The following is a 57,851-nucleotide window of genomic DNA, read 5'->3' as shown; positions in this document are numbered from 1 at the left end:
TCTTGAGACCAAGTTTCTATTCAAGAAGAAATATATTAATATTAATTTATTTATTTTTGTTGTTGAAATTTTTTTTCATGTTCATGTTCATGTGTGCATGTCATTGTGGTATAAGAAACCAGGAATTATGATTTGTTAATCAATGACATGTTTATTTATAATACATTTTTTTTCAAACTACAGCATAAAAGATTTATTATAACAGTGTTTAATAAATAATAATCTCCTCATTTTCTTTTAATTAGTCTTTTCTCTGGTTTTATACATAGATATTATTTGGGATAAAACATTGCCACAAAGCATCTTCACAGTTGTTTAATTTTTTTAGGGGAAGATAAATATCTATGAGTATTAAAAGATGAAAAAATTGGTTTTCTTTATTTAAAAAAACAAGATGTGTTTGTGAAACACTAGCTGCAATAATGTAGCCCTCTCCGACTTCTTTCCCCAGAAAAAAAAAACAGATAAAAAAATCGGAGAGGGCTACATTATTGCAGCTATGAAACACTGATCAAAAGGTCAAAGTTTTTGATATTCAATGAAAGGTCTTGTCAAAAAGAATGCATTTGTGAAGTATGAAAGTCCTAGTATCTACGATTCAAAATTATGGCCAAAGTAAATGTTTGGAATTTTTGTGTAAAAGTGTGTCAAACTCAAAGGTCAAATTTGGTGGTACCCAAAGAAAGGTCTTGTCACAAGAAATACACATGTGAAATATGAAAGTCATAGCTCCACTAAATCAAAAATTTTGGGCAAGGTTCAAGTTTTTGCAGACAGACAGATAAACAGCTAGACAGACGGACGAACACGACAGAAACTACATACCCCCGAATCTTCGATTGCGGGAGCATAAACAAATTTTTATTTAATTTCGATAAGAAGGACAGAAGAGATAAAACTTGCATTAAAGTTTCCTGAAGATGTGTAAATATGAGTTTGTGTAAATCAGTCGAGCCCCCCCCCCCCTCCTCCTTTCCAAAAGACTGGGCCACAACAAGGTATGAAAGTTCAAAGTTTGCGAAATTTATTCAAAGATTTATATATCCTATGTATAAAATAGTTTCCAGATGATAAGTTCACTTATCTGAGCCTTAAATTTTGACACTGAAGGTGACTTTTTTTTTCCTAGCTTAACCTGTGAACCCTTTTGTTTTTTAACTCAAAAGGTTAAGGTCAGAAAATTCAACAATTGTAAACAATTTTCCAGAAATTTTTTTTTCTTTTAATTTTCAATTATTTTGCAACGAAATTAGTTTGATGGGTGTGTTTGTCTCACAAATAAATTTTCTTATCTCCAACACAGAAGAGATAATTGCTTTAATTCCAATAGTTTTAGGATGCGACTACATTAGGAGATCAGATCAGGGTCAGAAATGTATTTATACAGTATGTATTGCAAAAAAATATTTCAAAAATTTCAGTTCTTTAATTATTTGCATGGAAACTAAATTTACTCTAGTTTATGAATCCCCTATTAATTGATTTTTTAGCACAAAATTCATAATACACTTCAGTTTCTGAGTAATACCTCTAAATTAAATGTCCTTTGGGCTTTGCAAGGAAATCTCATATTTTAGCTTCAAGCTTTAGAACGTCTATGTCAAAAGGTCAAAGATCAGTGTAAGAATAATTTCCTTTGTTGCATAAAATGGTTATAAAATAACCTTTCTTCTCCGGGATTTTGCAATGAAACTTTTAAAGATGATGACTCGATCTCTCTTTATTAAGAAGGATTTGTATGATTTTTATAGGCTATAGATAAAATGTCCAGATGGCAAGAAATGGTTTCCAGATTCACTTTTGTGCTATTCATGACTTTAAATCATGATACCTATTGGTTTTCAGATGAAATGGTCAAAGGTCAATGCCAAAAACTTGTTATACTGTTAGATTCCTTTTTAAAAAGGATAGGTTTAAATTCTCTGATTTAGCTTTTTATTTAATTTATCAGAAGCATGATATATGTTTGTCATTCTGTTCGTGTGTACATGTATCAACATATATAGTTTCTGGATGGTATCCCAAAAATTCCTTTCTCTTTTCAATGAAGTACAATACATCTATGGCACGCCAAATTCACAAAAAATGAGATAAACCTAGTTTCACATTTGATATATTTATATGTAAACTATAGTTTGCAAACCGTAAACTATAGTTAACGATTCGTTAAGTATAGTTTTCATCTGTAAAACTATATTTACAGCGAATAACGAAATAGCGGTAAAGTTTTCAATAGCTTGCTGGACAGCTCAATAGGGTATTCAATTTGGTCTAACAAGTATAACCTTAGGTTTGGGTCTAGGTCACAAGGTTACTCAGGTGTATCATTAGATTTTACAGGTAATTGTGAGTTGATTTCAATGTTGTATGAAGCCACTTGCATGTGCCAATGTGTTCTGCTGTGAATAAATGCATTATTCTTCTTTAATTGCAATTTTTTCATATAATAATAATCTTATTGAATTTATTAATCATCATCTCAAACCAAGCAAATTTCTTTATTCAGTAACTCTCTGAAAATCTGTTTAAATTAGGTGCTTTTGCCATTTAATTTTATTTTTGACATTGTTTAATTAAAGAGTTATTTTATACTTTATATGAAAAAATTAGTAAGATAATTATATAAAGCAATTAGTTACTCAGTGATGAGAGTATAGAACTAAGTTCCTTCATAAAATGAGCCCCAACACTTCAAATTTGCAACTTTGGGTTAGTTGTGTATTCATAGTTTTGGAAATATTCGGATGCGGGATTTGGCAATGTTAAACAGTTTAATCTAAAGCACATATTACCCTCTAATTTGGAATGGCTTGCAGGTCATGAAAATAGATTATAATAGGTATTTTTTCGGAAGTAACAAGACTTAAAAGCAAGTAGAAAGAACAGTATGTAGAAGATTTTTGCATTACTGAAAGAGTTGGCATAAAATTCTACTGATTTTTTTTTTTTTTTTTTTTTTTTTGGTATTTAAAGCAGAAAAAATGGGCAGATAAAGGTGGCTTCATACAACATTGAAATCAACTCATTTACCTGTAAAAACTACTGATACACCTATAAAATGTTCAAACCTAATGTGATACTTGTTAGACCAAATTCTATACCCTGTTGAGCTGTCCAGCACTATTAAAACTTTACCTATTTCGTTTTCGATGTAACGGTTGTTAACTAAAGTTCGAATGATAATCAAGTTTATCTGTCTGTAATAAGCGTTAACAATAGATTTTTTGATAAAAAGGATTCACGTTTGTAAACTCTAGTTTAGCAATCGTTATGGCACGCCAAATCCACAAAAATGAGCAAAACATTTATCTAATGATATATGTTTGTCATTCTGTTTGTGTGTACATGTATCAACATATATAGTTTACATCTGTAAACCATAGGTATCCACAAAAATTCCTTTCTCTTTTGCAATGCAAAACAATATTATCTATGGCACAGTTTCCAAATTCACAAAAATGTTAACGATAAAATATAGTTTCACATTTGATAAACTAGGTTTCTTATATAGTTTACAATTGTAAACTATAGTTTACAAACCGTAAACTATGTTTATCAACAAAATCTATTGTTAACGCTTTATTCAACAGATTCTTAGATTATTCGTAAACTATAGTTAACGACCGTTAAATATAATTTTACGGATGAAAACTATAGTTTACGAATGATAATCTATGTTTACGGTTTGTAAACTATAGTTTAACAATAGATTTTCAATTGATAAACATAGGTTTATCTCACGTTTGTAAATTTGGTTTACAATAGTAAACTATAGTTTAGAGATGTTAATCATAGTTTCACAAATCGTGAAACTATATTTATCAGATCGTTAACGATAGTTAACGGTTTGTAAACTATAGTTTACAAATCGTGAAACTGTATTTATCAGATAATCTATGTTTTGCAATCGCAAATGATTGTTTTCAGTGTTAAGTATAGTTTACGGTTGTGAAACATAGATTATCGCGTTAACTATGGTTTACGGATGTAAAATATAGATTAACGTTGTTAACTATAGTTTACAATCCGTAAACTATAGTTTACAACCGATAAACCTAGTTTATCGACTGTGAAACTATGTTTAGCTCATTTTTGTGAATTTGGCGTGCCATATACATCACCACTTTCCCATTACGTAATAAAGACGTGTTCAAAAGGCCAAGTTCCAGTAAATGGTTCATAGAATAATATCATTTTTATCTGAGCTTTGGCAAAATATAAAATGTTATTTTTCATAACATATCCTATAGCAACAAGAAAAACCTTATCAAACAATGTCAGAAGCCGAGGCAAGGAATTTATGTAATGCAAAAAGAATTTCTAGAGGATGATTCTAGTCTTGCAATAAAACTTAAGGCTATGTCTCGATTTCTCTCTTCCAAAAGACGAGGGCCTTAACTACCTGTGAAGCAAATGTTTCTATAATTTCTCAGTTTTCTGAAAAATGCTATAATTTCTCAGTTTTCTTAAAAGTGAAAAAAGTGCTCCGCGTTTTACTTTGAACTTTAATTATGTTTGTCTTTGCACTATAATTACTATCAACTTTTGGGTTATGGTTACAGTGTTACAACTTTTGTTTCAATTTCTGTCGATCAATCACCTCACCAGGTACTTCATTATAGTTTTGAACGCATGTGGAGATAAATAGGGATAGAATGATTAAAACATGTGAAAACGTCTGTCGTTTACTGATTTTTATTTGAAAATTAAAATAAGTACACGACTATATATTTTAATTTTCAAATAAAAATCAGTAAAAGACACTACCAAAGATTCTTTAAGATTAAGTCGTTCAAAATATGTTAAACCCAGGTTTCGGGACCCACTTACGGACTCCAGTGGTCCCAAAACCCATTGCCTCACTAAAATTTGAGCCTGGTTACATGCCTCTAAGTAGTCTAAGACCCATACAAGAACTTATCTTAAGGCCAAAGGATAAATGGTCAACATCAACCGTCCTCTTTTCAACTGTGTGGCAACGCATAGAAAATATTACGCACTTGAATGGACAAAAAAAAGGGGTGCAATAAAATTGGGACAAAATCTTGCAAAAGAGCGTTAAGATTGTACATCAACATTTTTTTTACCATGAAAACACTAAACGCACTTTTAAAAAATGTGGAGTTAGATTTAATACAGAGAATTGTATCCCTTAGACTTATGAACCGAAAAGCATCAAATACATACCGACCGAGTTGTTATATATCTTTCAAAAACTTATGAGTTGATTTACCCTCATCGAAACGAGGAGAGGACGGGTAGGCTCTTTTAAATATAGCGTCGATTGCATTTTGAAAAGGAAGGGGGGGGGAGGTGGAAGGGGTTAAACAGAAAAAATGTAAAACCCAATATCCAATGCCTATAGGCCAAGATAATAATAATAATAGATATTATGTATATTATGTTAATCTTTTTTAAAAAAAAAAAGAAATGGAGAGCTAGACCCCCCCCCCCTCCGCCCCAATTCCGATGCCTATGCTATACCAGGGAATTTTATACTAAATACACAAAACTGCTCGCTTTTTCTTAAGAAAAATCAGATGGTTTACTTCGACCACGTATAGCCCCCCCCCCCCCCACCCCACCCCTTTCAAACACGATACCCGTGCTCAATGCAGTTGATGTGCATTCAGCAAACAAACTTAATATTTATAATTAATGTTAATTAATTTTTCCAGTATAATGAAGTAGGCTAGGGATGTTAACGCTTTGCCGCATAGATCTTTGATTTATGCCTACACTGTACAATGTATGGACAACATATTGCCCAAGGTTTAATTTAGGATATGTATTTTAAAAATATATCATATAATATTCTGCTTTGGTTAATTAAATTAAATGTTAATTTTTTAATTTCAATTTTTACGATTTCATTATTTGAAACTTACGGAAAAAATTAATAAATGTAACGTTAGTGAGTTTTTTTTTTTTTTTTAGATATTGTGTAATATAATGAAAATGAGGCGGGAAATCAGACATATTACTTTTGATTGACTTGAATTAAAAAGAAAGTTACAAGTCTCTGAAAACTTGTAGTGAAGAATCAGGGTCCTAAAATTATTAAAGGTCCCTGCTAAAATATTACTTTTTGGGGAATATCATGGGAAAGAAAAAAAAGATTAGAAGCAAGAAGTTTATGCAAGATATTGTTGGGAGGTCAACATTACCGCTACATTGCCAAAAATTTGAACTCATTACCGCTACATTTTGTCAGATTTTCGACCGATCATTACCGCTACATTTTTCCGGCAAAAAACAACTCATTACCGCTACATACTTAATCAGCCAAAACAACTCATTACCGCTACATATCGATTTAGCCAGGTATAGTTCGGTTTACATGAGTTCTAATCAACAGAATCCACTCACTATCTAATCAAAATGAGTACATATAAATAAATCTGCAGTCGAAATTTAATTATTTAGCGTCATATGAACATTATGGCCACCATTGAGAAGTTTGTTACATATTGAGGGAATGTCGGCTTACTTATCGATTTTTTTTTTTATAAATTTAGAAAAAAATAAGACTTTAAAAAACTCAAAATTGTGAGGATGCGTTGAAAAGAGTTGCAAAAGCAGCTGCAAAACAGACATCGACGAATTATTTGTTGATTTTAATTTTTTAAAAAACCCATCCTGTTCAAAGTCTTACTTTCACCTCCCCGTTATGAGTAGGAGTAAGGCTAAAATAAAAAATACCTTTGTTTCCCCTAACACGACCGACCCAATTAAATCGCGCCGACTGAAAAGATTTTTTAAATAAGATGATTCAACTATTTTTTTTTGTTAACCAATTTTTATAAAATACAATCTCATCAAAATCAGTTTTTATCAGAACGGCCGACATTGCAATTGTACTGCTGTGATTTTCAAGCATTTGTTGGAAACAAATTGGCGACCAGATTTGATTTTTTTTCTTCATGCCTTTATATATTGGTTAACCTTCGTGACTATGACATTGTATATACATTGTAGTATTTATATCATTTGTAAATTCAGTTTGGTTCAATTAAATATTGTTTACATACTCTTTCCAAATAGTTTTGAAATCATGATTCAGCTTCCTGAAACATCCAGTGTATTTTTCTTTAATTAGGCCCTTGAAGATTGGTTGCTTCTTTGCTTTTAATCCCGTCAAGATTCGTTGGGACACATTTGAACAGCCTCCATTGCTCCAAATTTATACGTACACGGCACTTTTTTGCCATTAACTATGCAGTGAGGGATCTCTTTTGAGTCAAGCGTCTTCTGCGACACTGGACATAACTTTTATATATTGAAGGACCGTATTCAACGTTCCTCATTGGGATTTGAACTTAACATTAGCCACTCCAAAGCTAAATGCTCTAGAACCACTGCAAATCTAATGGCCCTCAAAGAAGTACATTGATTGTCTATAAGCACTGGAGGCTGATGGAAGATTTGAAAAAATATACTCGGATGTCCGGTCTATGCGTATTTGAGAATCTTGTCATTTATTATTCGATTTATATACATGTACTCTAGCGTGAGATATTTAAAAAGATCAACTGAATAACAGTTGTGAATTAATCATGAATTTTGCTTTTAAACGGCATATGTACATGTATGATACTTAGCATTTTGTTCACAAATCGCTTTCTTTTTTTTAATTTTCTTATTTATAAAGGTCATTTTTCCATTAAATTTTAGAATGGAATTTCTAAGCTGCTTTCAGAAAAAAAAAATATTTACCTACCTATACCGACCCAACTTGAGAATTTAGGGTCGGGTTAGGGGAAACAAAGATATTTTTAATTCCGGCCTAATGGGTCTTATGCATGTACATGTATAGGTTGTACTGTACACACATTAGTGGCCGACTAACGAAAGAGGCAACGTAGCGGTAATGTATACTTTTTATGTAGCGGTAACGTAAGGTTTTTTGTAGCGATAATGACTATGTAGCGGTAATGAAAATTTTGAAAATGTAGCGGTAATGATACGCACCCATATTGTTAACGGTTTAGATATTTTCACAGCATTGGGTAATTAATGACAGTAATCACACTTCAAAGGTTTAAGGGAAAATCATTGCTCAGCATAGGTATAGGTATGCATGTATATATGCCTTTTCATTAATATTTAAAAAAAAAAAATTCCCAATTTCAAAACTTTACGTTTTACAAATTGGAAAATTGGAAAAAAAAGTGGGTGGATTTTGTGTCACTGAATGCACACATTTGCCAAGATTCAAATTTCTTTTTTTTTTCTTTCTTCATTTCTCTTTTCCCACATGAAAATAATATAGACGAGTTTTTCATATTTCAGAGTTATTCCCCTTGTCATAAACAGAAGACGCACGAGAACACCGCCATCTTGTGTATGTCAAAGACAAAACAGTGGAAGGATCACCCATTATTTGGGTGTTTATTGCGTATATAGGCCATTTATTGGCCTGTAGAAGCATGAATGCCTCTCTCAAGCACTAATAAGCCAAATCTGCAAGACGAGCAGAAGTTTGACGACGAAGAGAACCGGAAGAAGCGAAAATTGAGCGAGGGCATATCACCACCAAATCACAAAAGGGCCCGTGAAAATATTGACGATTCGCAGATGACTGACTCACAAAGACGAGCTAATTTCTCAGCAATATCAAGTCCAAGCAATGGACTTAATAAACATGTATCGCCTTTGGCAAATAACAAGCCAGGTGCGACGAAGAAACTTGTGATCAAGAATTTCAAAGGTAATGTAATAAAGTTTAGATGATGACAAATTGATGCTGTATGTTTCAATCAGCTGGTTGTTGATTGTCATGAATACAAATGGTAAATATTCAACACCAAATACAAACTACATTTCAGTTTTGAGTATATGGAATATTAAATTATTTGACATCTAATTCTAAACTGTCCCAAAAAATGACATGAAAAAAGAAATTGACCTAACTACTGATCTAAGTACTTATTAAAATCCATTTGTTGAGTGTTATTTATAAATTGCCAAAAGGCAAGGGGAGTATCTATAGGTTTTCTACCTGAGAGATGTATTAATTTGATGCCAAGCGTAGCATATGAGGTTTACCATATGTCTCTGATGGCTGTAATTACATAATAATTCATTAATCTGGTATGTTTTCATTCTCATACTGTAAATAAATAAGTAGAGGTCTGTTTGTATTTAAAATATGTATTGGATCAACTGTGGTTGAAAAGATACGCAAATTTTTTTTTAAGTCGTTCCTTAAACACATAAATATTCAATTAATAAATTTCAACAAAATATTCTATTTTTTCTTCCCTCCAGAAAAACCCAAGCTTCCTGAGAATTTCCAGCAACAGACATGGGAGAAACTGCGGGAATCAGTGGAGGCGATCCAGAGGAGTACGTCCATTCGCTGGAGTTTGGAGGAACTGTATCAAGCGGTGGAGAACATGTGCTCCCACAAAATGTCTGCCCAGCTCTACGAACAGCTAAAGGAAGTCTGTGATAAACACATAAGATCCAAAGTCGAACAGTTCAAAGCATATCCTTAGCATGAAATCATTCTATTCAATTTGCTAGAAAGCAAATGGAAAAAATACCTGCATTGGTAGCATCGTTAAACATGTTAAATAGTTGTTTAAATAAATCAGGCTATTTATTTTAATGTATTGGCCAGCAAAATTTATTTTAATTTTGTTTTAGATATTTCAGCATTTATATGTTTCTTTGATTTTTACTTGCAAAGTTGTACAAACAGCATATTGCCTACAACTTTGTTTGTGCAGAACAATTGGGATGTCTTTGTAAAATAAGCTTTCTGCATGGTGTCATAACTTGTTTATATTGGGAGAGCCTTTACTTTTCATTGGAACTGATACATGGTATAGATTTACATGTATATATTTCCTTAACACTCTCACTGAAAATGTTGGATATGAACAGTTCCTGAAAAATGTTGATGGGTGTTGGCAAGACCATTGCCGTCAAATGGTATGTTGTATTTAGGAAAGATATTTAGTATATATTCAGTAAAAAATATTCAAGTTGAAAAGTGAAACAGAATTTTTATAAACTTGTTTCTTTCTTTTTTTCATTTTAGATCATGATCAGAAGCATTTTCCTATTTTTAGACAGAACCTATGTTTTGCAGACATCATCTTTGATGTCCATTTGGTAAGTTAATCCTCTGGACTAAGTTGTGATGATTTCAGATATTTATATGGTATAGTATAACAATGCATTTTTATTTAAATATAAAGTATACATGTATATTTTCTAAGGTTTATATGGCCTTAATATCCTGATAATAAAGCTTTCTCATTAACATTTATCTTGCACCCATAAATTCTCATGGATTATCAGAATAAACCCCTACATTGTGATCAGTTTGTTACATCACTGAAGTTTTGATACAGTAAAAGGAGAATATTTTGCGCACCACTAATTTTAGCGCCTTTGGTGCAAGAGCCCCTGAACACTAAAATTTATTGTGTGCTAACGGATTTCTAAATATTATATTATGTGTGTACGCAAAGCTTTCACATAAGTACATGTAAACCTGAATGCCCTATTACGTAATGTCGAAAGGACGTTGGATTTTATATACAGACTAGCACTTTACATGGTAGGATCGATCGAGAAAGTTCTGTTCTGATTTAATTTAAGTATTGTTTGTTGTTACCCGATACTTGTTATCATTAGCACCTTCAAAGATTGGCTTCTTGGCGTGTCAATCATTTATCGCCTAGAGGTAAACAATGCAAGCAAGCATGGCAATTGAGCTTGCAGACAATACCTGATAATGATTACAGTTATCCAATTACCGGTATTTTTTTTTTAATGTATGCATTGTTTTAATATGAATAAAATGCATTAATACACCATTTCTTGTATTTAAAATAAAATTGAAATAAAATTTAACATTGTGCCACGTCTAGGTGATTGTACATTTTCCCTGCTTGACTAAACAAAAAGTCAAGTACAGGTGTGAATAAAAAAAATATTATATAAGAAGATTATTATTGTAATTTCATTGGCTGAAAGGATGTCACGTGATATCCCTCCTTTTGTGGTATCTACACGAAAGCGCGTCGGCGGAAAGTGATATCGCATGACACAGCGTTCGGTTGCACTGAAGTGACGTAGAACTTGACGTCATAATATAAGAAGCATGTTTTTAACCATTGTGACGTAATGACAGCCAAGTCTGTTTAGTTAGGACAGTGTCAGTGCATTCACCTTGAGTGATTATATAATATAACTATTATGGACTTAACTGAACAGTCAATATCTGATTATAAGGACTCATGGCAATAGATTTTGTCCTCAGACACAGAAAATGACAGGCTCGGTCGCTATCACTTTCTGTGTCTTCAGTCAGTATCAATTGCCCTGAGTCCTTATAACCACATATCGACCTACACTGAAGTCCATAATTGTATAATATCACATTTTATGTATTTTATTGACAAGTGCAAGCACTAAAATTTATGTGTGCCAATGTTTTCCCAATTGCATTTGCGCTAAAATACCTATGTGCCAAATTTCCTTTTTTATGGTATACAATAGGCATACAAACATTTCTCAACATTAAATATATTCCATTTAGCCCATTAGTCTGAAACATTTTTTCAGCAGGGTTAAGTTTTTTGCTCAATTCAAAATAAATTCGCAACTGAAATGTTTGTGTGATTGCAGGGACATGGGTTTGGAGCTGTTCCGCACACACATCATGTTCCACCCTGTGGTACAGAAGAGGACGGTGGATGGCATTCTTAAGCTGATAGAACGAGAGAGAAACGGGGAAGCTGTGGACAGACAGCTGATCAAAAGTCTACTCAGGATGTTGTCAGATTTACAGGTGTGTGTGTGTGTTTGGTTTGTGTATTGTTAATAGTACTTTATAGAATTCACAAGAGTTCCTTGAACAATCTTAAAGATATTAACGGTTGTGAGACATTGACTTGTTGTAGATGTATGTGGATGCCTTTGAACACTCATTCCTGGAAGCCACTGAACGTTTGTATGCAGCCGAGGGTCAACAGCTGATGCAGGAGAGAGATGTAAGTAAAGAAGGGTCCCTTATATTGCTTTAGTTTTCTCAAAAGAAGGGCCATGCCTTTTATTATTAGAACTCCCACGCACCTACATTCAAATCAGAAATACTCATGTTGATGATTTCTTATAAAGTCATGATTCAAGCATAAATGGGGTTCTTCTTTGAAAGGTACTTGAGTTAGACATAGGAAAATAATGGATCCTAAGTTAATGTCGCAAAGCATTGAAACAGTTAGAAATCTCCTTTCAAAAAAAAGAAGAATACATTACATGGCAAATTACATAAATTTTTGTAACAATTAATTAACTTGTGACAGTAAAGTTAGGCCTCATGTGTAATATATTGTAACAACAAAATTTTTCTGGTAATATAAGTTGTATTATATGATAGGCTAATTTTGTTTTCTAAATACTGGTAGAATATGATAGGAGTTTTATGAGATCTGTTTTCTTTGCAGGTTCCAGAATACTTGGCCTATGTAGACAAAAGAATCAAGGAAGAAATGGAAAGACTACTGCATTACCTTGACATGTCAACCAAGTAAGTATACTTCCTGTTTAATTTTTTACAGAAAGTTTATTTACATATTTAATCATATGCTAACCATTTCATTGAGCTGTCTGAAATTGACCTAAGACATTAATCTGACAAAGTCAGTTTTATTTAGTCTGTAACTTTCTGAATCGTAAGTGAAGTGAAAGAAATTCATTGAATTCGAGATGCATAAATAGTGTATTTTCAAGGTTGTATTTGGAGAGCTTTTTCTCTACAATATGTTTGTCTTTAGTTGGATTTTCCATAGCAAATTTTCTTTAGTTTAAAACCCCTTTGGAAATTTTTATGTATAAAGGATGTTATAATGATTAATTTTCCCTCTGTTTGATGAGCTTCATTTTCACCTTCTTTAATTACAGGAAACCAGTCATTAGCTGTGTCGAGAAGCAGTTACTGGAGAAACATTTAACACAAATACTGCAAAAAGGTTAGAATCAATCTGAGATGTATTAGATATTCTCCTGACAGGAGAAAAATAAACCAGAAGGATAGGCTTGAGTGTATGGAGTAAAGCAAATTTAAATGAGAGTGTTAACTAACATAATGTTAACCTTGTAACCAATAAAGAGATAAAGTCAGTGCTAGATAATATTCTATATGAACTTTGTAAAGTTTTTGATAACACTAGATCCTAAAATTCAAGATGTAAATATTCAAATATTCAAAACATGACCATTCATACTTCAGTTTTACACAATTTTACTGGGTATGAATTGATTGTTATTAACAAATATACATATTCATGTACATTTAGTACATATACTTAAATATGTATATATGTATACATGTCATGTACATGTATTTATAAAATAATTTGCTACACCTTTTTCAAGCAGTTTTGAATATCATAAACCAACTTTTGTTTGGGTGCGAGAAATATCGAGTTTTGCGACCTATTTTAAGTCATGAATATTAATCGCCACAAACCATTTATTTTGCTTTGTTTTTGTAGAAAATGTTTCCTTATTCATGAAAATTAATCGGTGTGGATTGATTTTAAACTGACGAATCGCAAATAATAGTTGTTTTACAGTACCCTGTAAAAGAATATCATTTACATGTACTTGCCCATTATACTTGTGCAATTGTCATTTAAATTGCATTTTTTAAAAAAAATCAGGTCTGGATCAACTGTTAACTGAAAACCGAATCAAGGATTTAACTTTGATGTATCAGCTGTTTTCCAGAGTTAAAGATGGCCTAAAGGAAATGTGCACTTCTTTTGCCTGTTATATCAAGGTAATACACTGTATATGAAAATGGACTGGAAATGCTGTGAAATTTTAACTTATCAGGGGCTGAAAAATAAATTTATAAGGCACTTGTCCAAGGGCAAGTACATGCATGGTCAAAATTCACTTGCCCTACCTGAAATTTTGCTTGCCCTACCATAAACTAATACATGTATTGTATTGATTTTTTTTTTTTAAAAAGAGGAAGACAAATACTGAGTAGATCATGCAAGCCCCAATGCCCAGGTTTAAATGTTAAGTCTTACATATTGATTTTATTTTTGATGTCACTTGCCCACAGGCAAGTTGTTGATAAAATTTCACTTGCTCTTCCCTAAAATTCACTAGCCCCGGGTGTTGGGCAAAGGGATTTGTCATCCCCTGCTTATTACCCCAGCCCCCCTTTTGATTTCTTCTGTAAAACAAGAAGTCCTTAGGGCTTAACTTTTACGGCATATATTTTCTACAACAGCACATCCTCTTGATATTATAACTGGCAGAAAAACAACAAACACCAAGGGGATTTAGATGACAACAGAAACATCTAAAGTCTAATGAAGACTGCTTGGAAAAAAATCCTATAATAAAAAAAATTTATGATGGCTGATACTATAAAAAATAAATGTTGAATACGTGACTCTCAGCTTACAGGTAAAACCATAGTAATGAACCCAGACAATGATGCAGAGAAAGATAAAGATATGGTTCAGAACTTACTGGACTTCAAGGACAAAATGGACAATATCATTGATGTATGCTTCGCTAAAAATGAGAAATTTGTCAATGCACTGAAGGAGAGCTTTGAGACGTTCATCAATCAACGACAAAACAAACCTGCAGAGTTGATAGGTACATTTTACTTACTGTGAAATCACAAATTTTCGTGGGGGTTTAATTTTCGTTGTTTTCGAGGTATAAAGAGACCCACGAATTCATGTCCACCACAAAATGTAAAATGTTACATACATAACTACTCAGCAATTCTTCATCCACGAATTCAAATCCCCACGAACCAAGAGTTTTTTCTCAAACCATGAAAATTTGACACCACGAAAATATGTGATTTTACAGTACTTGGCCAAATAGTAATGAGTATCAGTGTTTAAAGAATTTTTTAAAACTTGCCTAAAATTTAATCAAGATGATTTCTTAAAGAGTATTGAATTTCAGTTTTCATGTTTTTCTTGTTAGTAAAAATTAATTTAGGTAACATTTTAGCACTTAGTTTCATTCACTTGTAATGCAAAACACATTACTTTCAAACACTTTTAAATAATAAAGATAAATTTTTTTTAAAATAAAAATTAATAACTGTTCCTTTTATTTTCAGCCAAATATGTTGATTCTAAATTGAAAGCAGGAAATAAGGTAACATTGTCAAATGTCTATAGATTCTGTGAAGTGAACAATGAACTTTCACTGATTCCCATAGCATGTTCTTGTTTTTGTCTTGCATGTAGTAATTTTCATTTATTAATTATACATGTAATTTCCAGGAAGCCACAGAAGAAGAATTGGAGAGGTTGATGGATAAAATCATGGTGCTATTTAGATTTATACATGGTAAAATATATGTTGAATTGATTGAAATTTTGAAAGAAATTATATTAATCAGCGATATTGAATTTTCAAATTAGTTCTGCCTTGCAGAGATAAAAAAAATGTAAATCAGAAACAAAAGAAAAAAAATTGCTGTGTTAAGAATTCATTTTGAATTTTCAAAGAAATTATGTTTTACATTGTAGGAAAAGATGTCTTTGAGGCATTTTACAAAAAGGATCTGGCTAAGCGTTTACTGGTTGGAAAGAGTGCATCCGTGGATGCTGAGAAATCGATGTTATCCAAACTCAAACAAGGTGAAGATACTGTTCTAAGCAGTTTTAAGTATTGATACATATAAAGTGCATAAATTTTAAGTAGCTAAGATATTTTAAGCAGATGTCAAGATATCAGTGATAGAGTTTCATATGCATACAGAAACAATCGAACATGATGAAGGAAAATAAAACAAGTGAAAATGCAAATTTGAAATATGAATTTAGCCAGGAGAAATAAGGTAAACATGTTTCTTTAAGCTTATAGAAATGTACATGTACATACATGTAATTACCAACAATTCTTTTTGTATTACAGAGTGTGGAGCAGCCTTCACAAGCAAACTGGAGGGAATGTTCAAAGACATGGAATGTTCCAAAGATTTTAACTTGTCTTTCAAACAGGTGGCTATGCAGTACTCTTTGTATTGAATCTAGTAAAATGTCACAAATAGTTCTAAATTGAAGTTAAAATGTATATTTCCAATCAAATTATTTCACAGTCAGTTTTAATTAACATTTTCAAAATACTCTCATCCATTGGCATGTTTTATAATAATTTATTATAGCTTGAATTTCTTTATTGAGGTAGAACACAGTCTCTTAAAGATGTATTTAAAGACAAGTAATTAATTTAAAAGACAAACGATGATTCTCTAATTATTTCTATAAAGTGAATGTAATGTAAGCAATCCCTTGAACCTGTTTTATGTTGAATTTTCCAGCACATGCAGAATGTGGACAGTCCTGGGGGCATAGAGATGACCGTCAATATTCTGACCATGGGGTACTGGCCTACATACACACCTATGGAGGTCCACCTACCGGCAGATGTAAGTATACTCACCATCATTCAACAGAAATCCAAGTAGTTACAAATAAACGCTAACGTTATGTTGTTACATCTGGAATTTTACAACAAAGTTGTTCCTTGAATGTATTATATGCTGTATATACAGCAAATGAATTCTTTTTATTATTCAAAGGGAAACTTGTTGAAATATAAATGATGTATAAAATTTGATAGATCAGCTTGTACTCTAACTATTATATATAAATAGAATGTACATTAAAATTGAAAAATTTTGGAAATGAATGGAAAGGATATAATTAAACTTGAATACAAATTTTTACCCTTAATTTCAAGGCCAGTTTACCCGAGAGTTCATTTTGTTACAGCCTTGGTCACAGTATTTGTTTCTATGAGGATATTACAATATTCTCTGGACCCCCCTCCCCCTTAAAAAACACATTTATTTTCTTAATCCTATTGCAAAAGTGAGACACAGAGTTTGATTAAACTTTATAAGATAATGTACATAAGAATATCCTGTTTTAATATTTTGAATTGGGCATGGTCAGGATTTGCATTTTATTCTTTATGTTCAAGTATCATATATTTTTTAGGAGTAGAGAAAGCAGGAAAGAAATCTAATATTGCAAATATCTCTTCAGACTAAAATTACATCTGTATATAGAGTTGTAAACCTTTTGAATTTTCTTTTTTTAAGATGGTGAAGCTGCAGGAAATCTTCAAGCACTTTTTCTACAGTAAACACAGTGGTAAGAAGTTACAGTGGCAGTCCACCCTGGGACACTGTGTACTCAAAGCCAAGTTTGCAGAGGTAAATATTGAATAAGGGATGCCATGCTTCACAATATTTTTTAGGTTGGGCATTTTCAGTAAATATTTGATTTAGGTTCAGGTTTTTGGGTTCCATTTTACTTATATATGAAAATTCTTTATTTCAAACTTGAATTCCATAATTAAAATTTAAAAAAAAAATTAGTGAAAGATTCATTTGTTCAAAATGAACACTGTAACTTTGGGCCAATATCTGCCAACCAAAGATTTACATAAAAATGTATAGGAAATTTCTTTAAAAATCTTCTCCTTAAGAACAACAAAGCCATAATTGATCATAATTTGGTAATTATCAAATGGTTTCATGACAAGTGCTTTGAATTCAAAATTATATGAAATTTAACTTGGAGGCTAAAGTTTTACATAAAAATATATAGGAAATTTCTTTAAAAATCTTCTCCTCAAGAACAACAAAGCCATAATTGATCATATTTATATGGAAGCATCCTCAGGTAGTGTAGATTCAAGTTTGTTCAAATCATGACCCCAGGGGATAGAAAATGGCCGATAAGTTTTAATGTGTGGTCTATATTAAAATTCTTTAAAAATTTTTTTTAATTAACAACAAGGCCATAATTGATCATATTTATATGGAAGCATCCTCAGGTAGTGTAGTTCAAATTTGTTCAAATCATGACCCCAGGGGATTGGGCGGGGCCATTTTTTTTCCTTTTACATAAAAATATATAGGAAAATTCTTTAAAAATCTTCTCCTCAAGAACAACAAAGCCATAATTGATCAAATTTATATGGAAGCATCCTCAGGTAGTGTAGATAAGTTTGTTCAGAACATGACCCCAGGGGTAGGGTGGGGCCAAAATGGCAGCAAAGTTTTAGATAGAAATATATAGGAAATTTCTTTAAAAATCTTCTTCTCAAGAACAACAAAGCCATAATTGATCAAATTTATATGGAAGCATTTAGTGTAGATTCAAGTTTGTTCAAATCATGACCCCCAGGGGTAGGGTGGGGCCAAAATGGCCGATTTAAAGTTTTAAAAAATATATTGGAAATTTCTTTAAAAATTTTCTCCTCAAGAACAACAAAGCCATAATTGATCAAATTTATATTGAAGCATCCTCAGGTAGTGTAGATTCAAATTTGTTCAAATCATGACCCCCAGGGGTAGGGCGGGGCCAAAATGGCCGACCAAAGTTTTACATAGAAATGTATAGGAAAATTCTTTAAAAATCTTCTTCTCAAGAATAGCAAAGCCAGGATTGGTCATGGGACTACTTTTGGATTTAAGCTTTTCAAGTATAAACCAATTCTGCTTTATATAGCCACAGTGCTCAGGTGAGCGATGTGGTATTAGAGAGTCTTTTTTTTAGATGGTGAAGCTGCAGGAAATCTTCAAGCACTTTTTCTACAGTAAACACAGTGGTAAGAAGTTACAGTGGCAGTCCACCCTGGGACACTGTGTACTCAAAGCCAAGTTTGCAGAGGTAAATATTAAATTTAAATAGGGATGTCATGCTTCACAATTTTTTTTTAGGTTGGGCATTTTCAGTAAATATTTGACTAAGGTTCCGGTTTTGGGGTTCCATTCCTTATACATGTTTCTATTTCAAACTTGAATTCCTTGAATTAAACTTAAAAAAAAATTAGTTAAAGTAAATTTGTTACTAAAAATGAACACTGTAACTTTGAATATCTCTCGTTAGAGATTTACTAGGATGACTTCGCAACATCATGACCAGTCTTGCTCACTTTGGTAATTATCAAATGGTTTCATGACAAGTGCTTTGAATTCAAAATTATTTGAAATTTAACTTGGAGGCTAGATTCTTGTACTTAATTTGAATAATAAATTCATGAATGAATCTTACCTCATCAGATTAATAAAAATGTAAGTGGAGAACTTATTTTTCTAAAGGGGAGATATTGTTCTCGTCTTCTTGATAAAATGAATAGATAATTAGTTTTTAATGTGTGGTCTAGTGCATTATAAAATATTTTGAATTTATTTTTATTTAATTAAAAAAAGAATAATATTCAAGAAACGGTTTGTGTTTTTCTAACAGAACAAATAACATTTTTTTTCCTTTGTAGGGAGGGAAAAAGGAACTCCAGGTGTCTCTGTTCCAAACTCTGTGTCTCTTGTTGTTCAATGATGGAGATGAATTCTCTTTTGAGGATATCAGAACAGCCACAGCTATTGGTGAGCTTCAGCGGCAGATTTTTAAGTCTACTAAATGCAGACTTGTAAAGTCAGATTATTATAGTATACTACAATGTAATTATGTTATATGAAATTTATTGAAAAATCATATCAATAAGGGAAAGAATTAAAAAAAAAATTAAAGTATAATTTTTGAAACTGTATGTTAGGTAAAGTGGCAATTAATGACTTGATTTTGTATCTGCAGAGGAAGGGGAGCTAAAGAGAACACTACAGTCTCTTGCTTGTGGTAAAGCCAGGGTCCTAATAAAAAATCCTAAGGTAAAAATTTCAGTTTTTATTGGGTTTTTCCCAGATGAATGTTAGCACAGTTTCATGATATATAAATATGTATGTACATGTACTATTAAAGAGCTTTTTTGTCTTAATTACTTTCCAAACTTAGTCTCTGATTGTTTAATGATGTTCTTCTATAGATCAGTGATAGGATTAAATTGTAACTGTTTCACAACATATCCGATTTCTCTATGTTTTAGGGCAAAGATGTGGAGAAAGGTGACAAATTCCTGTTAAATACTGGCTTTAAACATAAGCTGTACCGTATCAAGATAAACCAAATACAGTTGAAAGAGACAGTAAGCTAAAAAGATGTTTTTTCTTTCTTTACAAAAAAGTGTAATCATTCTTCATGACCTGTGGAAGTAAGAAATAAAATCCAAGTTTTGTGAATGTTGCAGGATAACCTCTGAGGTCGAGAAATGTTGTTTGAAAGATAAAAGCCGAGGCGTTAGCTGAGGCTTTTATATTTCAAACAACATTTCGAGAGTTATAATCTGCAATCAAAAGTTTACAAAGAAATTATGAATATACATGTAAATAAATCTTTGAAAACCTCCTCGAGAAAATCTTTTAAAATCTCCTCAAGAACTGCAAAGCCTTGAAGAGTAATTTTGATTTGAAGGCAGATGGAAATTTTTTAAAAGAGAAATTAGTATTTGCTAAGTTTTAAATTGAAAAATAAAAAACTTCGCACCCAAAGTAAATCTATACATGTATTGAAAGTGCATTTATTTATATGCTGAATTCAATGTATATTCAAACTAAACATGTAGTACCTGTAAGTTTAAAGAATGACATTTTGATTAACAGTATTGATTGTAATTGTACCTTTATAGCCAGAAGAGAACACCACCACAACAGAGAGAGTGTTCCAGGACCGCCAGTACCAGGTGGACGCAGCGATCGTCAGGATAATGAAGACTCGGAAAACACTGACTCATAACCTCCTTATATCAGAACTCTACAACCAACTCAAGTTTCCTGTCAAGGTAAACCTGCTGTTAAATTATATTTTCCACACATTCTCAAACATCTTCTATGACACAGTTTCAGCACGCAGATTTTTGGTCATGACTGTATACTACAGAGTACTTTTAAGTTAAAATTCATTTCATATTCATATATTTACATCCACTGAATATTTTCTCCTTTATTTCTTAAGAAAACCCATTGCGTTAATCACTGCATGAACTACATTAGGCATGTTGCCTGTACAGATTTCTTGATCAGTGGCTGTTCCATCAATGAAACGTATAAAGACGTTTGCATCATTAATACAATAATTAATCTTTTTAATCCTACTTTAAATGATTATTTAAACAGATATGAATATAAACAATAAAATGTCTTTCTTTCTTTGTTATTACTGGAATTAATGTTTGCAGCTATTGCAGAAAAAATACATAACCCGCCATAAGCGGGTTATGTAAATTTTTCTGCAATAGTTGCGAACGTTAATTTCAGTATGCGGGTTATGTATTTTTTCTGCAACAACTGCGAACGTTAATTCCAGTAATAAAAAACAAAGAAAGCATTTTATTGTTTAAATTTTCAGATTTTTAGATCACACAAGTTTTTTAAGTGACTGATTGCTGTCTGTTCTTTTTCTTCATGCATTTTTCAGAGAAACCCCATTCAAAAAGTGGCTCTTAGGTCTTGAGGGCCCCAAAGGTCGGAGTTGGTCATATCAGTGGACCACTACAGTTTGCTTCTTGTTTCCCCCATGTTTCTGTATCCATGTATCTGCATTGTTATCACTTAAATGGCATAATGTGCTCGTACAGTAGGATTATGCCATGATGCTGCCTGATTATGCACTAACATTTTGTCTTTATTGATTGCATTTTCAGCCTGCGGATCTGAAGAAGAGGATAGAGAGTTTGATTGATAGAGACTATATGGAGAGAGACAAAGAGAATCAAAATCAGTATCACTATGTTGCTTAACATCTTAGTCCCTAGAACTTTTGACAGTTCCTTCAGGAATGATTTCTCATCAGCAATGAACACTTTGGCAGTGACGGAATTTTTTTCTTCTAATGCTAGTATTCAGTTAAACCAGGACACATTTATTTCTTGGGATTGTAATTCAAACATTCAGGCTTTTGAAGAATTTTACCTCTATCAAGTTGTGATGAAAATTTTCTACTGCGTTTCTATTGTCATATTTATGGCACAGAGTAAGGTTTTATGTCGAACCTGTGTATCCAGTGTTTTGTAAAATGTTACCTGCCTTGTCACTTGCATTGCATTGTTGTAGATGCAGGGATGTATAGAATTATATTTTTGCACTTTAACAGGTCTGAAAAAAGTTTCCTCAAAGGGATTTACAATAATATGTTATTTAAATTCTAAGATTTTATTAATGCTGTACAATACACAGTAATGTATAAGTCTGTGGTGATACTATGTTTCAAGTAGATTAAACTTGGAAGTTTCCATCTTTTAATTTGATTACAGGTAAATTTTGTTTATGTGTAAGTATGACTACTGTACAAATGTACATGTACAATGTAAGTGTGTTGGAGAAGCTGAAAATAGTGCTGGGATATGAGCTAATGAAAGTGGGTATGCAAGATTTATATGTTGATGAATGGGGGAGATTGTAGTAAGACTTTTAGAAACTGATATTTTTCTGTGCTGTAGCAAACCTTTATGGATTTTCAATGCAGACACATCATTTCTCATAAATGTTGGCAGAATTATTCAGTTTTATAAAAATAAATCTATGAAAATAATAAAGTTGAAGTTGTTATTTGAATTTTAAAGTAAGATACATCTAGTAATTTTGTCACAGGTATTTATTCTTGTCCACCGTGCAAGTTTTTTAGCTGGAAAGCTCAATAAACTTTTCTGATCACTCATTGTCCATCTGTCAACTCGTCACATTTTCAATTTTTTTTTCAAGAACCACAGGTCAATATTAACCAAACTTGGTACAAAGCGTCCTTGGGTTAAGGGGATGTTAAATTATTAAAATGAAGTGCCAAGCCCCTTACATGGGGAGGTAATCCAAAAATAGGATGGAATCATTTAAAAAATATCCAGAACCACTGAGCCAGAAAAGCTGATATTTAGTTGAAGCATCCTGGGATAGTCTAAATTCTAAATTGTTAACATCATGACCCATGAGGGTAGGGTGGAGCTACAATAGAGAACCCAAGTTTTACTTTGAAATATATAGAAAAAAAATCTTATGAACCACCAGGTCAGAAAAGCTAAAGCTTGTGTGGAAACATCCTTGGGTAGCATTGATTCTAAATAATTCAGATCAATGAGTTGATAACACTTGAGAAAACCCTTTAATTGGGGTGCATCCATTAAGGGAGCTTATTGACTGATAATTATTAGGTGTTTGTTTTGAATTATTCAAAAACAAAAAAGTAGGAAAATGGCAATTATTTCAGCCTGTTGAACAAAAAAAAAATCTGCAGTTTAGAACTACATGTACCTGGTAGAACTTTTCAACCAGCACCAGTATTAAATATCAAATTATTTAAACATTAATATTTATTGCATTTTATTACACAAATTTATTCCAATGTACAAAGAAAATACCAGACAATTATTTACAACAGTTTCAAAATGCTATATACAGTTATATCTAAATCATTTGAATGTAAAAAAGGAGGATCTTTTAATGTTAATTAGGTTTCAGATAAAAGATGTTCAGCTGTAAGGATGATCTGTTTCATTAATAGAGTTACCTCCCTTTTCACAATAATTGCACTTCCCTGAGTAATAATTATAGGCTACACAATGACTGACCAATACTGACTAGAAATCTTGGGTGGTCAGTGTGATCCTGGCTTAGCATTGTCCATTGTTAATATTTACAGTAATACTAAATCAATAAATTAATCTGAGATTATACATGATGTGTATATGTTGGTCACAGATCATAATGAATTCAAGTTGCACAAAGTCAACAAGAAATCTGAGCCAGTGCTCACTAGGAATACCCCGCTCTGTTGTGAATAAATATTATCATGTTAACATAGTTAATACACAAGACAGATGCAGAAAAATATGAAATTGACAACAGATTCATATCAAAATTAATACCACCATATATAACAAAGAGTTCAAAATTTCAAGCATCTGCTATGATATGTATGAAATGGACAGACGCAGAGACAAACAGGAAGTTGACATCAGATTTAAACAAAAATCTATCCAACCGTATGACATACCTCAGAGAAGATTGGGTTAAAATTTCAAGCATCTGGGATGAGTAGTTGCTGAGAAAACTGCAACAAAAATTTGTTATGTGAAATGGACAGACACACAAACAGGAAGTTGACATCGGATTTGACCAGAAATGTATCCCACTGTATGGCATGCCTCAGAGAAGATTGTGTTAAAATTTCAAGCATCTGGAATGAGCAGTTGCTCTGACAAAATTTTTATATATGAAATGACAGATGCACTGAAAAATAGTAAATTAATCTGAGATTATACATGACATGTATATGTCTGTCACAACTCATAATGAATTCAAGTTGCATTAAGTCAATTAAATGGCACACATTTGTAAGATTTCAATATGTCAAAGTAATGTAGTATTTTAAAGAGACAGTTTGAAACAAACATGAACAAGACTTAATGTACATGATATGATATTTACAATGTGGCTAATGCATTATTAAAGTAATTGCATACCAAGTACATCAATACCACAGATCAGTTTAAATTACATATCATAATTTGGCATTGTTGTAACAGTGGTAATAGTGTGAAAATGATATCTTGACTACAGATGGCACAAATTCAAAAGAATGCATGTTAAGAATGAAATAGAAATCATCAACAAATATATATTGCTCATCATAAAAATTAAGATTAAACAATAAATGACATATAGCACCAAATAAACTATAAATGGTAATGCTTGCATGGAGAAAAGTGCAAAACATTACCGAATTAAGTTTTTCCTTTTATTACACATTTCACATGATGAAGCATTCATTTGACAACTAGTGCTATTTTAAAGAGACAAATAGTTTGAAACAAACGCTCCCCAACTCCCTTTTATAGTCATATTCCCTGTAGGCTTCATTAAATAAGACAAACTCTATGCATTTGAGACTTTAACAACGTTACCCAGAAGTGTACCATGTTCATTCAAATTTTATCATTGCACACTTACGCATGTGAATGCATGTGCGTAATGACCATATCATATTGTCTACACAAGTTATATATATTTTAAAATGCTAAATATTAGAGTATTTAATCCAAAAGTATAAAAAAAAAACCGCTCATTCAAGTGTATTTTTGATTTTAACCTTTCACGTGCACACACGAGCATACATGAGCATGGTTACCATATTTTCTTGTAGAAGTCCATTACATCTATTTATGTTCTAAATCCCTCCCCGTTTGGTTGAAAACAAAGGGAGTTATAGCTGTTTAAAGTTTCAGATTGCAGCGCACGTAATGTGTGCATGATGGTGTACCTTCTTATAGAAGTCCATTATATATATTTATGTTCCAAATCCCATCCTGTTTGGTTGCCAACCAAAGGAGTTATAGCTGTTTAAAGTTTCAGCCAATCAAATTGCAGCGCACGTACATGCGCGTGTATGCATGTGCATGGTGACCATACCTTCTTGTAGAAGTCCATTATATATATCTATGTTTCAAAACCCCTCCTGTTTGGTTGAAAATCAAGCGAGTTATAGCTATTTAAAGTTTCAGCCAATCAGATTGCAGCTCACGTGCATGCACGTGTTTTCATGATAATATATATCATGTTGTAGGATATCCTAATGCATAAAAATTTCAAAGGATTTTGAAAAAGCAAGAAAGATATTGAGACTTTAACCAATAAAAGCGCACGTGCATGCGCGTGATAGCATTTTGACCATGTCTAATACTAATATATCCATACATTATGAGTTTCAAAGCATTCCATCAAAAAATAGAAAAGTAAAGGCAATATACATTATATTGGCCATTTAACGTGTTGCACGTGCGCGCTCTTGCAAGCACGTGCGCGCAAAATGACCTTTGTTTGGCAAATCTACATAACATGCCTACTGACCCTAAAAACATTTTACCTTAGTCGGATGTGTAGTTTACAAGATCACTCGTGGACAAAATTTTCCCAGGAAGAAGAAAAATAATAATAATAATAATAATAATAATAATAAGAAACAGAGTAAAAACAATATGTTCCCCAACTTCGTTTGGGGAACATAATTACTGTAGATCACTAAATTTTCGCGACACCTTATTTTCGCGAGATTGTCATTGACTCTTTGTAAGCAAGACGTAATTTTCACGAATAGTTGTTATTCCTCTATATAATCGTATGGAATACTTTTATACGCGAGAAATAAATTTTCTCGAACGCATTACCAAGCGTAATTACGCGAAAATAAAGTTCTCGCGAATAAAAAGTGATTTACAGTATGCACATTTCTTTCAGCATACACAAATATACATTATATTTAAGTGTCTCAATTCTGGCTGTTATCTGTAATAATTGCCTTCTCTTAGGAAGATATATAAACTCTAAACAAATGCTGCAAACTGAGATCTGCAGGGGGGTGGGTAACATTTGGCACTTCGAGAATTCTCATTTGACCTCCTTTTGGGGAAATTGTTTTCGTTTTTCAGGAGAGCTGAAGATATGACCTCAATTCCTGTATAGCCCTGTTAACAGTGTTCACAATACACTGCACTTCTGTCCAATCACCAGTGATTTCTGCTGCCTGTAGGGCTTCCTTAATCAGAGAAGAACTCCCATCAGAGGCTGTGGCATACAGCAGAGAACTTCTATACCTAGAGGTAAGAGAATGACTAATCAAACACTCTTTTTACAAATTAATGGTTTCAACTTTGTTTAACCAAAATGTAAGGTTTGCCAGGAGTTCCCTAAATTGTTAACAGTGTATGCACACATCTCCCTTCATTAACTTTCAAAACAGCATGTGCAAACAACACAAAAAGTTTTTTTTTTTAATTTGATCTTCATGTTCATCAGACAGCCGCATACTGTTGAGAAAATATAGAAAAAAAAAAAAAAACGAACTAAAAATTAAATGCATAATGATGATTGATTCAAAGAATCAGATAAAATAGAAGCCAGGATACTTTAGCTTACCTAAAATCATGTGGAGAAGTCATGATTTTGTCCACTCCCATCTTGATATCGTTCATTCTCCTACTTCCGAGAGGAACTTGGGTGTAAACTTCCGAGGTGACATAATTCTCAAAAGCCTTTCCAACTCGTGTCAAGTCGTCAATATATTCGTGCAACTTTCCTAGAAATACTTGCAGTGTAATTGCTTGCAGTGTAATTAATACATACGTCAATAATATTATTCAAGCTTGCAGTGTTATTAATACATACGTCAATGTAATTATATAGGTACTGTCTACACCGGCACTAACTGAAGTGCAAGTTTGCACTTTATTTCCTTAGCATTTATTTGCTACATTGTAACAGAGTCAAACCTTATCATTTTAATCTCAATCGAACTGTGCAATTAAAATCTAATTAAGACATCAAAGGATTTTAGAAATTGGGTGGTTGGGACTTCAAAATCACTTTGACATATGTATCCATAATACATGTACTTTAAAGATAAAGGGCAGTGCACTCAAGATACATGTACTATTAATTCAACAGTGTTAGTTTTTTAGTTACATATTTCACACACAGACTTAAGTATGTGCTAAGCAGTAAATTTTTGTTTAAAGTAATTTAAAAGGAAAAAAGGTTAAAAAAATGTAAAATGTATAGTAACATGATAGATGTTTCTGTAATTGTAAAAGACATGTTCAAATTAGATTTTTTTTTTTCTATCCAGATATATATGTTAATAGGCTTTGAATGTTCGAGTCAGGTATTAATGGATTGGAAAAAAAAACAACTGCACTTTTGTTTAATAGTTGGTAAACTGAGGTCAAAGGTAAGGTTATTATAATAAGGTCATGCAGAAAAATAATGACACAGATAATTAACAGCTAGGACATAAAAGAAAATAACGCAAAGAGAAGGAGTTCCAACTTGCAAGACCTTTCATCAGAGATCAATGTAAAACCCTTACCAACATCCACTTTTTCCTTAGCATTTGACAGATCAACAAGACTTCTGGCAAAAACATCATGAATAAACTTGGTGTAGTTGATCATGTCAAGAGGAAGGTGGTAATTGTCCATCAGATGAAGAGCCAAAAGGGAGATAACTCTGGCGGCGGCAAGGTGGTACTGGTCATGATGAAGAGAGTCACGAAGGACCGATGAGGTTTCTTTGTTATCCTGTTTGTGAAAACATTGTTTAATATACCACAGTGACAGTAATTATCATGCATGTATTAGGTTAAAGCAAAATAGTTGTTTAATATAAGTTTTATCACATTGCTCACATCATTAAAATAAGGCCAAAAAAAATTAATCAATAGTTTCTCAGGCACTGCCGCATCAGTTCAAAAACAGCCACATTGATCAATTTTATTGACATTTTGAAAAGGGAAATAACTCAATTAATTTTCTACTTTTGCAAGTTGAAAAAAAAATTGAGTTATTCCCCTTTTTATAAATGCTAAGACAGACGTTTTTATTAGAAAAACAAAACATTTCTTTTAAATTTACAATATTTCATTAATTAACTTTTAAATAAATGTTTATAAATATATTTTTATATTATAACAATTTCAGAGAACAAAAATGGATATTATTATCATTTTATTAAGAATTCGCTTTAAAAGGTAAAACCTGACCTGCCTGCCGCATTGAATTTTGATTTTTTTGGCATGAGAAACTATTAATTAATTTTTTTTTAGCCTAAATTAGAAATGAAGTTTTATTTACCATAAGATTAAACCAGAAGAAATTATTGATATCTGTTTATAAAAGATTGCTTTCAAATAAGAAGACATACTTATAATTCAATGGATTTTCCTGTTTTTAAATCATCAGTATTAAAATGACTAAATAAGCATGACCGAATGGAACAATGTGTTGATCTTCACCTTTTTTACTCTAGTAATTTTAATTCAAAAACATTCAAGAACAGTGTATCTAAAATCATGATCAGTTTAAGACATATGACTTACAGAATTCTGACTGACTCGGTATGCGACACTGACAACTGGTACCCCCAGCCTTTGCACCATGTTGCGGACTACCAGATTTCCGTGCGCTACAAACTGACTGACGAGTTTGTCAAACTGCCAGTCTGCTATACTCAGCTGTTTACCTTCAGGATGAGGAACCTACAAAACAGTTCCGTTTTTTTTCCACTGAATGAATGACTTCCCATTTTCTAATTTTATTTTTAGGATTATGAATAAAAATACTAGTGACTACCGTATAAGTGGAAATTTTAGGGAGATGCAAATTTAGCGATATGTCCTTAAAAATAAGTATTTTATATTTAGCAAGATGTAATTTTAGGGATTTTAAAAAGCTCACTAATGAAGCTATTACAAATAAAGCACAATTAATTTTTAGCGATATTCAAATTTAGTGATCTTGATTTTGCTTATACGGTACATGTATTAGAATATTCTTACCTGATGTAAAATATGTTGGATGAGTCTATTCAGGGCTGGGTTTGAGGAAACTTCAAACACTGTATCATCAGCTAGTGACCTTTCTATGTAGAGGTCAAGGTCAATGTATGCTATAGTCTGTGCTCCGAAAACATATCGATTTGACTGAAACAAACATAAAGAAAATAGTTGAAATCATACAGCTTAAAGAACTAAGCCTAGGTTTGGGTTGCCTATACATTAATTCATGCAAGTTTGGTTAAGATAAGCCTTATAATTTCTTGGTCTATGGCCTATGGCTAGATACTCCAAATACTTCAACCCGTTTACTCATCTGCAAACTTTGTGTCGAATTCTGCATCTAAACTCTTTTGGCTGTGCATCAATATATATGTATCTACCATGCAATTAGTTTGAAGCATAGGGCTGTTAGTTACTTATCAACAACTTTAAAGGCCGAGATTTTTAACCGTGCGGTTTTCTCAGGTAAGGGGAGGGACTAAATTTTACAAGCATGGTACCCCGAGGCATTGATGGTCGTGCAGACCGTGGGAAGCGCTAATCCCTATACACAAACAGTATACACAGGAAGTCAATGAGTATAACCTGTACAGCTTGCTGGGCTTCTGTTCATCATACATGTAAAATTAGTAAATCTCGACATCGTGAATAAAAAATATCATTAGTAATAATAAATGATCATTGTAAATAATTTCTGACATAACAAATATTAAAACAAGCAGAAATCTCACCGGTCGACTTTTGTATAAAAAAAAACAAACAAAAAAAACAAAAAACAAAATCTACGGTATGTACCTCATATTGTTTGTCACAGCATCAATGACTTGAGTTCATTGTTAAAAGAAATATAATGAAATACAGGTATAAATTCAACAGTAAAACACTCAAAATCTTAAAAGCTATTCATAATTATCGTAAATATCGTAGCAATTAGATCTTCAATCACGGTCAAATAGAAACAGTTACTTCCCGTTTGTATAAAAAGTCGCATGGTCCTATTTTTAGCAAATGTACTTTCTGTATCTTGTGAAAAATTCGCCATAACGACTGTTTCGTTAAGTTAAAATTACATACAAATGTGTGTATTTTATCGATAACTAAATTCAGATTATAATTAAAAAACTTACAACAAAATCTTGATTTATTGCTAACTTCTATATTTCTTTTAAAACTATTTTTAACACCTGTGACCTTGAACGGAGGTAAGAAAGCACGTAGCAAGAAATGCTCGGTTATAAAAAGGGAAAAGGAAAAGAAAGAAACTCTAAATACTGTAATACTTGTCCAGGCGAAGTTGTTACTAATGAGACATTTTGATGTCAACCTTACTATCCATTTCAAGCAAAAAATGTTACCAGGTTATTTTTTCCTTTATTTTCATCGTAATTTTTTCGCTGCGTCTCAAACCAAGAATCTTTTTACAAGTAAAAACAAAATTACAGCCACCTATGCACTTTTCATTAAAAAAAAAATTACACTATCTTGATTTATTTTATTGAAACACTTTGAGAACATTTTCATTTTTCAATGTTTGTAATACAGATAATTAGAATCAATTATAATCAAGCTAAAATTGTTTGCATCGAAATGACCCCTCATTGGGATGGTAATTTAGCGGTAAACATCAAAAGACCGAAAGTTAATTTGAAGGTGGCCACGCGTGTCAAACAAGGTGAAAAAGATATACACAGGGACTAGCAGCTAAATGTCAATCATTTTCAAGTACCCAATGATGGTCCTTAATTTATTTGATTGACGGGGGAATCCAGACCAGGTAAATCTGAAGGCGGTGCTTATTATCTCGGGCTTTAACCTTATCCATCATCTGTAAATGTAGGTCAAATTCAGCATCTATAAACCAAGCCTGGAAGTGTGCATCCTTAGATTATCATCCATGCAAGTTTGATTAAATCATACATGTGCAGGGTTTATAGTTAATTTATACTCATCTGGAAAATGTAGTAGATCCAGCATAAGTACGCATAATTAGATGAATTATCCGTTCAAGTTTGGTTAATATTGGGCATAGAGTTACTTGGAAATGAAACCTGCTCTAAAATCTTTAACCCCAAACATTAACCTGGTCATTCTTTGACTGAAATTGCAACATCTGAAACTTTGACTGGTACAATTTAATAAAATAGACTTGAAGCATCTTTCATGCATCTCTGATTAATACAGGATATACTGTAGTGACTTGAAAAGAAATTTTACCTAATACATCAATGCTGATGATGATTAGGTATTACAAAACCTACCCCCAACTTTTTTGAGGTGAGGTAAGAATTATACGACTAATTCACATTCAGCCAACAACTTGTGGCGAGTACAATAATTATCTGTTGATGATGCAGTAAATGTGAGAGAATGCGAGATGTTTACTATGACCACTTAAATTGTGATACAGATATCAATTATTATCACAATGCACTCCTTAAATTATCTTCTTTTGCATGATCATTATTGCACCTAAAAGTAACTGCTACAGTTATTTCTTTGTATTTATATAAGGCATCCAATACCAAGTGTTATAGTCTCTAAAAAGTGTCATGTGAATGATGCCTCCAAGTGTTTTGCATGACAGAAATCATCCTATAAAACAAGTCATTAAAATAAGAAAACTGATACCAAGATATTACCTTTAAGAACTCTATTAGTCCTCTTTGCTCTTTTCCACCACCCCATGAACAGAATCGTATACCCCTTCTGGGGCCCCACTTTTCTGATAACTTTATATTTGTGAATGCCTGAGCCATTTCCAACATATGAGCAGTCCCAAGGCCCAGGTTTTCATCTTCATCACTTCCTGATGGTCCGTCTCTTGTGGCCCCAATAACAACAAAGCGATCTGAAATTAAGGCAGTTTAAGCATCAAATGTTTTAAGAAAACATTATTATAAATAGGTAATCAAAGATTAAAAAGCCCACCTCAACATGCTCAATGAATGAATCTATAAGAAAGATAAAATTTCACACAAAAATTTTCTAGTTGGTGAGATCAATATCCCTGTAATTTTGATTTAAATACATGTAGGACTTGTATAGTTTCTTTGGAATAGACCAGTTGCGAATTTTAACCTGTTCCTTATCCAGAAAAATATATTCTAGATCCAGCATCCAAAACATTTGTCCATTCAAAGTTGTATTTTAAATCTATGCAAGTTATAATTTAATTCAATCCTAACAAGCCATAACGTTATACATGTAGTTTCAGAGCTTCTCAAAAAATATTGCATTACTTGGTAATTATTAGAATGCTGCTGGTTTAACATAAATAATAAATGTAGTTCAATCATCATGTTTTTGTCAAGGTGACCTAAGAAGTAGCATTTATCTACCCCGGTTAACTAAAAACTCAATTTCAATGAGAGTCTCAGCTCTGCGGAGAGAAAGAAAGGTGACAAATAAATCACCTGGCTCCATGTCCCCATATATACTGCCCATCACGTTTGTTATGGTCTCCTCTCTCTGTACCACATTCACTTGCAGATCCACAACAACCGGAGAAACTTCAATTAAAGTCAAAGTGGAAAAATAAAATTATTTTTTTTAATTCAGTATATAAAATTTTAAATGTCATTTTTTTAAAATTTATATTTTCATTTTATATTTAGCCAAATGGACTGACTACCTCAAATTTAAAATGAAGAAAAAAGTCCATTAGATGAATTCAAACTTACTTGTCTTGTTTGGGATTACACCGATATATTGTTTAACCCCTGCAGGAGTTACCCATTCTTCAGGGGCAATAACTCCTTCATTCTGAAGAGATTTCAGTAGACTATCTGCATCACGCCTTGAAACTACTTGTACTGGTATCGGAAAATATTTGTTACCTTAAAAAAATTGAATTTTAAATTAAAAATTTTAGACTTATATCCAAAGAAAAATACTGGATAAATAATTGTCTGGTAATCAAACCATGAAAAACATGTAAAAATTTATTAGAGAAGTGGGGGGTAATATTGTATATGGAATTTCTACTGTATCTTTTTATATAAATAAAGCTTTAATAACTCATTGTTGAGTAGAAAAAGAAAGTGTGAATGCAAAAATCTTTTGAAAATGTAATATATGCAGTCTATAACGACTACTTTAATATTTCCTGAAAGTTTTCAAAATTAAATTAATGAAATAAATTGATAACTCTAAATAATTTAATTTTAGTTGTAGCACATCATTTTATTGGTTAAACGGTTTTATCCATTTTGTATAACATAACTTGCCTACATCACAATGAGTTACGTCAAAAACGTATTACTCCGCTTGACGTTAATTTTAAAATAACCTTTTTAAACCTTTTAAAAGTTTTCATATATCATGTTTATACACATGAAATAAATTTGATAACTCTAAATAACTCTCTTGGAAGCTTTTAAAAAAATTCATGATACAGAATCCATACCAGTATGTTGTAGATTTCACTTACTGAGTTGGTGAGAGGCAGAGTAGAGTTCCTCTTGTGATGCGGGGTAGTGGGAGGGGTCCTGATACAGCAGTATCCCTGACACTTCCACTGAGGCTGCCAGTCTCAGCTAGAAAAAAAAAAGATTAATTTTAATTTTTGAAAGTAAAAACCTAAACTAATGTAATTGAAATATACTTTCAGTAAGAAAAAAATATTTGTATAGATAAAGAACAGGCACATTTGCTAATGCACAATGAATGTCAACTTGAATTTTCAATTCATATATTACAATGGGCTCTAATAAAAATTTTACTTGCAATTAGAAACTGGACAAATAAGAAATTGCAATTGTATCCCTTTCCACTGCAATTATTGATCTCCCTCATTTGATTTCATTATCATGTTATTAAAGTGCCATGTCTACACACTAGATTGAAAATATCAAAGAGTTGTCTCCCTTAAGATGCACTTACTTAGAACATGTAAATTCTTTCCATGCTAGGCAAGTGCATAATTTATGTGAGGGAAGAAGTTTTGAATGTCGAGAAGACCCCTTTGCTTTCAATTCAACAAGACCATTACAACTGCATTAATAAAATGTCATAAACAAGACAAATAGGTTTTACATCTAATGCTTCCAAGACGAACAATAAAATACCTCATTTTTATAGCGTTCTCAATTACATTTCATTTTTACAATGGCATAAAAATACTTGGATCTTGACCTTAATCCTAAAATCTCAAAAGTATGATATTTCGCACATTTCTTTTTATACCAATGAAAAATTTAAATTACATGAGCCTGAGGTAAAAAGATGAAATTTTTGAAGGTCTCTATAACAATAAATGAATAGGTAAATATTTCCTTGGATCGCATTTCAATTAAGATCTAGCCATAACTAATAGTTAGAAGGACCTTACCAATATAGTTCATGTTTCACTGAAATTTAAACTTTAAAATAATGATTTGGATTAAGAAAATGGCCTCTTAATTTTCAGACTGCATTGATATCTTTTTGATTTCCTTGTGAATATTTTGAAAAATTGAAGGACCACGAAAATAGTCTTTTTTTATGCACAAAATATTAACGATGGACTGAGTGATAGTATGAATTTTTTGTAATCTGTATTGACATTATTATTTGAAGATCACATGTGAAAAGACTTCTTTGGATTGGATACTCTTCAATAAGGAGGTCATGCAAAAAGAGGAACGTGAGGTAAATAAAAAAAACGCAGAGACATATCAGATATACAAGTACATGTTCATTAACACATGTGAAAAAGACCTTTTGGATGGAACATTTATTTTCCTATGGTACCATTTCTGGTCTTACTTATATAAAGAAAAATCGAGTCCAATTCAAAAAAGATAAAACACCCTGACCCTTTCCTTTATAATCCCAGGTAGGAATACCTGTAAAAATATCACTACAGAAATCAACTTCTGATTCATTCAGTGTCTGTGGAGAGCTTTGTGGGGTTAATATAGATCGACTTGTAGGTACCAGAAACACCTGTGTATTCCTTTCACTTTTTCATTAGAGGAAATTAAATGAAATATTTAGAGGTCAATTTTTAATAATGCCAAAATCGATTAACGTCATTCACCTCTTGATCCTTATTTAAACAAAGGTATATAGAACAAATTAATATCTCAGGGAAAAGATATTGTTTTTGACCACTGCTCTCTAAATCTCCATAAAACCAAAAATTTGCCTTATCAGTCAATATGCCATTCAATTAGACTTGAGGGCTTCAATAAAATCCAAAAATGAAATTCTTTCATGAAACTTGAAAAGGAAAATCAGAAACTAAATTTTAAAAGTCTCACTTAAATATTATTAACACTCGCTATATTGAAATAAATATTTTCCAAAGGTAGAAATTGCAAATCAAATATTTAATTATATGGTAAAATTGATAGGGCAATGGGAAGAGAATAAATCAAGGATTTTTATGTTCGGCAACATCTACAAAACTCACCAATCAAAACAACATTAAAATTTTAAAATACCAAGGTAGTGAATCAATTGACTTAAGATTTTTAAATGCACTTTTATGGAAGTGTTTGCTTATAACCAGAGCATGAATGAATTATTAAGTGTTATCTAGAATTTCAATTAAAATTTGTTTCAAATATCTCTTAAAACTGAGAAAATTAATATTAGAATTTTATTGCTGGATTTTTTATTTAATAAAAATAATAATATTCTTAAAGCAAAACTGCATATGGATAATATTTTTTCTTTATCAAAGTGCAGCTGGATGCACCAGGCCAGCAAACAAAAACAAGTTTTCAGAATATTCAACATTCAGATTAGACAAATTTTACTGTAATATTCTGTGAATATAAAACCTCTTTGACTGGACAGGCCCTTAGAACCAGGAGAGGGGGGGGGATTGATTGATGAAATGAAACATACCGTATAATCCCTATTAATCGCCCTGGGCGCTTGGAAAATTGCGAAAAGGGGGCGGTTATTTAGGTATTCTCTCTATAACATTTAATGTCATATTTAACTTTAAAAAATCTTTTGAAAAAATAATAAATTCAAAGAACCACTAAATAATGTCTAACTTTACTTTACGTGAAGATAATCCACCCAAATTATGCTAAATGATTCATTTTCCATCGAGAAATTGGATAAAAGACATGTTTCATTTTCACTTTCTTCAAATTTTGGCAGACTTTTGATACGATGCTAGATGATTTTAATCATTGTACAGGTGGCTCTTATTTCCTGACAATTGAAAATGACCTAGGGGGCGCTTATAGGGGCAGGGGCGGTTAATAGGGATAATACGGTAATTTATGACGGTGACTCTTTTCATATTCCCTCAACTGAAACATTGAATTTAATACTTCATCTGTGGCTTAAGTTAGGTGTGTGGAATAATACTCTAGATTAATTAACCAAGAAATTTAAGGTTTAAGTTACATGTATATTTATTCATATGCAATTCAATTTTTTTTGATGTGAAATGGAACTGATAAAATAATGGAACTGATAAAATAAGGAACAAAGAGTTTAAATACAACTGACAGCAAAAGAATAATTTTTTTTCTTCCAATTTCCAATCAAATAGGAAAAAAAACCAGATTCCAAAGACAGTGTAGGGGAATCATTAGGTTAAGCCTAAAGTCTCACTTTCTCAAATAACTGTCAAGATATCATTAACAAGTTATTAATAAGAAATAATTTGTTGTCAAACCTTTTGGGAAATAAATTGCAGATATGACTGTATAATTAAAACGTTAATTTATGTTTAACAACAAACTAACCATGCAAAGCTACTTTACCTTTATTCAGAACTTACATATAAAGGTGCAAATTTATCAAATAAAATTTTAGAGATTGATTGCAAGCTACTTCAAAACCACTGAACTAAGCCAAAATTAGCACACCGCTAAAAATATGATAGCAGCTTAGGTCCTTGAGACATCATTGTTTTAATCTATAGTTCTTTTTATCACTGAAATTCTCTGTCAAGAAAAGATTATGATATGAAGGATGTAGAAAAGATAAATTTCCCTGATAAACCAAATATCTTTCTAGACATGATATAAGTTCTTTATAAGCAAGTTCTACTGTATCCAAAGGAACAAACAAACCTCACCTTTTCTAGGATGCTAGTTCTTCCAATTTTTAGAAGTAAAACACTGTCTTTTAGAGTGATGTTTGCTTTCTTTACAAAATACAAATCTTGTCTTCTGCCATAAAATCCATACACAAGATTTCCCTAGAAATATAAAAAAAATAATTTTCTGATATAATTTATAACCTTTTATGAAAAAAAATTAAAAACATGTATATTGACTGTTTATCATGTTTATCTAACATTAAATATATAAATGAGATAAAATTCTAGATCTCCTCAGGATCATGAAATATGTAAATTAATTTACTTTAAGAGAAGAAATTTACATGAACATTTCATTTATTTAGTACTTTTTAAGAGAATTTACTTGAGCTATTTTAACATATTATTTATCAATAACATTTTTAACAGTGAAATAGGTATAGTTTAATACTAATAAATATAACAAATGATATTGCTCACACAAATTTGCTAAAAATTTCTCAAATTTCCTGTACATATAGCCAAGGGAGGTTGAAACCCCCTCCCCCAAAATGTGATAACCCTCACCGTTGCCCTCCCTGGAACTGCTACCACTGGGTCTTCCTCTCCCAGCTCAGAGTTATTTTGTCCTGCTGGATTTTTGTTTCCATATTGTAATGATAATATCTCCTGGTCATTCTTTCTCAGTGTTATAGAAGAAGGATTTTCTGGATCAAGGGAGATAACTTCTACACTGTACTGGATTGTTTCCACTTTATCCACACCCGAGTTCTTCAAATGTTCCGAGATATACTGGACCATTTTATTATCTAGCAAACTACCTGACTTCTGGTTGTTCTTTGATGTCATATCTCTGCAAATATTTGAAGAATTTCATACTTATTAAAAATTAAACATCTAAATGTGAATATAAATTTAGACTTCAAAAATCATTTGAACATCTCCCATTTTTGTACATTTTTAAATGCTGACAAACTCATGTGAAAGGAAACACAATATTGATTAAAAACAACTATATGTTTGAATTTGTTTTGTGATGGACACAAGATAGACCAACATGGAAGTCTCTGGTGAAGGCCGTATGAGCTGGCCAGCATAGAGAGGACATAGTAAATTATTGTTTGTTCTAAAATAATGCATTTTTAGAACAAATGAATAATGAACTGTAAGGAGTAACCATTCAAAAGCTTTAATACATATAATTTAGTCTGTAATTATACTCATCAAAGACTGAACATATAAATAATCATTCAGGTTTGTCTCCCTTGCTGCATTTTGCCAATTTTTATATCCCTCCTTCCCCACAAAGAATCCAAACTAAGGACGATATTTACAAAATATAACTCTTGAAATTTACCCTGTTCCCTCCTTCTTCAAAAGATACAAAGAGACTTTTGAGCATGATTAGTGATGCTAAAAAATTTGTCCCTTGTAATTATGAAAGTGAGAAACCTTTAATAAACTTCACTCTTGGGCAAATGCAACTCTGAGCTTTACAAAGAATTTGGTAAATTGAGTAAGCAACTTCAAATTATACTGTGGCTACAGAAGAATTATGCACCTCTTATTAAAAAAAAACAAAATAAAGAAATTGTCTTTCAAAACGATTATGCAATAAAACACCTTTTAAAATGCACCCTTTATTTGTCGTCAAAAAATGGGCGGAGGTAAGGATAAAAAAGGTGCAAAAGACAGTTTATTAACAAAATCTAAATAAGATTTAAATCCTTCTTTGATTCCTATTTTGTAAGGAGATTCACACACCAATATTATGCACTTTATGAAAAGGGTTGGTTAACTTTGTATATTTGCACTGTCTATCAACAAAAAATGAAGGTGAATAGCGCGATTATTCTCGACAAATTGTATCAATGCCGTTGAAGTTTAAACCTGTGCAGAAATGAGGTATAGAGAGCGATCGACTTCAAAGAAATTTTCTGTTTTGAATATATTGATTGTGAAATGCTGTAAGCATCATGTACTTGGTTACTCAAAAGAAATCCAAAATAAATCCAGACTAAATCGCAATTATAACCCTGTATTAATTATTTTACAAGGTATTTATGCCTCAAACCTTTGTTTTAAGGAATCTGACCTATAACTTAAGGTAAATATTATTAACTTAATGCCTGAAAATACCTTTTGATAGTAAAACTAACGAGCATCAAAATATTTCAGACTCAAAAATTTTCCATGTCTCGTCAAACATTGGCCTGCAGCAAAAAATTAAATTACTGTGAACGCAATGTTATAATTAACAGACCAAATATTTTCAGCATTAATTGCTATGATGTCACATAATATTGAAAGGTCAAACTAATAGAAAAAGGTCTAACACATACAATTAATGCCTTGTTACAAGGACCATGGCTCAATAATACAAAATAAAAATATATAAAAAATTATAAATTTTGGGGTTAAATTTCTGAAAAAGTACATTAATTATAAAACACACTTTTTTGCAGAGTTCTAAAAATGACATGAATTTTTTCTCTCAATTTTTTTTATAAATTTGAGCTTTTAGAAAGGAGGTGAATTAGGCTTGTATGGATCATGCAACAGTAGACAGACCATTTATTAAAATTATAACTAATAAGTGTATATTCAGTAAACATGACTTAAATGCATGGGATGCTTACTTCATCTAGGCACCTAATCCCACCTCTGGATTATCCAGGGGTCAGTGTTCATGCCCTTTTTCACAGTTTTGTGTTGTTTATAGATTTTTTTAAAGACTGGTCACAGTTCCTGGTCCACTTATATACATCATCCAGGCAATTAAAGTGTCACACACTTAAAATTCACCTTGTGGAAACATCTCTTTATTAAACTGACCAAAAGTTTTTCAAACTTCCAACAAATTCAAATACACATTGGATCTTAATTGAACTGAATCAAACAATATTTAAGAACTTCAATTAGATGAACAACTAGTGAGTGATTATATTAATTTTTAAACTCTGCCTGAATGACCTCTAATTATGACCTTGACCTTTCAAAGGAACCTTGTTTGTGACGTGATTTGAATCTTCATCATTTGATTGCAAAATTAAAGTTTTTATAGTTCATGAAAATGTAAAAAAAAAAAAAAACAACAAAAAAAACAACAAAAAAACAACAAAAAAAACTATAAGGAATAGAAGATTAAAAAGAGCAAATTATAATGAACAATATTTATCTTATAATAACCATGTATGTTTGAGCCTATATTTAAAATACTGTACAATAGAATAAAAAGATAGCACTGTTTGTTCAGAACTTTTACTTGAAATTTTTCAAAATTAACACTCCTTAGAAAAATAATAAATTTCCTTCAAAATTTGAAGTTAATGAAGCCAAGAATTTTTCTTTTCATTGGTGACAGTTCTATTGACAATTTCCTATTATGGCTCTGATAAATTACAAAAGAGAAAAACTCCTGGTGAGCGTCTTTGTTGTAATGGAGGATTTTAAAATAATCTTCCACATGCACAAAAGAAAACACACAAAGGAGACACAAGTTAATTGGACCAATGCACATTGTCACTGGCACTATGTAGTCCCCCCTATTCCCTCTAAACAAACTGATATCACACAGTGCATATAAATCATAAACCTAAAAGAAGAAAACCCTTCACTAAACCATCTGTCATGCCATGAGCAAGAAGTATACAAGCGATTATGGTATAGATTTCTATCAAGGTGCTACAGACAATTTTGTTGATTATCCAATTTCGTTGTATCATTGTGCCAGGTTCTTTAAATCGCTGATCAAGATCTCTGTTAACATAACAATTGTGAAGAGGTATTTTGTCTAATTATGATAATATCCGCCTCTGAATGATAAGGTGTCTTATCGTCAATGACAATGTAATTTTATAGTTTTATCAGTACGATTTATCAGAATAAAAAAAAATATTTACTTTTGTTCAAGTAGGTAAAAATTTTATTTGTGTCTGCAGGTATTCACCAAATAACTACATTTGATTAATGAATAAATAACTGGAATTCAGAAAATAGTCATGGTACATTAACCTTTTTAGGAGAAGAGGTGGGATGTGGGGTGGGATGGGGGTGGGGGGGGTCAGAGACATTATTTTTGTTATGGTGTCTGGAGAGAAATTATTTTTTGTTATGGTCTTTGGAGGGATATCCATCCATGATTTTTTCTGTCACTATAGGCCTTACATTAATATTAAGGAAAGTTCAGTTTGTGACCGCGTATTAAAATAATACTACGCAGAAAAAAGTACTTCTACAGTAACTGTAATTCTTATTACACTGAATAAGGAGGTATGTAAGGGTGTGCATGTGTGGAAGGGGGGAGAGGGGTGGCTCTCAGCCTCACTGTTATAACCATAAAAAGATGAAGGGTGGCCCTATGCATGCATGCCCCATTCCTATGAGAAATTTCAGAAGGGTTTAAAAAATTGTCACACTTAGTATCATATTCCCTAAAGTCCGAAAAAGCATGTCTGCATGCATTTAAAGTATATTTATTTCAAGGTAAACAAGATTATCTGATATATCACTTTACATTATGCAATGTCACAGGCTATATAACAGAGCTATAAGTATAATGTAAAATATTACTTCCTTGTGTGAAAGAAAATCATCAAACTAAAATATCCGGTTTTACTTTTGAGGATTAATACATGGCGTTAATTAGTTAATCTGGTCATGTTTTAATCCCTGGACATCTGTAGTTAATCCATGACCTCAAAATCCACGAATCCTAATCCCCCTATAACTTACCCAGCTGTGTCCCTAACCCTCTCTCCCGACATCAGATACATGACATTTTCATGAACCATTTCCAAAAGATCAGGCCGAAATCCGTCTGATCGAAACGTAAAATTGCATGGCACATCCTTAGGACCTGGATAGTTTTGACCATCTCTGATATAGTATCCCACGAATATTCCAGCAAGCAGAAACACACTGATGATCAAAACGATCAAAGAAAAAGTCCACGTGCTGACACAGCGCCCGCCGGGCGAGGGCTTCTGGGCGGTGGGATCGTTTTCCGTCTCACAGAGATGGCGGACATCGTTTGGGTCCACAGAATCGACAGAACTCCATGATCGAAACGACTTCATGCTTTTCGGCGTCGCCATTTTCAAGTAAATCTTTCTCAAGTCATTTGAAGTGTTTTCACCTGAGGGTATTTAACAAGTTCGCGGGACGGTATCAGAAGTTGTAAATTTTATAACAGATGGTCCGTATTGACGAAGGACAAATGCAAAATACCTGGAATTATCTTTAACAATAATTAGATTTTGCTGGATTGACAAAGGTAATATCCATGCAATAATAAAAACAAGGAAAAATTAACATTAATTTAAAAATGTAACGTTAAAGGTCTAGCTTATTGTGCATTCAAAAACCGCGCAGTCCATTTAAAAATGTTATCTTCAATGTACTGAACATGTGGAAGTGCATGTGCATAATATGCAGTTCTTTTTAAAAAAAAATTTAAAAAAAAAATATTTTTCTCACGATTGGATTGCAAGCATGCTTTTTACATGCCCTCCCTCAACCCCCACGCCCTCAAAAAAAGAAAGAAAGAAAAGAAAAGAAAGACAAAAGAATACGCAGGTGAAAAACTCTAAATTATAAAAAAAAAGTTAATCTATTAAATGGGTTGTTTTGGTAAATGGAGTTCATGCGTCCAAAAGTTTCAACTTTGAACCTAGACATGAATTCAAATTATAAATTAACAATTTTGCAACAAAACTTACCTATATACATTTTACGCAATTAACTTACAAATATTCTGTAGTTATTTTTTTTTTAAAATAAATATGAAAAGAAAGTTTCTGCATTCGGTTTGTTTGAGGATCTTAAATCACTTTTTTAAAAGGACCAAAATCGATCGATTGACATCATAATTTCATTAATACATGTAGTTTGAATTCTGTGGAAGTTTACAGGAGGTGATGGACTAAAAGAGATAGACCTTGACACTTAAAACAACTGTTAAAAGAATCAGATGGTTGTTGAAATCACACATTTAAGCGACTGAGGAACAATATGAAACACCTATTCTTCTGTGTTCAATAATGGAAAAATAATTAAGTCAAGAGTTCAATATATTTAACAGAATTAAAAACATTAGTCCCTTGGGCCACAACGCTCACCCGAGTAACCGTGTCTCCACTTGATCTACAGATTCTTTTTCCAATCTAGCTCATATAAAATTTGATTACCCATTATTGTCCCAGCTTTTTCCTGGAAGTTATGATTTTAACATACTTGAATCTGCACTGTTTGTTTTCAATAATTATTACTTATATATCATGACTTTGCTGTTCCGCGAAAAAAAGATTTTAAAAAGATTTTTTTCTATAAATTTCTATGTAAATCTTAAATTGTCCATTGTTGCCATATCCTATCCAAAGGGTATTAACTTTGAATATACACTACTTGTGGATGCTCCCACAAAAATATACACGTAGTTTTAATGTTCTTAAACAACTGTTCTTAAAAATAAATTCCAAAAAATACTTTTATTATGTGGAAAACTTTGATCCCTAGTAAAACATCCCTCTTCCCTCAAGTTTCGTGATTTGAGCAAACTTTAACAACAAAATATCCTTTGCAGGATTTAAGAGCTATGAGAGGAGCAGATGTTAATTTCGACCACCACATGATACTAGCCAAAGTGAAAATCAAAATGGCAAAGAATGCAAAAACCGAGACAAAGAGAATAAAGTACAATGTCGACAAACTTAAAAACCTGATTGACTAGGAGATATTCAAAGTTATATTGAAATCAGACCAAAACTGTAGAAGGAGTAGCATTTTGAAAGTATTTCACAGCAATGTCTATTTTTAGTAACTACGGCTACACCGTTCACAGAAATAAAAAGCCGGTGCACAGAATTATGTACATGTATTTTAGTGCAGTCTACTTGTGTGCAAAGTTATATTGAAATCAGACCAAAACTGTAGGAGGAGTTACTGTAGCATTTTGAAAGCATTTCACAAAAATTTATATTTTTAGTAACCACGGCAACAACCGTTATCAAAATCAAAAACCGATGCACAGAATTATTTATCTAAGTATAATTTACTTGTGTGCAAAGTTATATTGAAATCAGACCAAAACTGTAGGAGGAGTAGCATTTTGAAAGTATTTCACAGTAATTTCTATTTTTAGTAACCACGGCAACACCGTTCATCGAAATCAAAAACCTATGCACAGAATTACAATGTATGTATCTTAGTATAGTCTACCTGTGTGCACAAGTTATATTGAAATCAGACCAAAACTGTAGTAGGAGTAGCATTTTGAAAGCATTTCACAGAAATTTCTATTTTTAGTAACAACGGCAACACCGTTCATCGAAATGAAAAACCGATGCACAGAAATATGTATCTTCGTATAGTCTACTTGTGTGCAAAGTTATATTGAAATCAGACCAAAACTGTAGGAGGAGTAGCATTTTGAAAAATTGTGTAGACAGACAGACAGCTAGACGGATGGATGACGGACGCATTACTACCACATAAGCTCTTCTGGTCTCTGACCAGTAGAGCTAAAAAAATCATGTAGGTATGACAAAAGAGAGTATGTCAACCAACTTGTAACAGAAGCCGAAAGAGCTGTCTACATGGGGGATATAAAGACTCTCTACAACATCCCCAAAACCTTCAGTAGACGTAAAACAAGTCTAAGACAAGTCAAAAGTCAAAGTCGGTCAAAGACAAAGATGGTAAGACCTCCTCACGAAACTAAATGAACAAATGGAAAGGTGGCATGAACACTTCATTAACGTCTTGAAGAGGCCAGATCCAGACAAATTGGTTACCTTACCACCAGAGAAAGACCAAAACATAAAGGTTGACAATATAAAGAAATAGGAAATTAAGGATGCCATAAAATCATACAAAAATGGTTAAGCGACTGGGGTTGATAGAAAATCACCCGAGGCATTGAAATGTGGAGGAGAAGAGATAAATGAATTCCTTTTTAAACTTTTACATAAAATCTGGGAAGCTGAGAAAATACCACCAGAAAAAGGGCTACTTGTTCAGCTGCCCCAAAAGGGATACTTAATCTGCTGTGAAAATTGGAGGGGCATTACTCTTTTGCCAGTAGCTACCAAAATCCTATGTACAGTAATACTGAACATGGTGAAAGATGCGATGGATAAAGTTTTTTGGAATGAACAGGGAGGCTTTAGATTTAACACAAACTGTACTGACCAAATTGCAACTCTAAGCATAATCGTGGAGCAATCTGTTGAATAGCAATCATCTCTGTATATAAATTTTATTGACTTAAAGGCATTTGACAGTGTCAACGGAGATGGAATGTGGCAAATGCCAAGATAATGAATATTTGTAAGACCCTATACGAAGAATTATCAGTACCATTGATACATGATACATCTTTCACTGATTCCTTTCCAGTTAAAACTGGAAGGACACAATGCAGCTTACTCTCGCCCACTGTCCCTAACAGTGATAGACTTGATCATAAAGGTATTTGATAAGCTAAGGGGAATACAATGGACAATGGTCAGAAGATGGAAGACCTGGATGTTGCCGATGACCTTGCCCTACTGTCCCACCAAAGAAAAGACATCAGAGAAAAGACCTTAAGTCTAAACGGAATTGGAGAGAAGTTAGGGTTCAAAATGAACAGCAAGAAAACAAAAGTTATATGTGAAAGTCTGGACTGCAAAAGGTGGACCAATCACAACTGAGGGGAAAATGGAAGAGATGGAGCAATTTATTCTATATTTTTTTAATATTCCCAGCAATATGACATTGAATTTGAAATACCATACTTATACTCGATTTCTCAACCACATAAAAATTCTTACAAAGATAAATAGCAAGTTCCATTAAATGGTCTACCCATTCTAATTAAAATTAGATGTTAGATCCGCTCGCACACTAGCGAGTATGCAAGCGGATCTAACATCTAATTTTAATTAGATTGTGGTCTACCAAGCCACTTTCTTTACTCCCCACTTACATTTTGACTACAGAGAAAAAAAAAAACTCCATGAGTAGATATGCAAGAAGTAGTGTTGATCAGAGGTGGGTACTTGAAAATTCCAAGATACTTTAAAATTTGAAATCCAAAAAATTAAAAATAATCTACTGAGTATAACATCGACATCTACGAATTTTCAACACCTTGGCAACTATTCCTCATGATAAATTAAAGTCCAAACTTTTTAACATCATAGAGAGCTTTTTCAATCAAGAAAGGAACTCTTAAAATCATTTATCTTGTCCTCGGTCATTTGCAAAATGATTTTGTTGAAAAACATTTTGTTTGTACGCACAAGTACTGCGGGGTTGATCTCAAAATTACGCTTCAATTTCTTATTGGTAATATCCATATAGTTTATGGAGATCGACTCTTCCAGCAATCTGTAGGAATTTCATAGGTACCATCTGAGCTAATTATTTGCAGACACATTTCTGTATTCAGATGACTATTTAAAAACTTAAAAATAAGATTAGAACAAATACACTTGCTGCTACCTTCAAATCGACGTTTTAATACACTGTATCAATGACGTGTAATCAATTAGCAGTATAATACTTTCATCCATATATGTCTTCTCGATATATCCCAGTGAAATTGAAATAAAAGATACCAAAGAGTCTAACACATCTGTTTCATGTCCGGGTATCTTACTAAATAATCTAACAACAAAACTTTATAATAAACGTGATGACATCAAATTTTCTATCATCATCTTCCATTCTTTATAAAGAAATACACAGCTATCACCAGCATATAAAGTTAACGCTCTGTTGCAATGCACTTAAAAAATTACGGCACCCTGAAAAAAAATTTAAAATCTCATACGTGAAAAGAAGAAAACACTTGCTGTGGCCTTCAGCTCGACATGTAGATATATCTACGGCGTATTGTCAATTAACAATGGTTATATTTCCATTCTTATGTCGATACGATATATCCTGGTGAGCTTGAGATAAAAGATACCACAGAGTCTGACACATCTGTTTCATATTTGGATATTTTACTTGAAAAGACGTTAATGGTAATCTAAATGTAACAACAATCAAGCTCTGTGATGAACGTGAGGACTTTAAATTTTCTATCATTAACTTCCCTTACTTATGCAGCAATATACCTTCATCATCTGCATACAGAGTTTACGTATCTCAGTTGATTCCATACGCAAGAGCATGCTCTACGTATGAACAATTTCTAAAACGAGGTAAATTATTCACAAACAAGTTGATGAAACAGGAATATCAGCAGTCTCGTTTAAAGTCATTATTTCGTAAGTTTTATGGTCGATACAATGACCTTGTCAGCAGATACAATTTATCATTGAGTCAAATGCTGACTGACGTTTTTCATACCAGTTGTTTTTCCATTATTTATAAACTGAATTGACGACAGATTTTTCCTTTACATGTATTTCCGATCATGACAAGGAACACATGGCGGGTATGACCTTTCGGCAGGGGATGCTCACTTCTCCATGGTACCTGATCCCACCTCTGATGTTTTTGAGGTCCGCGTTTTCTCTGCTTCTATTTTGTATTGTTTTATGGACTTCTGATCTTGAATACTGTTCGTTATTTCAGTATGTTTCATCAAAAAGTCTTGGCTTTAATTTATCGTGGGGAATATCGGTAGTTCTATAAAAAGTTTAAAAGTTGTTAGTTTTATGCTGTTGATTTTGGTAAAATTTTGTGATTTGAAATTTTCCAAAAGTTTCTTGGAATTCACATCTGATTTACACGACTTCTGGAATATATTGTTGGACCCTTTTTCCTGAAGTTTCTCCTTCACTACCGTAAATCTTGTAGTGAGGAGTAAAGAAAGAGGCGCGGTAGAATATTTACTGGAACCCGGGCCGTGTATACATATTAATAGTTAACTATAGCGTAACTACTATGCTTCATGGCTGCCCATGTACAAGGGAGCTACCGTACGTTTAGAGGCAAACACATGCAGCTAATTCTGTCTTTTGACAGCATCTAGATTAATGGTTGATCCAATAAAATGTTTAAGACCCCAATCCCTAAACCATGTATATTTTGCTGCAATACTGTCAAGAGTATTCTACAAGGCCAGTACGTGATCAACTGGGTCATCACAACCACCGTACTGTCGACGTCCCAGCCTTTCTAACTAAAGTTTGAATATTGAGTATGTTGTTGTTATTCTTGTCTATCAGTCTTATGTGCTTCCCTCACAGATTGTCAATTACTCTTTTGGTAACTAAAAAAACCCCGTTTTGTTTATATCCCAATCCCCTGTACCTTAGTGTAAATGAAAATGAGAATTCCAAAATCTTAATTGCTCTAAATCTCTAGACCATTGCTATTTATTTTCCCAAAGATAATATCGCTTTTTATATGATTTCAGAGGATTTGTGGGAACTTTTAAAAGAAAAAATCCATCGTTTTTCGACTCCACTTGGCTTAAGTTCAGATATACTTTTAAAATAAATCTGTAACGTTATACTCGTACTTCTAAGCATTAGAGTATCTTCTACCAAAAAGACGATTTGGCTACTGCGTAAAATGATTGATTGATTGTATATTGTTTAACGTCCCTCTCGAGAATTTATCACTCATATGGAGGTGCCACCACTTGCCGGTGGAGACCTGCAAATTTTTGTTCTATACTCGGCACTCAGGTCCATTGAACAGGGAGGGATCTTTTTCGAGCCATTACCTACTGCATGTATACGGCCTCATCCGAAGGACCGGTCTCCACGTCCCACGGTGAGATTAGAACTCGTGTAAAAGAGTTATCGGAACCACATTTTGTAGAAAAAAAGTGTTTTAATTAATCCCATTTGGCCTTAAGACAAATATTCAAAATATAAAACACTACAAAAGATGCAATATTTATCATCATCCAAAAAGAACCAGGTTTTCTGGAGGGAAAACTTGTTTTTGACTTCTGTCACCAGAAGGAAAAACTTTTCAACCTTCTAGTATATCTAAAAGCCACTAATTTATTAAGGGTTATAATAAGAGCTTCATTTAGGACGAACGGAGAGAGAGAGAGAGAGAGAGAGAGAGAGAGAGAGAGAGAGAGAGAGAGAGAGAGAGAGAGAAATGATCAATGTACAGTAAGACATAAAATGAAACATATGGAGATAACTAACAATATTCAAAATCAAAAGTCCATAAAACAATACAAAAGCAGAACAGAGCAGAGCAAACTCGGACCTCCAAAACATCAGAGGTGGGATCAGGTTCCATGGAGGAGTAAGTATCCCCTGCAAACCGGTCACACCCGCCGTGTGCTCCTTGTCATGATCGGAAAATAACGGAATTTGACGATAGAAAAGTTAAAGACATTACGTTTATCATGGACTTTGGTTGTTAGATTAGCATTAACGTCTTTTTCAAGTAAAATACCCAAATATGAAACAGAGCTTAGATAAATTAAACATTAGATAAGGGCAAATCATTAAGTCTCACAAATCTTTTTTGACCCAAACTCTAAACGAAGTTCATTTATCTCAGAAATTCAAATGAATAAGCAAGAGAATTCCCATAAGAATGATAGACAACACAAACTACCTATAGTGCATAGGAAGTTTTCTTGACCTCCATTTCACTGATTAATACATACTCGTACATGTATCATATATTGAAAAATGCCAAGCATGAAAAAATCATACAGATTTAATTATGAAACGAACAGTAAGCTACGTTTATTGCACTATGTTATTAAGGTAAGTGCAAAATTACATGGATCTTTCACAACATACCCGTAAATTCCACCCCTAAATATATTAAATTATTCACCTCCCTCACTTTATCTGGGCGACAGTTGTATTAATTTATTTTCATACATACGTATAATCTTTTGTTAAGAATTTAATTATAAAGCTGGAAGATGATATACATGCACTCCTAAATGTGATTTGTTGAGAGATTATACAAAAAGTAATTATAAAATATATCTCCCCCTACAACATATACATTATACAAGATATAAATATTATCTTATTGACCTGATATCGACCTGAACAGAAGAATGTTTTATTCTAGTGTTTTTAATTCTAAGCCAAAAAAAATGCATCTTAATTTTACATAAGTTATAAACGTTTTGTAAAGTGAATATATTACATCCCTGAATTAAAAACGTTATAGCGTGAGTAAATTGTCTCTTAATTGTCTTTAATTTTTATGTTTCGTGTTTTGAGAATTAGTCTTCAAAAATCTGATTTTATACTACAAAAGAAGAAATCTCTATTAATGACTCGTGTAATGTACACAATAAAATAACACATTTTCTTTAATCTTGTCTTTTTTTTTTTCTGATACATGTAATTCTGAATAATCGTTTTTCTTATTTTTTACGAGAATACAAAGAAACATTAATAAACTGAATGAATTTGACTATACAATTTTTTTTTGAAATATGATTACATTTCATTCGTCATTTGGAGAAGTACTGAATTTTATATCGAGCTCACTGAAACCAGATAGAAGATAAGGCTTTATCAACGATTTTTTCCCCCAATGATGAGAAGTAAAGGTTATGCTGATCAGACAGGTTAAATCAAAAGTAGCCAGGTATTTCACTTGGTATTTAAAGCATTTGCTATTAGTTCAGGGGTTCTTGCTTAATCCTGATCTGCTCTCTCTTTCTGTTATTTATTCACAACTTTCAGAAGAAGATTATTATTTTTCAAATTATCATTTTAATTAGCCATTTGCCTTTTCTAATACTAGTTTATATTTTTAAATTTTGTTTTTCCCATTCTGTATACAATTGGAGTTAAGGACAGATGATACAAACATATTTTTATCAAAGAATTGAAAATAACAACTTTAGGCATGTTAATATAAATAAGATAAATAAGTTTAACCGCATAGATTTTCCAAGTTGCACAAAAATGCGATTTTAAGCTACAAAAATTGTATCAATGAATAAGAAGGGATAGCGAAATGTATAGAAATTTGAAAATTATAGAAACTTTCCGATTTCTTTATATTTTTATTCATTTATCATTTGCATCATTTACAATAAAAATAATTGTATAGGTAAAAAAATTATCCCAATCCAGGCATCGTTTTTTTTAATGTATCAACTGTCCTTAATATCAATTTATTGCATATTGTTAAAATGAACCAGTGAGCTTACTATAAATGTCTAACAGAAAACATATCCTATAAAATAACTCATGTTAATTCCATAGCTTTCACATCACTTTACCTATATAGATGCTACATTTAAAATTTATTAAAAATTGGTTGAAACTTGTTAAGTCGTTCTAGAAAAGAAGCTTAACACCTTCAAAAGTTTACGACACACTCGCTCAGTCATTATTTGATATGTATTGTACCATTTTTAGCTCTACTGGTCAGAGACCAGAAGAGCTTATGCGATAGTAATGCGTCCGTCGTCCGTCCGTCTGTCTGGCTGTCCGTCTGTCTGTCTGTCTGTAAACAATTTTTCAAAATGCTACTCCTACAGTTTTGGTCCGATTTCAATATAACTTGGCACACAAGTAGACTACACTAAGATACATAATTTTGTGCATCGGTTTTTGATTTCGATGAACGGTGTTGCCGTGGTTACTAAAAATAGAAATTTCTGTGAAATTCTTTCAAAATGCTACTCCTCCTACAGTTTTGGTCTGATTTCAATATAACTTGGCACAAAAGTAGACTACACTAAGATACATAATTCTGTGCATCGGTTTTTGATTTCCATGAACGGTGTTGCTGTGGTTACTAAAAATAGAAATTTCTTTGAAATTCTTTCAAAATGCTACTCCTCCTACAGTTTTGGTCCAATTTCAATATTACTTGGCACACAAGTAGACTACACTAAAATACATAATTCTGTGCATCGGTTTTTGATTTCCATGAACGGTGTTGCCGTGGTTACTAAAAATAGAAATTTCTTTGAAATTCTTTCAAAATGCTACTCCTCCTACAGATTTGGTCTGATTTCAGTATTACTTGGCACACAAGTAGACTACACTAAGATACATTATTCTGTGCATCGGTTTTTGATTTCGATAAACGATGTTGCCATGGTTACTAAAAATAGAAATTTCTGTGAAATTCTTTCAAAATGCTACTCCTCCTGCAGTTTTGGTCTGATTTCAATATAACTTGGCACACAAGTAGACTATACAAAGATACATAATTCTGTGCATTGGTTTTTATTTTGATGAGTGGCAAGGATCATTTTTCTATTTATTGCTGATTTAAAGTCTCAAGTCCCAACTGCTACTTTTCTCTTCCTTTGTTTTAAGTATAAACCAGTAGAGCTACAGTCTCGACAGAGACTTCTGGTTGTTAAAGTAATGGCATTTCTTCTACCTTCCAATACTAGTAAGAATAATAATTATGCAACAATTTCGGAGATATTTGAATAATTCAAATAGAAAAAAAACTCACAAGGAGACTGAGCAAATATTTAACCTCTTCTGGAAATGTACAAATAGTATAACGGGACACTTTCATCATGCAGAAATATTAATATTAAATATAATCATCATAAACAACAGTGATAATAACAGTATATTAGTTCACGCAAAGAGAAAATGTTGGTGTTAGAAACAAATGAACGTGATAGAAGGAAAGATATATTTCATAGATCATTAGTGTAAAATGAAGCCTTGCTGGCGTCCATAGTGACGTCATTATGGTTAACATCCTTTTTTTAAGTGGGTGTTGAGGAGGGTTTTTATTATTCTAGCACCTTAGGCAGGCGGTATTTCTTTTCGGTAAAGAGTTCCATTTCAAAGATTGGCCGTCAAGATTTCATTGAGGAATTTGACCATTGAATACTTTAAAGAATCCTGAAATCAGAACCATTTGAATGGCTTTTTCCATGACTTTCAACAAGATTTTCTTTTCCAATTTACATTTTATAAATGGAAACCCTTTAAAAAATAGAAAAGAAAAACAGCAACAACAACAACAACAACAAGAAACAGATACACAATTTTTCAAAGGGGAACCGAAAGTTAATCATTATTTCTGCTCGTTTCCTGTAAACTATTTTAGTTGTTCACATCGCTGCCGTATACGGTTTACAGGTTTTTTTTCGGTAACATACACCATTTCCCTTCCACTATCTGTATCAGGTTTGGTCTTTCAGATTAGTTTCCTCTATTCCCTCGTGGAAAAATCAGTTGAATTTCAGCTTCTAATTTTTATCTTTCAGACGTCCTATGCTATGTTTAATCAATTACAAAATGTAGACGTAACATATATATAGAATGCATAATTATAAATTTTGTTTGAGATAAAAAAAAAAATATGCTTTAATAAGCATGATCCCTGTTTGTTTGTTTGTTTTTTGGTTTAGCATTTCCCCTCTCCCTAAAACTATAACCCTCTTTCAATTTTTTGCTGCTTAATTATGCCTAATTATAGAATACCAGAAAGATAAATCACATGTCAGATTATGCTTTTATTAAAGGGTTGCCATGGTTATTTAGGTTAGACTCTCGATCAACGTGACATTGGTCTTATCAGACATTGACATAACACCAGAAAAAAAAGTTATAATGACCTCTTTGGACTTATACTAAAGCAATTGAAAGCATTCTGTTCTGATAAACCAGCTAAGTACAACAGTGCTGAAATGCATCTTGCTTTAAAAAGATCTATGTTATCACTGTTGCTTTGCAAAGTAATGCCGGTATTTGTGTTTGATTTAAAAGTTTTATTATAAATATATAACATACAATGTATACATGTATATAGAATCTGAAATATTTATTTGTGATATTAAAATAAGATATGGTTAGAATGATAAATAGACAAGTACTGTTCAATTATTCCAGCTCTTCTTTTGTATCATTTTGTATGGAAATATTTACCAAAAATACGTCACTTTAATTATCAAAATAACTATTTTAAATACAGTGTTTAATAATTTAAGTAACTTAAATGATTAAATACTTCAATTATAAAAATAACTGTTTTTAATTACTTTAGTCCCATTCATCGTCAGTATTCAATTCTAAGGCTTATTAAACATGACATCTTTATTTCGCTGAAATTTGAAACAAGAATACACGGTTCTTATTTTAGGGAGCAGGCTTTTAAATTAGACGTGGAATTTAATTTTATTGTATACGTACTTGCTAATTAGTTTATAAGAAAACTACAAAACTACAACGTTGCGGAAGTTAAAATTGACATGATATCTGGTCAGAATAAAAAATCTCACAAAAATCCATGAAAATTTCTAATATAGGTCTTTTCGAAGGGTACAAAAAGCTCGCAGTGTTAGAATAAAACACTGAGTTTGATTTTCGCTTCCTATAGTGTATTCCAAACTTAAAAATCATAAAAACGAGGATACGCGTATACATTGCAGGCTTCAGTAAATATTGAACCAAACCCATATCAACAAATTATTAACTGTAGAAATAGCTCAAAAGTCCATTAAACAATACAAAATAGGAGAAGCGCAAACACGGACCTCAAACCATCATAGATGGGATCGGGTGCCATTGAGGAGTGAGTATTCCCTACCGACTGGTCATACCCACCGTTTGCTCCTTGTTATGATTCAGAAATAACGGAAAATCGTGAACAATTCAGTGGACAAATAATGGACCGATAATTAGTATGAAACATGTCAGTCAACATTTGATTCAATGATGAATTATATTTTTTACTGACAAGGTCATTGTATCGGCCATAGAAATCACAAAATGATGACTTTTAACGATGTTGGCTGCTTATCGCAGTAGGTGCTGCCACGAAAAAAGATCCCTCCCTGCTCAATGGTGCCTTTGCAGATATTTAGGACACAATGTGTAGATGTGCCGAGTATAGGACAGAATTTGCAGCTCTCCGAAGACAAGTGGTGGCGTCTCCATATGAATGAAAAATTCTCGAGACGGACGTTAATCATCATACAAACAAACATAAACTTGTTTGTCAATAATTTACCTCGTTTTAGAAATTGTTTATACGTAGATCATGCTCTTGCGTATCGAATTAACTGAGAGATATCAACTCCGTAAGCAGGTGATGAAGGTATATTTATGGCACGCCTAATTCACAAAAATGAGCTTAACATAATTTCACAGTTGATAAACTAAGTTTATCGACGGACTGTAAACTATAGTTTACAGACCGTTAGCTATAGTTAACAATTCGTTAACTATAGTTTTCATCTGTAAAACTATATTTAACGGTCGTTAACTATAGTTTACGAATGCTAATCTAAGTTTATCTGTCTGTAATAAAGCGTTAACAATAGATTTTGTTGATAAACATAGATTCACGTTTGTAAACTATAGTTTACAATCGTAAACTATAGTTAAGAGTTGTTAATCATAGTTTCACAAATCGTGAAACTATATTTATCAGATCGATAACTATCGTTAACGGTTTGTAAACTATACTTTACAAATCGTGAAACTGTATTTATCAGATAATCTATGTTTGGCAATCGCAGATGATTGTTTTCGTTGTTAAGTATAGTTTACGGTTGTGAAACATAGATTTTCCCGTTAACTATGGTTTACAGATGTAAAATATAGATTAACGTTTTTATCTATAGTTTACAGTCCGTAAACTATAGTTTAAATCCGATAAACCTAGTTTATCGACTGTGAAACTATGTTTAGCTCATTTTTGTGAATTTGGCCTGCCATATATATTGCTGCTTAATTATTGCTCAGAGGTGGGATCAGGTGCCATGGAGGATTGAGCATAATTTATTTTTTTCAAGCAGTCTCTTGTTTCAATTGCGGATTTTCATGAGGTATGGTAAATTATACTGTGGTGTGAATTAAATTTCTATGACCGTGGCTTTAAACATTTAATTGTGGTGAAATCCACCTAAATCCACCTCTGTTTTTTTTTTAATGTTTAATTGACTTCTGAGTTTGAATACTGCATGATTGTTATCTCCATATATTTCATATGTCAATCGTTTTCAAAGGGAAACAAAAATCAATGCAAACATAAGAATAAACATTTGTACCATGAACATAAATAGTCTTTAAAAGTGTAAATTTTGATTGAACTCCCTGAAGTATTTTAAATGTGTTTGAGCAATAACATGTGATATGGTGGTTTCCCATTCTCGGCTCCAAATTGCACAAAACGTCAACAATTGTACTTTCATTTCTTCAAAATGATTCTAAAAGAAGAGTAGAAAGGCACGTGATTTATTATATAACGGAGGAATGATATTTTTCTCTTGCCTTGAGAAGTATTCTTGCCTCCGATTTCATTTCAATTATAAACACTACAGTATATGCACGTTTCATTATTAATTGTGGTACAAATAAACAAATTTAAGAATGCTGCATGCTGCATGTATACTTTGAACAACCTTTGGATTCCCGGAAAATTATATATTTGTTGTATGTGTCTTTAAAGGGGTATTTGAAAAAAATACATTGAATATGTAGCGGTGTTGAAGTTCCACAGTGGACATTTTTAGCACTAATCGCAGTCTCAAGCAAAAAGAACTTCAATGTATGTCAACAGTGCATGTTTAGGTATTTGCAAATGATAAATGTTAGAGTTAAACCATAATGATCAACGCAATTGTAATTGATGTGAAACTATTAATTATTTTGATTTTTAGTATTTATACGCAACAATCTTCACTTCAGTGAATAAACAAAGACGTGGAATGCATTAATGTTTTGGTCGTGTGGCTGGACCAACTTTTGTTTAAATTGTTAAAAAAGTGAAAAGGCCATACCTGCAATACCACTTTTTTTTTTCTTGCTGAATTTTTGAAAAAAAAAATGCATTTTTCATTGCATGGAACCTTCTTTTTCTATATAAGAACAACTATGGGGAAACAAAGTAGTCACTACACATATTATGACAAATGAAGCTGATCTTGAAGTTAGACTCGTAATTTAAAATGCACCAAAATATTTGAAATAATAACACACATATCAGATCAACGGCTGCCATTTATAAGATAAAAAGACAAACAAAAAATTGTAACACTTGCAACCCAAATCGACGAATAAGAAAGCAGAAAAGTCAGGCCTTTCATAATTTAAGTTTTAATTAAATGCTTTTATTCAAATGTCGTTGACGCTCTTTTCATTGTGGCAAACAGACTCATGATATTCCCTTTGCCCTACCGTGGTAAAAAGCACACGTCGGATATGACCGGTCGAAAGGGGGTGCTTACCCCTCCATAGCCCCCGATCCCTAATTTGATGTTCTTGGAGGCCTGTTGTTTTGTTCAGCTTCCGATTTGTATTTTTAAGTGAACTATGAGCTTTAGTGCTGTTCGTTATCGCCATTTTTCATGTATGGATAAACAAATCCAAAATTTTTTTGTATTAATGAAACATATGAAGATTACAAACACTATTCAAATCAAAGTCCATAAAACAATACAAAATAGGAGCAGAGCAAACACGGACCTCCAAAACGTCAGAGGTGGGATCAGGTGCCATGGAGGAGTGAGCATAATTTATTTTTTTGCAAGCAGTCTTTTGTTACAATTGCGGATTTTTATGAGGTATATATGGTAAATTATACTGTAGTGTGAATTTAATTCTATGACCGTAGCTTTAAACATTTAATTGTGGTGAAAAAATAATACTAGTATTTAACAAGTCAATTTGCCATTTACTATATATTTTGTTCTAAGCCGAGCAAATGAATTGTTATATAGGATAATTTAATATGTAAAG

General features: G+C 32.3%; 2 protein-coding genes across 2 annotated transcripts; one reads left to right on the top strand and one right to left on the bottom strand.

Annotated features, from left to right (window-relative positions):
• The first annotated feature begins 8,313 nt into the window (after positions 1-8,313).
• Positions 8,314-22,455, top strand: LOC134277240 (cullin-4A-like). The gene is made up of 21 exons (XM_062759557.1): positions 8,314-8,710; positions 9,271-9,490; positions 9,870-9,939; positions 10,049-10,122; positions 11,647-11,809; positions 11,922-12,011; positions 12,465-12,547; positions 12,922-12,989; positions 13,683-13,801; positions 14,439-14,643; positions 15,125-15,162; positions 15,291-15,357; positions 15,540-15,650; positions 15,928-16,013; positions 16,334-16,441; positions 17,120-17,233; positions 19,306-19,414; positions 19,623-19,696; positions 19,912-20,010; positions 20,551-20,703; positions 21,565-22,455. The coding sequence occupies exons 1-21, from the start codon at positions 8,434-8,436 to the stop codon at positions 21,658-21,660; spliced, it is 2,424 nt and encodes an 807-aa protein (XP_062615541.1). The 5' UTR covers positions 8,314-8,433; the 3' UTR covers positions 21,661-22,455.
• Positions 22,456-25,920: 3,465 nt separating this feature from the next.
• Positions 25,921-42,491, bottom strand: LOC134277238 (transferrin receptor protein 2-like). Its single transcript, XM_062759556.1, has 12 exons — positions 41,968-42,491; positions 37,801-38,086; positions 37,270-37,392; positions 33,670-33,775; positions 32,921-33,076; positions 32,654-32,749; positions 31,880-32,088; positions 29,241-29,384; positions 28,782-28,940; positions 27,774-27,984; positions 26,825-26,984; positions 25,921-26,502 (listed from the first exon to the last, which is right to left on the bottom strand). The coding sequence occupies exons 1-12, from the start codon at positions 42,327-42,329 to the stop codon at positions 26,334-26,336; spliced, it is 2,181 nt and encodes a 726-aa protein (XP_062615540.1). The 5' UTR covers positions 42,330-42,491; the 3' UTR covers positions 25,921-26,333.
• Between the last annotated feature and the right edge of the window lie 15,360 nt (positions 42,492-57,851).

This window comes from Saccostrea cucullata, unplaced genomic scaffold, assembly GCF_032062105.1.
Source record: "Saccostrea cucullata isolate Sc308-1 unplaced genomic scaffold, CSIRO_AGI_Scuc_v1 ctg1221, whole genome shotgun sequence".
NCBI classification, from domain to species: domain Eukaryota; kingdom Metazoa; phylum Mollusca; class Bivalvia; order Ostreida; family Ostreidae; genus Saccostrea; species Saccostrea cuccullata.
The sequence above is the reverse complement of the archived record's forward strand: the minus strand, read 5'-3'. Positions and strand labels throughout refer to the sequence as shown.

Bases quoted from the DNA above. Each gene is read 5' to 3' on its own strand.
- LOC134277240 (XM_062759557.1), top strand. From the start codon at position 8,434: ATGCCTCTCTCAAGCACTAATAAGCCAAATCTGCAAGACGAGCAGAAG. The intron at 12,012-12,464 runs GTAAGTAAAGAA...TTTTCTTTGCAG, and splicing joins AGCTGATGCAGGAGAGAGAT to GTTCCAGAATACTTGGCCTA. The intron at 12,990-13,682 runs GTTAGAATCAAT...AAAAAAAATCAG, and splicing joins AACACAAATACTGCAAAAAG to GTCTGGATCAACTGTTAACT.
- LOC134277238 (XM_062759556.1), bottom strand. From the start codon at position 42,329: ATGGCGACGCCGAAAAGCATGAAGTCGTTTCGATCATGGAGTTCTGTC. The intron at 38,087-41,967 runs GTAAGTTATAGG...AAATATTTGCAG, and splicing joins AGGGTTAGGGACACAGCTGG to AGATATGACATCAAAGAACA. The intron at 28,941-29,240 runs GTAAGAATATTC...ACTGTTTTGTAG, and splicing joins TCCAACATATTTTACATCAG to GTTCCTCATCCTGAAGGTAA.